Raw genomic sequence first — 60,948 nt, 5'->3', positions numbered from 1 at the left:
AAGGAACAAAGGCTGATGGAACAATAAGGGCTTGTGCAATTTAACTGGAAGAATCTGTACACTGCCCCACACAAGGTGCATGGTTATCAGAAAAGGCCTATTTGTGCCAGTTGTATAGTGTATTATTATGTGTTCTGTGACACTTACCTAAAGTTATAGCATGTCGCTTTTAACAAAAGTAAATGGTTTTAGAACCAGTTTCAATTGGTTTGATTATGGTTTGTATATAGGCTCAAAACAGCTTATTAAGCAGAAACAATTTATGCGAAAACAAAGTGTTATCTGTCCCAAGGTCACAGCTGCACTCTGAGTTATGAAAAGCCAGTCACTCCCTACAAGGCCAGGGCAATACATAGGTAAACATCCTTACAAGGAGCTGTGTCGACAGATTTTCAAATTCATACAAGCTTATTGAATATAAACCAGTTCTGCATGAAGTAAAAAAACTAAAACTTTCATTCTTGTATATAGACTATATTTTGGAGTACACACCTTTGTGGCAATACACTATATTTTCATAAGCTGTCTTACAGTGTACAGTAGTATGCGCACAGATAAACATGCACACAGATGTTCATTAACTGTGTGAAGCCTCCTGCATGCATCTGTCAACCAGCAAACCTTTGTGTTCAAGACAACATGCAAGATGGTCAGAGTCTCATACGCGTCACACCTTCCACTATGTAAGAAGAGAATTGGAATAAACCAATACTACCACAAATACTTTGCCAGCCTCAAGTTAGTATCACACTGCATCTTAAAGTACATAAAGCTAACAACATTCCACTGCTGGATACAATTAGTGAAGAAATATGGGTTATCGACACCATCCAATACACAGACTTGATGTGACTTGTATGCTAACAATATTTCATTACCCGAATCCTAGCCCCAACCCTAACATTTAGACTTTCCTTATTAGCAGTTATTAAAGGAAAACCAAGAAAACCCTAACTTAACCTGATCATTAGCACTGACAAAAACAAGATCATTACTTTGTATAGGTACCTTCATCAGGTAGACAGAAAACCCTTCCTATTTTCAATAATTCTCGATAAACTTTTCACTTTCTGATATTAAAGGGTCTGGTAGTGTCCCAAAGACATCATTTTTTTCCAGATTTGAGTATGTTTGCACACAAGCCCACCATGAAAATACCAAAAAATAAACCCATTCAATTGTCAACAGTTCTCTCCACATTTCCTTCTAACTGTTTTTGCATTGGTCATTTTCTCATATTCTGACATACCAATGGCACCTCAAACAGAGAACAGATGAAAAATTCTCAATCCTGTAATACTTGGATAACACACAAAGGGTCCATTGACAGCATAGCGAGAGTAGCCTGTCAAATGACTGGTTTGGTCAGAGTGAAGCAGAACAGAACCGAATCAGTCAGAGCACTTCTTTTCTAAAACTTGATTGAGGCTGATAAGAACCATCCTTTAATGTTCTTTCGCACAACCGTGGCTAAACATGTCTCAATTGTCTATTCTGAGGATAGTTATGAATTCTGCATGTCAAACCTTTGAAAACATTAAGAATATTTCACCCCTAGTACTGCCCTCCGAGGACTTATTTCAACCTGTTGATTAATGCTACAGAATACTTAAATAGTTCCTGAATGCAATATTGAAAACATAGTCAAACAGCTTTGCCCCAACATCTGCTGTCTAGACCCCAGGCTTCATCAATGGTGACACAATGTCTTTCTCAGTGTTACGGTTTGACCAGCAATCACTAAGAAACTACTGACACTCCCTCTGGATGACCAGACTAATTATCTCATCATCCATCCAGTATTTCATCCAATATTCTGTTTTTGCATCAATCGCACCCAGTCTGTTAAAATGGTCTGTCATTCTTCTGAATATTCCATAGGGAATAGTGTAATTAGATTGTCATCTGTGTGCAGATGACACCCAGATTTACATATCTTTACCCTCTGAGACAGGTTCTGTGATCCCTGTGCTGTATTGCAATGCCTGTCCGAAATCCTTGGATCTCAGATGTCTCATAATTGGTTAAAACTGAACTGTGATAAATGTTACATGCTTTTGGTCGTCTCTCAACGCTATCTCAAGCCTGCTCCATCTCCATTAATTTCACTGAACAATAGCCCCCCTTGATTCTGTATCAAAAGGTTGCAGCTTGGATGTTATAATGGTCTCTGAGTTATCTTCTTCCCACATTTTCTTCCCATGCCTCAGCATGGAGTGCATTACCACCTAGGAGTGTGCTAGGATTTCAATCTGGAGAGACCACAGTATGTCCAGAACTGCACACTATCTCTCTATTATAGTCCCAGGGCTGGTTCCATTGTGGAATTTGGCTACTGCCCATGTGAGCTATGCAGTGGTCTACTCCTGCACAGAATTCATGGAGATTTTCCACATTGATACGTCAAATCCTCACCAACAACAACTTTGCTAGTGCAAGACCTGATATGATTTTTTAAATTTTTTTAAGGATGCCTAATGTTGTAGAAAATATGAATTACCTTATGTAACTTGTCACATGATGCAAAGCACATATCGATCGACAGATTGATGAATAAAGCCATGTGATTTTCTTTTGTTCCTTAAGTTTTGAATACAATGGAAATAGTACCAGATGTTAGAAGCAGATACAATACAGTTTTGACTACTATAATGTGAGTGGTTAAAAAATATTTATAGTGGCAGATCAGATACTGATAATAGGCATTGTTATATTGTATAACACTATCACAATGGGCCCAGTTCCCCATTGTGTTGCAATGACAAGGCACGACGGCACGACTCATTTAATTTACTTTAAATTCAGGCTGAAAAACTTTTCCAGGTTTTAGATATTTTTCCACTTGTATAACAATTAGTTACGAATAATATGTGCCTTCTAAAGCAAACTAAACATTGAGTACAGTCTTTTCTACAATAAACCATTTTTTTCTGGTCTGTTGAACACACTACAGTTGGGTTGGTTACTATATATATATATATATATATATATATATATATTGTGAGCCATCTCACAGGCCAACCCGCAGGGGGTGCATATGGTGGGCCGGAGAGAGGCTGACCGGACCCAGCAAACAGCACAGGAGGGATCACTGGCAGCTCTGGAACCAGCCTGCAATGATCAGGAGGAGATAAGTGGGCTATGGGCTACAGGTGCTCATATTTAGGGACGTTAATTAAAATGAATAGATTAGTGATTGCCTCAATTGGCCAGCACCTGTAGCCGATGCAGTTAACAAGCATCTCCTCCAGCCCAGTGATATAAAAAGGCTGAGCAGTCACTAGACAGGGAATCGTGACTGAGGAGAGAAGGACTGAGCCGTGTTGGAACTTGTTGTTTTGAAAATAGTTTTTTTTTAAACTACTCCTGTGCAAGATATAGGTTTGTTTTTTTTGTTTGTTTCCCGTTTTTGATGCCCTTCAAGACCCAAAATAAAAGCACACGGATCCACCAAACCTGTGTTCGCCTGTGATTAATTCCACATTAAAAAGTGGTGCCTGCATTCAGCAAGCCTACAAGTGGTACCAGAAGTGGGGTCCCTCTGACGGCAACAGCTAAACTTATTGTGTGGATATGGAGGTGGACAAGCTGATACGGTGGATGCAAGAGCAGGAGGGGAAACGAGAAGCCAGAGAGGTGCAGAGACAGGAACAACTGGCTCAGTTTTTCGGCACACTGGTGACTAAGATGATGGCACCAGGGAGTACGGAGGCCACGGTGGCCAGGATGTTTGCAGTCCAGCCCAAGCTCCTGAAAATGACGACTGAAGATGACCCTGAAGCGTTTTTAGTAACGTTTGAAAGAATGGCGGAGGCAGCAGCTTGGCCAAAAGAGCTGTGGGCATTGAAACTGGCCCCATGTCTCTCCGGAGAAGCTCAAGCCGCTTACAGAGCACTGGACACGGCAGACGCGCAAGATTACCAGAAAGTAAAAACCGCTATCCTGCAACGCTTGGGCATCACAGAGGAAAGCTATAGACTGCGCTTCAGGGGATATACCATCCCCTTGGGGACTAAACCCCGTGTGGCAGCTCAAACCCTCCGCCACTTCTGCAAACGGTGGCTGAAAACAGAGAGCAGGAATGTTGAGCAAATCACAGACTGTCTGGTGGTCGAGCAGCTGTTACAAGTAATACCAGCTGGAGTGGCAGCCTGGGTCCGAAGAAATCAACCACAGAGCTTGGAGGAAGCTGTTTGCCTGGCAGAGGCCTACCAGGATGCTGAAGCGGCTGCAGCCCCATCGGAAGGAAGCTCAGGAAAGAGGACAAATACATCTCCTAAGGACATACAAAAAAAGGTAAACCCCAAAGAGGGTAACCGGAAACCCCCTTTATGGGTTCCACGGTTAGCTCCTCGGTGGGTAACAGAAAAAACTAGCCCACCAGAGGAATTCTGGCGGGACAAACCACGGACATCCCCAGGCCCCATCATTTGTTTCAGGTGCGGAGAACCCGGGCACATCGCGAGGCAATGTCAGCAGGAGGAGATTGAACGTATGGAAGTCGGGGTGGCGCGCAGCATTGCGTATGGTCATGCCGGCCCGGTGAGTGCAGATCCCTTTGTCATACCAGTGAGGGTTGAGGGTCAGGAAACCATCGCTCTGATAGATTCAGGTAGCACAGAGACTCTGGTTAGCTGGGATCTCGTACCAGGAAGCAAATACAAAAAGGGGCAAGCAGACATAAATTTACTGTGTGTACATGGTGATATAAAAACCTATCCCACTGTAATAATCAATATAGAAATTGGGGGTAAATCCTTTAAGGTTAAGGTGGGAGTGATTCCAGCTCCCCCCTTCCCTGTAATCTTAGGGAAGAACTGTGAAAGGTTCCATCAACTGTTAAAAGCCGGAACCACACTGGTTGGAGAAAGGGGGGGACCACTGCACTCCACTTCTAATTTTGAGGGGGAAAATATGGACGAAGGGTTATTTCCATTTAGGGAGGAAGTAATCAAGCCCCCTCAGGGAGAAAGGAAAACCCGCTCTCAAAAGAAGCGGGAAGGTAGGAAATTTCTGGAGAAAACTAAAAACCTTGGCAGAATTGGGGAAAGCCCTATAAATCTTCCCTCATTACAGGCGGTAGAGTCTGAAGACAATGAAGATTTTTTGAACCGAGCGATTGAACTTGATCGTCCGGTTTTTAAGCAAGCTCAGTTAGAGGATCCTAACTTACGGTATGCATTTGAACAGGCCATGGAAGCTAGTGAAGAATATTGGAAAATATGCGACACAAAACCTACCCCACACTTTCTGTTAAACAACGGCCTGTTATACAGGGTTATTCGGGGTACTCTCCAAGGAGAGCATACCCACCAGTTGCTAGTACCGCACTCACAGAGGAACACCATTATGCGTTTAGCGCATACACATTTGTTGGGGGGACATCTAGGCACTGACAAGACACGAGATAGAATCCTTCTCCGTTTTTTCTGGCCTGGGGTGTGGCGTGAGGTGGCAGATTTCTGTGAGTCTTGTCCCGAGTGCCAGAAAGTGGCAAGTAAAAAACCGCCTCGAGCTCCCTTGATACCGCTACCTATTATTGAGGTGCCCTTTGATAGGGTAGGGATAGATATAGTTGGCCCTTTGCCAAAAACCAAGTCAGGGTGCGAATATATATTAGTGCTAGTTGATTATGCCAGCCGATACCCTGAGGTGGTCCCCTTAAGGAACATGGCTACCAAAACTATAGCCAGAGAACTAATGAATATTTTTTGTAGAGTGGGTCTCCCAAAGGAAGTGCTTACTGACCAGGGAACCCCCTTTATGTCCCGGGTCTTTAAAGAGTTATGCCGCCTCCTGAAAGTAAAAACAATTCGAACCTCTGTGTACCACCCACAGACGGATGGTTTGGTAGAGAGGTTCAACCGAACCCTAAAAGGTATGCTTAAAAGGGTAGCACAAGAAGATTTGTGTAACTGGGATACTGCTTTGCCTTTTCTGATGTTTGCTTTCAGGGAAGTTCCCCAAGCATCAACCGGGTTCTCCCCATTTGAATTACTGTTTGGCAGACAGCCCCGAGGGTTACTAGACGTCTTGCGGGAAGCATGGGAGGCAGAACCAGCTAGAGGGGACAGTGTTGCAGAGTATGTAACTCAACTCCGTGACAGGTTGGGAAAAATGTCCCAACTAGTGCAGGAACATTTAAGAAAAGAGCAGTCCCAACAGGAGCGACAGTACAATCAGGGGGCGAGGGCCCGGGAGTTTAAAGAGGGGGACCGGGTATTGGTGCTGGTCCCATCTGACCCCCATAAGTTTGTAGCAAAATGGCAGGGGCCAGTGGAAATAGTGGAGAAGGTAGGACCCGTGAATTATAAAGTTCATCAACCAGGTAAAAGAAAAACCCACCAGATATACCATGTTAACTTACTAAAGCCTTGGAAAGAACGAGAGTGCTTGTTTTTTAGAAATGCTGAGTTGGAGGGGGAGGATGAAACCCAAGGGGAGCCCAAAGTACCACAAAGACATAGCATTTGCAAAGGGGAACACTTGAATAACCAGCAACAAAAAGAACTTAATAAATTGTTGTCCGATAACTCTGATGTATTTTCTGAGGAACCTGGGATCACACACCTGGGGCAGCACCAAATCACAACGGAGCCAGGAGTGAAAGTGTGTCAGCGGCATACACGGGTCCCGGCAGCCAAACGGGTGACCATGAAGGAGGAGGTGAGAAAAATGCTGGAGTTGGGTGTTATTAGAGAATCGTTTAGTGATTGGTGCAGCCCGGTGGTAATGGTTACCAAGCCTGATGGTTCAATACGGTTTTGTATTGATTTCAGAAAATTAAATGCAGTTTCCAAGTTTGATGCATACCCGATGCCTAGAGTGGATGAACTGCTGGAGCGTGTGGGAAATGCCCGGTATATCTCCACTCTAGATCTAACCAAAGGTTACTGGCAGGTACCCTTATCACCGGACTCCTGCGAAAAAACTGCCTTCTCCACTCCTCAGGGTCTCTTTGAATTTGTGGTTCTCCCCTTTGGCTTGCACGGAGCGCCTGCTACTTTTCAACGGTTGATGGATCGGGTCCTCCGTCCTCATGCTGAGTATGCTGGAGCCTACTTAGATGATGTGGTAGTCTTTAGCCATGACTGGCCGACACATCTACAAAGGCTACAGGCGGTATTAAATTCCATTAGGCAGGCAGGGCTCACAGCAAATCCAAAAAAATGCAAATTAGCCTTTTCGGAAACCCAATATTTAGGGTACACAATGGGGCAGGGGTTGGTAAAACCTCAAGAAACTAAAGTTAATGCCCTGAGGAATTATCCTCGTCCCACTACCCAAAGGCAGGTTCGGGCTTTCTTGGGGCTAGCCGGTTATTACCGGAGATTTATTTCGCACTTCGCCACTAGAGCTACACCCCTTACAGATTTGACCAAAGGCCATAAAAATCGGCCCATCCAGTGGTCCAAAGAGTGTGAGGCGGCGTTTCAGGACTTGAGACATGCCTTGTTGTCCAGACCAGTCTTAAAGAACCCTGATTTTAGAAAAGATTTTATCTTGCAGACAGATGCCTCAGGGGTGGGCTTAGGGGCAGTATTAGCTCAGGACTTTGATGGGGAAGAACATCCCATCATGTTTCTAAGCCGAAAACTGTTACCTCGAGAACAACGGTATGCAACGATAGAAAAGGAATGTCTAGCAATCAAGTGGGCTGTAGAAAGCTTAAAATATTATTTGTGGGGACGCCGCTTCACCCTTTATACAGATCATGCCCCGCTGCGCTGGATGTATAAGGAGAAGGATTCAAACCCTCGTCTCACTCGATGGTTTCTGGCTCTACAGCCCTACTGTTTTGAGGTTAAGCACCGGGCAGGTAAGGATCATATGAATGCTGACGTGTTGTCAAGAATCCCTGAATTGACTTCTTCTTCCTGCTCTAGGATTATGCCGAAGCAAAGGGGGAAGGTATGTGAGCCATCTCACAGGCCAACCCGCAGGGGGTGCATATGGTGGGCCGGAGAGAGGCTGACCGGACCCAGCAAACAGCACAGGAGGGATCACTGGCAGCTCTGGAACCAGCCTGCAATGATCAGGAGGAGATAAGTGGGCTATGGGCTACAGGTGCTCATATTTAGGGACGTTAATTAAAATGAATAGATTAGTGATTGCCTCAATTGGCCAGCACCTGTAGCCGATGCAGTTAACAAGCATCTCCTCCAGCCCAGTGATATAAAAAGGCTGAGCAGTCACTAGACAGGGAATCGTGACTGAGGAGAGAAGGACTGAGCCGTGTTGGAACTTGTTGTTTTGAAAATAGTTTTTTTTTAAACTACTCCTGTGCAAGATATAGGTTTGTTTTTTTTGTTTGTTTCCCGTTTTTGATGCCCTTCAAGACCCAAAATAAAAGCACACGGATCCACCAAACCTGTGTTCGCCTGTGATTAATTCCACATTAAAAAGTGGTGCCTGCATTCAGCAAGCCTACAATATATATATATATATATATATACTGTATATATAATGGATATGTGTGGATTTCCATGACAGAACGTGCATTTTCATTCTTCAGAAGAAAACAAAGATTGCAATTATTATGATTCAATATTTGGACTGCAGAACTGCAACCGTGTGGGGATAAAATAAGCACCGAAAGGAGTTAAACAATGCAGATTTTATAACATGTCAGCAATACAGCCAGCTACTGCACATTGTATAATAACACTTTTGTAACCCTCAGCCCCGCCCTCCCCCTTGACGCATACTAAATTGATGAGAACAGCAGCTTTACATAAGACTTTTTGTTTGTTTGTTTTTCGGCTCCTACTGCTGTTCGGGTGGGGAGAGAATTCCTGAAATCTGATCTGTAAGGTGTGGCTTTGTAGCACTGTTATATATTTATCTCGTTATAAATACAGCCACCCAGCTTTGTATTGCAGACATCAGGACTGAAGAGAACTTTCATTATACTGAGAGGTAAGAGAATCTTTTAGAATCCTGTCCATTTATGCATTCAAACTGTTTCATGCGAAGATCGAACAGCATTGTTTCTTGTGCTGCAGAGGTGACAGCAGTTTCTTTTTCTGTTTTAATTGTATTTTTTAAATGTGTAGTAACTATAATGCAAATCTCAGTTGGACACCAGTAAATAGAAATGCTAAAAACTGATTTCATCGTCTAGTGTTTTGCCTGGGATGCGGATAACGTAATCTGGAACATTGCTTTTCTGATGTATTGGTAGTGGAACTGGAGTGATTCTACTGCTCTGTGTGCTCAACATGTGCTATTGTGCCATTTGTTAGATTTGTATTTGAAAGTCACTTTATTTTCCCTTTTGGAATGGGTTACTTTAGAGTACAGAATAAGTCACACCTTTGGATATAACCAAACTTGCAGATCACATAGTGCACTAACAATATTCTGTTTTACAACATGGAAGCAAGTATTGGAGGATTACTGAGTGCTTTATTACGTCTTTACTCCAGCCTGTCATTTATTCCTAGTTTTTACAAAGCTAGAACCAAACAAATATAATTCAGAGCTGCAAGAACGCTCTAGTTGTTTCTATTTCATTTAGTAACAACAACATCACAAAAATACGTTAATTAGTGAATGGTTACATACTTTGAATCCATGCTCTAGGGTTGGATTGAATCAAAATGACAGGTCTGCCATAACAGTTAGGAAGTATATTTATAGCATATATATGAATTTTTTCCAGGCCCCGGTGTCTGAAATAATTTTACTGTGTTGTATTTATTAATTCAGGTCAAAAGTTACTGCCTATCTTTGAGATTTATATAAATACACAGTTTATGGCCACTTTGTGTCTTCATATCAATGACTTTTCTTGGACTGTGGGCTGCACCGTGTTTAATAATAATAATACAAAATAAGCAACATTATACCCAAGTAACACATCTCCTGTGTCAGCTTTCATTATTAAGAAGATAACTGGTGTTTTAATTGCATGCCAAGTGAGAACTTAAAATTGTAAATGCTTCTTTTCGCTTTCAGAGTAAAGACCGGCTGTGAAAATGCAGGAAATGCTGATGCTACTACTGTCCCTCATCGCTCTCTCTGCTGTAAATGGGCAGACATTTCACTTAGGATCCTGCCCGAAACCTCCAGTTCAAAACAACTTTGAGCTAAGCAAGGTACTTTTCTACAATGAATAATCCCATTCTTATCACACAGATTGAAATACTGTTGGGGTCTTTATGAATATCAATGTATTCAGTTTCCTTTGTGTGCTGTTTGTAAATTCTACTAATGGTATGAAGGAAGCACTGCTTTGGTTGTGATTTATCTTGCTGCAATAGTACTGCAAAATCAATAGAATGTTCTTTCTTAATATTCATGCATTCTTGATCCCCACATTCCAACCCTCAAAGCACTGCTGCTGCAGAGGTATTCAACATTCCATAACTACTAGAACAAGTTTTTTAATTTTCTAACTTCTTGACCAATTATAACTGTTCCTTTTTTTCAGTGATGGAAATCTTTTCGTTCTTTTATTGACTGATATACACTGCTGTATGTCACACATGTGGTCTGACTAGCTAAACCATTGCAGTGGAACTGATTTACCAGGAAAAATAAAGACATTTTTAAAGTATTGCTTTGCATTTGAAATATCAGCATTTGAACTGGTTTAAAGTATTGCTATTTTAATGTAAAACAGTTTTACAAAATAACAAAATGAACTTCAGCACAAGTGGGGGCATTTAGAATGTTTCTAGTGCTAATAAGAGGGAAGAAAATTAACAACATGTATTCAGTATCTCACTTTTTTTTATTGAGCTCTTAATTTAAAAATCAATGTGTTATTTTCTGTTTTTATAGTATCTTGGCACGTGGTATGAAATTGAAAAATTACCTGCAAGTTTTGAAAAGGGAAATTGTGTTCAAGCCACTTATTCCCTAAATGAGGATGCTACTATAAAGGTTTTTAATCAGGAAGTATTGTAAGTACTGGTACACCACATATTTATGCTTATTAAAAACATGTGGTTTCAAATTCTTCTTTTGAAGTACATAAATAGAACACTGATTATTATTTATTTCTTAGCAGACGCCCTTATCCAGGGTGACTTACAATTGTTACAAGATATCACATTATTTTTACATACAATTACCCATTTATACAGTTGGGTTTTTGCTGGAGCAATCTAGGTAAAGTACCTTGCTCAAGGGTACAGCAGCAGTGTCACCCACCAGGGATTGAACTCACAACCCTCCGGTCAAGAGTCCAGAGCCCTAACCACTACTCCACACTGCTGCCCCAACACAACTACTGATCTAACACAAACGTACAGACTAAACTAGTGTTCACATATTTCTGCTGACGTTCTGTATTATATTTCTGATAATGAAAACACCTGCCATAACACTGTCAATGTGGTGTAATGTGGTCAACCATTGATGGAACCATTGAGTCCACCCATTTAAGGTTTGAAATTTTGTTTCTTATGAAACATCAGTAATGTATGCAGTCTGGCTGACTGCAAGTCATATACAGCCTTCTTTTTTCTAAGTTGATCTGTTTAACCTTTGTTAAACCTGGTCTTTTTTAAACGTAGGTGTATCTTGTCCTGCAGGGCTTGCATTATAGCTTGAAATCTGCTCCATTGAACGTCTAGTGTTCTACTGTCACACCAATTCCCCTGCCCAGTCTATTTTGCCCAGTTTCTGTCTCATCCCTTCAAAGTTAGCCGTTCTGAAATGATACACTTTAGTTTGTGCAGCCTTTTGCCTGGAATCCCAGGTCATTTTGAATTTAGCCATGTTCTGATCACTTGATCCTAGTGCTTCGACTACTTCTATAGTACATAGCATGTCCTGGTTGTTTGTGAACACCAGTATCTTGTTGGGTTTTTGACACACTGGGTCAATAGTTTACTGAATCAACCAGATCAATTTCTACTACACCACACCCAACTAGATTTTTCCAGTTTACATGACATCACTATTTTATTTAGTCTGGGTCGGACGACAGTATCAGCGGTTTTCAATTGGCATGTATGCTGTAACTTTCACCTAGAACAGAATACATGTCAGGGGGTATTTGTTTTGTAACTTGTATTTTTCAATTTGTATGTATTTATCTTAGACCTAATGGCAAGACACATTCAATTGTGGGAACTGCTGTATCCCGAAACTTAGAGGAGCCAGCCAAACTTGGAGTTAGCTTTTCCTTTTGTAAGTATTCAAGAGAACGCCTGATATTCTTTTGTCCCTGATATTCTCATCAGCTGCCCTGACCAACTGAAGTCAGATTACAATACAATGAAACAAAGAGGCAATGTTAGCACAAGCACAGCGACAGTAGTTAGCCATTGATGAAATAGTACCACACTGTGGTATCACAATGGTCATTAACATATCAGTACCAGTGTGTTAGTGTCAGGACAACGGTCAAAGGGGCACAAATTAATATTTTGGAAATAGCCAGGGCAAAGAAAGTAAAGAAACAAAAGAAGAACTAAATGTTAAGGGGTGAGGTTACAAAGATGCTGGTAATACAAACAAGCAGGCGACACAAAAGAGGGGGTAACAAAGGAATAAAAACTACGGTCCTGGTAAAATTGTGATGAAAATGATTGATGTGTCTGTCTCTTTTTTAGTCCAGCCATACAGTCCATACTGGGTGTTGTCGACCGACTATGAGAGCCATTCCCTGGTTTACTCCTGCTGTAACGTTTTAGGAATTTTTTATGTGGACTTTGCCTGGATCCTGGCCAGAACTCGGACACTCCCGGCAGAAAATGTTACTCAGCTGCGGGACGTCTTCACCTCCTCCAACATTGATATAACGAAAATGACTCAGACTGATCAAACAAACTGCCCTAACTTCATGTAAATTAACCATGGGGAATTCAAATTCCTATAGATAAAGGTGGTTACTTTTCTTCTTGTTGGAAATAGGTGGGAATTATTAATGTCATATACTTAATAGGCTGTATTACAGAATTGAGAGTGCACTGACTTACCGCTTGTATGCATGATTCAAATTTATATGAACTAACCCTACCCAAAGAGAAGCACTGCAAACCAGTATCTGCATTGCATATGCTTGCTCATTATAATCCTGTTGAAACATTGCCCCATGCTGTTAAGATACATTTTAATCCTTAAAAGTTACAGAGTATGACTATACTGTTATGTTGAAAATCTAGTAAATATTTTCTCAATCCAGTCCTTTGTCAGAATGGTTTGTATCATGTGTTATGCAACACTGTTGTGTATTTGCATTATGTAGTATATAATTACACATGCAAAACTTTCTCACGAAGAAGGAATTGAATTTAATGTTACAAAGGTTTTACTTGAAAAACAACAATACAACATTCTTCATTTACAAACCTTTGTATGTGTTTTTGAGTCATTACAAAGGATAATGCTTTGAAGTGGGTTCAGTTTATCCCTTTGCTTTGTTTCTGGTATTTTATTGCACTCATGGGCAGATTAATGTAATGCACTCTCGGCTAGTAAATGCACATTTCTTATATTGCACAAAAAGCATTGCATTAACGTTTAAGTCATCAAGTCAACTAACGTTAATCATTTAATAAGATCATTTATATCACCTTAATTCCCCTACTAATTTCCTATTTAATATCGTATGTGTCCTCTCTATCTTTGTCTAGAGAAACATCTATGCTGCGCTGTGTACACTAACTGTGCAACACTGATATGCTTCCCCACAATTAGCTATGTCTTTTCGGAAGCAGGAATAATTTGTAATCATAATGATCTAAGCAGATACAACAACAGAGAATCGTACAGAACATGCATAATAGGATATTGAATATTAGGAACAAGTGCATGATATGAAGTGTCCCTTTAAGAATAGGACATTATTGTAATCACCTTGATTTATGTTATCCCTATATTATGCAAATTAGTATACTCTGTCATATTGTAAAATGTGAGTTTTGTTAAAAAGTTGCTCCGAGACAAGTTTTGTGTCATATTCTCAACCATTATGTAAAATAAATGCAAGCCTATTTTAATTAAGGTTTTGAGTTCAGTACAGTTCAAAGCTCTGCATGTTAAGCACAATTGCAGTGCTTAGAAGCTACAGATTGGCTTTACTGTTATGTTGAAAACCTGGTAAAACCGGTGTTTTCTCAATCCAGTCCTTTGTTAGAACCAGCCTACCTATTCCTGTTAGCACAAGGCATGAGTAAGCTAGGTGGGATGGTTTGTATTCTCTGTTATGTAATACTGTTGTGCATAGCCATTATGTAGTATATAAATATATGTGCAAAACTTTCTCACAGAGAAGAAGGAATTTAATCTTTACTTTATAAGGGCGTTACTTGAAAAATAAAAACCAATATAACCTTCTTAATTTACAAACCTCAGTATGTGTTTTTGTGCCTTTACAAAGTATAATCTACTGTATAATGTTTAGAAGCGGATTAAGTTTACCCCTTTGTACTATAATAACAATGAGAGTATTATAGGCTGATGTTCATGGTAGGTGAGGCACCTCAAGGTGATGGGTTACAGAAGTCTACAGATCTAAAAGTGGAACACAGTACAGCATTTAGATTTGACACTGTTAAGACTATTTATATATCATAACCATTTATTTCAATTCATTGGATCCCAGGATCCTACACATCAGTTTGAATCAAGAATAGAAGCCAGCATGTCTGGACTAGCCTCAGTACTGTACATAACTATTACAAAAATTGGTATTAGTTTCCCAAATAGACTTGGAATTGAGAGGGGAGGGGGGGGGAGGTGCTCCACCGAGTCTGGGTCCATCCAGCCACTTGACATTTTGTGTGCCCAATTAGTCGATTGCTATTTGGCTAAATATATTATCCACTAGATGTCACTGCACACCTTAGAAGAAACCACAACAGAGGAAATACACAATGGTCAGTAAAGGAAAGATTGTGGATTGAACCTTTTCAAGTGAAAAGTATTTCATTGTGTTGTAAAATGATTGTCTAGGACAAGATGTTGGTGTTCACTTTGAGTTACAGAGTCGTTCACTCCTCTTGCCTAACCAATGCTATGTGCTCACACCTGCGCACAATTTGGAAAACTTGTTGATATAAAGTTTTTCTTCACCCTTAAGAGTTCTTCCTTAATTAGAGATCCACGCAGCTGATTAATTCAATTCATTGGATCCCAGGGTCAGCTCTACCAATTAAAAGAGGAAACATAAATGTTACTGCTACACCTACACTTACACATTAAAACCTCAGTGAAATTGTACCCGATCTGAACAGGGTTCATTTCCCACCTACACATCGGTTTGAATCAAGAATAGAAGCCAGCATGTCTGGACTAGCCTCAGTACTGTACATAACAATTATAAAAATTGTTTTCAGTTTCCCAAATAGACTATTACTTATTGCTGTTAAATGTAGGCACATTGTCTAATGTGTTAGACACTGCCTCTGCTCAATGACCTCATTATCTTGTTTGTGGTTATCACAGACTAAACTCAAGCAGTGTGTGGACTAAATACATTTCAATGATCAATTCGACTCCCACACAGTTTTTTTTATTTTCCTACCACATTTTTTAAATTATTTTATTGTTCTCTTTGTAAATGGGACACATTGAGAGTTTAATTGGAAGGGTCCTTTTTGTGCAAAACACATTTGGAATAGAAACCTGCTGAACATATTTTCTATATGATCCTTCAATGCTGGTAATTTCATATTACCTGGATATCTTGCACTTTTCCATTAACATTACATGTTTGTGGTAGATTATAGCTTTATGAAATACAACTCAGTGCTTCCACCCTTTGGCAGAAAAATTGGGTTTTTTGAGAAGCTATGCAAGGGCAATTGTCAAAAAAGGATGCATCTAAACTTGCAAATGCAAGACATCGATTAAAGCACATAAGCACTATGATATTTTGGAAAATCAGTTTGCATGTGAATATAGCATGTGCGCTAATGCTCTGAAACAAACATTACTTATTCTAGTCTGATCTATTCATGTTCACCTGGGCAAGTTTTACTTCTCTCAAGAGCTTTCTCCACCCACAACCACAGTCACATCACATTCTGTCTATTTTTGACAGTGTACAGTTGGCACACATACACCAGAGACATAGGAAAGCATAACTCACTTTCACTGACTTCCAGAGATCAGAACCTACCTGCTGGTTTTCATTTGCAAGTTTAGATGTGTCCTTTTTGGACAATTGCCCTTGCATAGCTGCTCAGAAAGCCCAATTTTTGCCAAAGGATAGAAGCACTGAGTTATATTTCTTAAAGCTATAAGAACATAAGAAAGTTTACAAACGAGAGGAGGCCATTCAGCCCATCTTGCTCGTTTGGTTGTTAGTAGCTTATTGATCCCAGAATCTCATCATATAATCTACCTCAAACATGTAAGGTTAATGGAAAAGTGCAAGATAGCCAGGTAATATGAAATGCTTCTCTAGCATAAGGAAAATTACCCAGATTAAGGAAAAGTTCAGCTTTCCCAGAACTGGGGAAATCTTGGCAGCCCAGCTAAAGGTCTGAGTAACAGCGACAACCTAGTTTGATACTGTAAGCAAAAAATCATTCTATGCGGTTATTGAAGAAATGTACAACAGTGAATGCAGGATCCTTTCTACATTTCACACGTTTCTATCTGTACTGTGATGTAAGTGGAAACATGTGGTCACTGCCACTCGCCTGTACTCAAAGTAACAAATACCTGCTCCTATATAGCTGTCTCTTGCTCATTTTCAAACTACTTTAAATAAAATGTAATGCGTCACCACATTTAGTTACTTGTCTGGTAAAGGAACCATATCAGTTACAAGTTACTGTAATCAGATTACTGTAATGTAATGCATCACTGTAATGCACTGTAATTCAGTACTCCACAACACTCTACATAAGTGTTAAACAAACAGGAGACATTTACATTTCTTTTAAAACATGTCCAGGTTATTGTTCTAAGTTGCAGTGAATACTTTACCAGATGTTTACTTTTCAAATATTTCAAATGCACTTTTGCCCACGAGCTGCTACACTTGAGTTTCCGTCCCATTACTTTCCGACCTGCATTTCTCAAGTGGTCTACCGCAATTGTTGCACCTTGCACCTACCTCTGGAAACTTCTTTAACTAAACTAATCCAATAGTTCTTATTGTTACACTCTATACATACCCCTGTACAGTATATGTAGAGATTAATTTGTCCAATTATGATAACATTTGAAAAGGTCATTCTTTAGCACAAGTTATTAAGAGTCTTAAAATATGGGTGTCTATGGAGACTTCTGTTTGTCTGCCTGTATGTCAGACTTACATTTTTACTACTTCTGCACTTGTTGCACTGAACTATTGCATGCAACTCGCAACTGTTTTCAGCATTACTGAGTCCAGATGTAATTTACTTTTGGTTGTGTGTATATAAAGAGAATATCTAATGGGAACTTTTCTCCACTTGTGTTAAGATCAGTCACTGAGACTGTAGGCTATTTTGTAACATCAAGTCAAATGTAATGGTTTGATGGATATCACTAAGAAACATCATGTGTCCAGTCAGTCTCTCTTTTTAAACGTTTACTGCACTACACCATGGAAACAGTGAAGTAAATCACAGTAAAACTAGTGAACGCATGGAAAGCACGGTCCTTACAAGGTACATTCGCCCATAGGTAGTTTATGGTAAAACAGGTCAATGCTTAATTTTTTAAGGCGGAAAACATGATGAACTTCTGCAAATGTAAAATAAATTTATAAAACAGTTACAAAAAATTATAAAACAGTTACATGCATCTTGTCTTGTGAACACCAAAGACAAAGCATGCTAAAAGCAGGGCTGTGTGTTGTGGTTTAACTGTAGGTTACAGCACACTATCGCTTTGTTCAAAGGAGTTTTTTTTTTCTCTGGTGATTGTTTGAAAACTGTCGATATTAACAATATTTTGTGGCGCTTGATAGGATGATTAAATTAATATTTTGTTTATTTAAAGAATCGCTCCTCCTTTGCATTACATTAAAAGGCTTTCATTAAACACAATGTACGGACCACATTTTATGGTAATTATGTGCTGGTCTGTCTAGTGCTACCTCTTTTATTCTCCATATTATGGGGTTGCTTACAAATAAAGCCACCAGTCGGATGTTGCCAGATATCTCATATTTTACGAACATGAATCAGTTAGTGTCTTGAAATGTAATCAACCAGACATGAAGCCCTTTTTTGTATAAAGTTACAATTGTTGTAATGTCTCATCTTTTTATTTCTTTAATGAAGCATTGACAGTGGGATTGCACAATGATGTTGACTACCGAAAATGGAAGTTAAAACTGGATTGTTTTCTTAACGTATGAGGTTGTAATGATAAGTACGCCGTTTTGTTTGCCTGCTAATCTGTTGTCATAAATCGCCCACATGCTGATCTCACTACTGCAGTCTTTCTCCAGAGCAGTCTTGCCACGTTCTGCGGCTATGGCTTTACAGAATGGGTAGAGAGGTACCTGTTAGTCCATGGACTATGTAAAAGCAAACCATTGCAAAGAATATAGTGTGATAGAGAGCGGGAGATCTGCTTCAGAGTGAACATATATTTACAAAAAAGGACTGAGCTAAATGTACAGCACATACACACACCCTCCATTGAACGGAATCCTTTAACATAGACCGCGCTGTGCTATTTTGCTTTGCTATGGTTAATAGTAAGTTTGTTTTATATGTATGTCCCAAATTTATTTTAAAATTTTAACTTTCACTAAACTCTGCCATTTTAGCACGCCCCACCTCAATTAAAATACAGTGCCGCCCACGTCAGTCCACGGAATACTTTACACCCTCATAAAAAAGAAAGCACATCGAAGACGTTATCTTACTAAGGTACGCCCAGGTCTGTCCTTTCCGTACAGCCACTGGGATACCAGGATCTTTTTAGTTTTATTATTATTTTTTTTTTAAAAAGCGCGGGCGGTTCATTCAAATCTGTGATACAGGGAACATTGCAGGTGAGCGAGTTATTTCAGTAATTTAAATTATTAAAATTTTACTTTATTATTATTATTATTATTATTATTATTATTATTATTATTATTATTATTATTATTGTTATTTTTATTGTTATTGTTGTTGTTGTTGTTGTTAGCAGAGTATGTGCAGGGATTGCTGTTAAGTTACCTATTTTCTACCCACGTGTCGGATGTGATCATTTAATCAGCTTTACATGCTTAATAAATTTGTAGCAGCAAGTTCTGGAAACAGTTCTTGAATACTTTTGCAATATGTTTTTATTTTTATAATTGTTTTTATCAAACACTAACCAATAAATCAATACTTTCTGAATTAAACGTAGCTAATTACTGTATTCTGTGTATTTGTAATGCGTATCATACTTATGACTGTGCATGTTTAATTAATAATAATACATACTCCAAAATGTAAAATAAAATGACATAAAAATGCACATTTATCAGACGCCAACAGTCGAGCTTAGTGGCCCGTACTGCTCTGACCACTGATCATGTCTATTACTGTAGCTTTCAGTGTATGTATTTGATCTGATATCACCCACTCCCTCCCCCAAAATAAATGTATTGTAATTATTTTTTTTGTCTTTTTTGTGTTTTTTTTAACAGAATGAGTGTTGCACGGTACTGCTGTGTATAATGAACAGAATATTCAAAAACACAGAAGCACATGTTTGGAAAAGGAATTTTGCTCTAAACACCTTAATGATCTATCAGGTTTTAGGTAAATTCTGTTTAAATGTTCAGCATTATATTCAAACGTTAGCCAATACTGTAAATATAATACCTTTTTTTGTATGCCTTCTTAGTGTTACACTTGTTTGGACAATGTGAAGGAGGGACGATATTGACTGTTGCTGGAAGCATCACTAACGCTTCAGTAGGAGATCGGGTCATGTTCCCTGTCACATCAGAGGGAAATCTGACATATGAGCTTAGCCTGCTATTGCAGTCAGACACGAAAATCCTATCATGGATCTCAAATAATCCATCAAATCCAACAATTTTCCAGTTAATGTTTGAAGATAGAATAGGATTTGATGGAACTGGTTCAATACTTCTGGATAATGTACAGCTCTCAGACAGTGGGGAGTACGAGGTGCATATCAATTATATGAGGAACAGAAAGCCAACGACGAGAAGAAGATTTCAACTTCATGTCTTTGGTAAGTGTTTAAGACCCATACTGTACATTTTTAAATAGTGCTTATCATGATGTAGAACCCGGTCACCTTTTTAATCACGTTTACAAATAGTTTCGTTGGTTTATCTTTTTTTTTTTTTGCACATGAATGAACTTTGTCTGAACTTTTTTTATTTGAATTGTTAGACACGGGAATTAAGGGAATTAAAAAACGATCATCTCTGATCAGTATATTTGCATTATTATTGTTTTAGAACCAGTTTCAAAGCCCAATGTGACAGCTGTTTGCTCTGTGAATAACATCATAATGACCTGCTCTACCAGCCAGGGGACCCACGTGTCCTATCGATGGGAAAAGGTGCCTGCCTGTAGTAGTGAGAGCTGTGTCAGTGCTGGTGCAGAGAAGCTGGTAGACGGGCTGTATGGATCTACTGATGAGTACAAATGCATTGCTGAGAACCCTGTCAGTACAGAAACAAGCGATCTGCTGGGAACACAAGCATGTGATGAAAACCTTCACAAAGGTAAGGGCATTGAAGTACTGGGACTGATTCACAAAGCTTGAAAAGGGTTTAGAAGTTTTCTTACATATCATTAGTATTACTGTTTGAATCATTTTAAAAATCATAATACAATGTAATTTAAAGATACTTACTCTTAAATGTTGAATAAATAGTACAGATTTGAATAATTCTCATACCCAGGTTTCATTCATGTTATTTGGTTTCTGTTATTTGTCACATTCATAAAATGTATTTATAAAAGGTTTGATCTATCAGCCTTAAAGTTTACCAGTTTTTTTTCAGTTTTCCCATATGTATAGTATGCATTTACCATAGTTCACCCTGCTTTGCCATGTTTATTAATATGCTCAGCCATACCTTGCTATTGTTTGCAATGCTTGCATGTGCTTTACAATGCTTTGTTACACTTTGCTATGCTTTTACTATGGTAAACATTTATAAGGGTAGAAACATGCGTCTTGTTAGTTCCCATCAACTGGAAAGCAACTACAGTAACAAGAATGAGAGAATTATATTCATTTTGTACATCCCATGTAAGTCTGTGAATTGATATTTTGAATGTCCCTAACTTCAATGTTGAAACTGTTTTCATATAGGTTTCAAGCACTGGGGGGTTACTGTAGTGTGCATCGTTGTTTTTGGAACATTTCTAACAGGATTGTCAGTTTACCTGTATTAGAAGACAAGGAAAACTAATGGACCAAATGATGGTATTTTTTGTTGCATTTTGCTTTTTTTAAATTCTTTACTGGGTAAACTATTTGTATTTGGTATTGAGAAGTGTTCATAACTCTGTATAACTGCAGTACAAAGCATTTTAAGTAACTATTTTAAAAATAAATGCCTTTTTAAGTTTTGGCTATTCCCCCAAATCCATTTTGTTATTTACAAAGTGAATATAAACAGGAAAACATTAGTTTAAGATAACTGTGATGTTTTAGACCCATAGTTACTCTTTGACTTATTTAGTTTGGTAATTTATCCCATACTAGCTTAGTGTACTGTTTAAGTCATGCCGAGAAGTAACACATAAGGGTCACAGAGATACAATTTTAATGTCAGCTTGTTTACTTTAAATGAATGTTGTTGTTTTACAGAACTGCAGTCACAAAGTGAGAAAGGTCTGAAGTGCTTGTTGAAGATGATAATGAGCCATTACATGAGAAAACTGAGGAAACCGTGCCATCCAGTGGAGAGGGAAAACATGCTGTCTCACTTTCACTTTCTCCCTCTTTCACTATACTCTCACTTTCTTTCTCTCTCTCTCCAGTTTTAATGTATGACTTTCATATAGCTTGCTCAAACTATGCACAGCAGTATGTCGAAAGTTTCATTTGATATGTTCGTGTGCCAAAAAGCACAATACTGTCCAATAGAAATTAGAGAATTGTCAGTTTCTGAACGTTCACCTGGCAGAACTGGCAAAAGTACCTAAAAGAAAAATACAGATGAAAAGCCTAATGGTGCTGGTGAGTTTTTTGTAAACCAAAACTCTGTATTTTCAACAAAAAGTTTCCAGTAAACAAATATGGTCTGCATATTTTTGGGGTTATGGATGATCATGACCTAAGGCTATGAGATACTCAATACACATCTTATGAATCTATCAAGTCTGACATGGGTATGGTACTAGACAATTAAATCCTTTTATGGCAGTAATTTTACAAAAAGCTGTCACTGACTACCAGAACTTTATATCTCAGAGACCATTTGAGATAGTGACTTCATATTTGCAGGCATAATAACTATTGTATACAGAATGGATTTGTTTAAGTATTTTGTTTTGTTAAACCTTTTGATTTATAATAAACGGGCGCAACATCGCATTCACTCATATTTATTGTCTGTCTACTTCCTGGCCTGACATCACCAAAAAGCCATCTTGTCACAGAGTGCTACTTGCATTCAGCTTGGCTGTTTACTGTGATATATGTAGGGATGTTTGTACATTCAAGTTGTATACAATGTATTAAACCAGCACAAAATTGAATGCTAACTTTAAGTTGTTAAATAATGCTTTTTTTTATATAACCAAATGACCCCAACCCCCCCCCCCCCCCAAAATAAAATAATACAATGCAAAACAATATAAAGCTATGGCCAAACGTTTTCTATCACCCTATTGAATTAACATATTGAATTACATACTGCTTTGTAGTTTTCCATATAGTTAACGAAAAACTGTACTATTATGGCTTTCGGTATATCTTTTGGAATATCATTTTGTAGTTTCTTGAATTACATGATGTTAAATAAAATATCTAAATTATGTTCATATAGTTTGTCTCAACCCTAAAATTCTAGGTGATGCAAAACTTTTGTCCATTGCTATAGCTGAAGTTAAATGTATTTGTCCACCATAAAAAGCAAACAAAAAAGGACTACAGTTTACAGTATCTTGCACTGAATTAAGAAAATATTACCCAGCTGTAATGTAGAATGTGGCCATTATAGTTATCAAATGCATTTTTGACAAATTAAAAGTCTTTGGTAATTAATTGTTTTATATTTTTTAGTAAGCAGTTTTATGAAAAGCATAATAGTACCCACTGAAATATTTGTATCTGGTTCATCAGTTCCAAAGCAGGAACTGGGTACCCGGTTTCGAAGGAACCGGTTCGCACATCTCTAGATAAAAAATTATAGCGATCCAACAATCCCCATCTGCCCTGGCTCACCAGCTTGCTGGCCTGCTCAACAGTCTCTCCGGCTCACCATCTCAGTGCCTGCTCATCAGCCAATCGGCTCACCATCTCGACTCGCGGCTCATCAGCCAACCGACTCACCAGCTCGCCCGCCTGCTCAACAGTTGTCCCGGCTCACCAGATCACCCGCCTGCTCATTGGCCAACTGGCTCACCAGCTCATCGCTTGTTCATCACCCAAACGGCTCACCAGCTCGCCTGCCTGCTCGACAGCCACCCTGGCTTGCCAGCTCGCTGCCTGCCCATCAACACAATGACTGGACCGCTTGCCAGCAAGTCCACCACCCGGCTGCCCGCCCGCTGCGGGCCGAAGCTATGGAGGACCTCCATCTGCATTGCATGGAGTGGCTCACGGGTAAGCAGCGCCACATACTGAAAGGGCTCCTGGAGGAGTATGATGACTGTTTTGCCCCGAAGTCCAAGGACTGCACGCGGACTGGGTTGGTCCAGCATCACATCACCATGGGGGATGCGCCAGCCGTGAGCGTGCTCGCCGGCTTCTGCTGGCCAAGAAGGAGGTTGCGGAGGGCATCATCCGGGAGATGGCTGCCGATTGGGTGATCAAGCCATCCAACAGCCCCTGGGCAGCTCCCATAGTGCTCTCGTCGAACAAGGACTGCAGCCTCAAGTTTTGTGTTGACTACTGGCAACTCAATGTGGTCATGAAGAAGGACGTCTAATCACTCCCCTGCATCGATACGGCCCTGGATGAAATCACGGCTCCCTCTGGTTCAGCTCTGTTGACTGGCGCAGTGGCTAATGGCAGGTCGAGCTAGCCCCCGAGGCCCAACCGAAGATGGCTTTCACCATGAAGCACGGCCTCTTGATACCATTCGGGATGTGCAACAACCCTGACACTTGAATGCCTTATGGAGTGCGTTCTAAGTGGCATTCCCCGCTCGGCCTGCATGGTCTACCTGGATGACTTGTTCATCCACGCAGCAACCTACGAGGAGGCCATTGCCAACCTGAGGGAGGTGCTGGACCGAATCCGGGCCACTGGCCTGAAGCTGCACCTGGGAAAGTGCCACCTGATGCGCCAGGACACCCAGTTCCTTGGTCACGTGGTGGGGGCCAATGGAGTTGCCACCAACCCAGCCAAGGTGGAGGCAGTGCAGAGGTGGCCAACGCTGATGTCATTCCGCCAAGTGAGGGGCTTCCTGGGGCTGGCCTCCTAGTATTGGTGATTCGTCCGGGGGATCACTGACATTGCCCGCCCATTGCCGTCCATCACCGAGAAGGGGACAGCACATTCTGCCAACTCCAGGATGCACTGGCTTGCTCGATACCAACGTCATTGATGTCGGGCTTGGGGGCGTGCTGTCCCTGGTGGGGGGAGGGGAATGAGTAGTGGCCTACTACAGCAAGGTCCTCAGAAAGACGGAGCGAAACTATTGCATCACCCGGAGAGAGCTGTTGGTGGGGGTACAGTCTATCCATCACTTCTGACCCTACTTGTATGGCAGGCCATTCACTGTCCGGACAGACCACGCTTTGCTACGGTGGCTCCACTGCTTTAAGGAACCAGAGAGGCAAGTGGCGCACTGGATCAAGGTGCTCCAGAGCTTCGACTTCCGGTTCCAGCACTGGATTGGACGACAGCATGGGAACATTGAGACCCTGTCTCGCCAGCCACTCAAGGTTTTCCAGTGCTGGTACTGCGAGCCCCTGGGCCTGAAGGAGGCGGGCCACACCAGGGAGTGGGTGAGCATGGCTTCCGCAAGTGAGGGGTTATTGATGGAGGTCTGGGAGGGTCAACCTGGGTCACAAGCTGGGGGTCAAGGCGCTCTGTGGACAGTGGGACACCTTGGAATTTAGAGGGGAGGGGAGGGGAGGGGGGGGGGGTGCTCCACCGAGTCTGGGTCCATTCAGCCACTTGATATTTTGTGTGCCCAATTAATCGGTTGCTATTTGGCTAAATATATTATTCACTAGATGTCACTGCACACCTTAGAAGAAACCACAGCAGAGGAAATACACAATGGTCAGTAAGGGAAAGATTGTGGATCGTACCTTTTCAAGTAAAAAGTATTTCATTGTGTTGTAAAATGATTGTCTAGGACTAGATGTTGGTGTTCACTTTGAGTTACAGAGTCTTTCACTCCTCTTAACTAACCAACGCTATGTGTTCACACCTGCGCACAATTTGGAAAACTTGTTGATATAAAGTTTTTCTTCACCCTTAAGAGTTCTTCCTTAATTAGAGATCCATGCCGCTGATTAATTCAATTCATTGGATCCCAGGGTCAGCTCTACCAATTAAAAGAGGAAACATAAATGTTACTGCTACACCTACACTTACACATTAAAACCTCAGTGAAATTGTACCCGATCTGAACAGGGTTCATTTCCCATCTACACATCGGTTTGAATCAAGAATAGAAGCCAGCATGTCTGGACTAGCCTCAGTACTGTACATAACAATTATAAAGATTGTTTTCAGTTTCCCAAATAGACTATTACTTATTGCTGTTAAATGTAGGCACATTGTCTAATGTGTTAGACACTGCCTCTGCTCAATGACCTCATTATCTTGTTTGTGGTTATCACAGACTAAACTCAAGCAGTGTGTGGACTAAATACATTTCAATGATCAATTCGACTCCCACACAGTTTTTTTTTTATTTTCCTACCACATTTTTTAAATTATTTTATTGTTCTCTTTGTAAATGGGACACATTGAGAGTTTAATTGGAAGGGTCCTTTTTTGTGTGAAACACCTTTGGCATAGAAACCTGTTGAACATGTTTTCTATATGATACTTCAATGCTGGTAATTATTGAAAATACATGTAAAATGCTGCCTGAATTCCTCCTTTTAATTCAACCAAACCCATTTCTGGTATATACACATGCTAATCATGCCCCACCTCCAGTATTAATGCATTATATTCTGTTTGCTGTTTTAATATCTCAGGACTCGGATCCTGAACCAGCTGGAGATGGTGCCTAAACTAGCAGGTAGGTTCTGATCTCTGGAAGTCACTGTAAAAAATAGACAGAATGTGATGTGACTGTGGTTGTGGGTGGAGAAAGCTCTTGAGAGAAGTAAAACTTGCCCAGGTGAACATGAATAGATCAGACTATAATAAGTAGTGTTTGTTTCAGAGCATTAGCACATATGCTATATTCACATGCAAACTTATTTTCCAAAATAGTGCTTATGTGCTTTAATCGATGTATTTTATTTTCAAGTTTAGATGCGTCCTTTTTGACAATTGCCCTTGCATAGCTTCCCAGAAAACCCATTTTTGCCAAAAAGTGGAAGCACTGAGTTATATTTCTTAAAGCTATAAGAACATAAGAAAGTTTACAAACGAGAGGAGGCCATTCAGCCCATCTTACTTGTTTGGTTGTTAGTAGCTTATTGATCCCAGAATCTCATCATATAATCTACCTCAAACATGTAAGGTTAATGGAAAAGTGCAAGATATCCAGGTAATATGAAATGCGTCTCTAACATAAGGAAAATTACCCAGATTAAGGAAAACTTCAGCTTTCCCAGAACTGGGGAAATGTTGTCAGCCCAGCTAAAGGTCTGAGTAACAGTGACAAACTAGTTTGATACTGTAATCAAAAAATCAGTCTATGCGGTTATTGAAGAAATGTACAACAGTGAATGTAGGATCCTTTCTACATTTCACACGTTTCTATCTATACTGTGATGTAAGTGGAAACATGTGGTCACTGTCACTCGCCTGCATCTTTTATTTTAGAAGCGTGTGGGTTTGTATCATGCTGCTAAACATCAAACGGATCAAAATCAAATGCTGTGTACACAGGTAGAAAGATAAAATATTATCAAACGAAATAATCACCAACAATATAATATACTGCTTTTCAATACAAACACAAACAATACAATTAACACTTTATTAATGTATGTTTTGACAGTGCCCCTTTGACTGGTCCCCAAATATAATTTAATGGCCCTGAAGAAGCTGCATACTTTTTTTTAATAATAATAATAGAACAAACCAGTAATGGTAAATACCCAAATTAACAAATACCTGCTCCTGTGTAGCTGTTTCTTGCTCATTTTCAAACTACTTTAAATAAAATGTAATGTGTCACCACATTTAGTTACTTGTCTGGTAAAGGAACCATATCAGTTACAAGTTACTGTAATGTAATGCATTATTGTAATGCACTGTAATTCAGTACTCCACAACACTCTACATAAGTATTAAACAAACAGGAGACATTTACATTTCTTTTAAAACATGTCCAGGTTGTTGTTCTAAGTTGCAGTGAATACCAGATGTTTACTTTTCAAATATTTCAAATGCACTTTTGCCCACCGAGCTGCTACACTTGAGTTTCCGTCCCAGTACTTTCTGACCTTTCAATGCCGGGGGCACAGCCTGCATTTCTCAAGTGGTCTACCACAATTGTTGCACCTTGCCGATAAGAACAGCTCTACCTCTGGAAACTTCTTTAACTAAACTAATCCAATAGTTCTTATTGTTACACTCTATACATACCCCTGTACAGTATATGTAGAGATTAATTTGTCCAATTATGATAACATTTGAAAAGGCCATTCTTTAGCACAAGTTATTAAGAGTCTTAAAATATGGGTGTCTATGAAGACTACCTGTATGTCAGACTTACATTTTTACTACTTCTGTACTTGTTGCACTGAACTATTGCATGCAACTCGCAACTGTTTTCAGCATTACTGAGTCCAGCTGTAATTTACTTTTGATTGTGTGTATGTAAAGAGAATATGTAATGGTAACTTTTCTCCACTTGTGTTAAGATCAGTCACTGAGACTGTAGGCTATTTTGTAACATCAAGTCAAATGTAATGGTTTGATGGATATCACTAAGAAACATCATGTGTCCAGTCAGTCTCTCTTTTTAAACGTTTACTGCACTATACCATGGAAACAGTGAAGTAAATCACAGTAAAACTAGTGAACGCATGGAAAGCACGGTCCTTACAAGGTACATTTGCCCATAGGTAGTTTATGGTAAAACAGGTCAATGCTTAATTTTTTAAGGAGGAAAACATGCTGAACTTCTGCAAATGTAAAAAATAAATAAATTATGAAACAGTTACATGCATCTTGTCTTGTGAATACCAAAGACAAAGCATGCTAAAAGCAGGGCTGTGTGTTGTGGTTTAACTGTAGGTTACAGCGCACTATCGCTTTGTTCAAAGGAGGTTTTTTTCTATGTTATTTTTTTTTAAAAATGCGTAATAAAGTGGTACGACCAGAAGAGCAGGCTCGTGGCCGTTTGGTTTTATACTGTCCCATTTACTTTGTTATATGATAGAGGGACTTCATATAATTGCGACACAAGTAGCCTACTGTATAAAGAAATCCCATTCCAAACGCCGGATTTGTCGTAAAGGCATAGTCATACATTTTTCGAAATATTTTGTTGCGCTTCATAGGATGATTAAATTAATATTTTGTTCATTAAAAGAATCGCTGCTCCTTCGCATTACATGAACAGGCTTTCATTAAACACAGTGAACAGACCACATTTTAAGGTAATGTTGCCAGATATCTCTTATTTTACGAACAGGAATCAATCAGTGTCTTGAAATGTAATCACCCAGACATGAAGCCCTTTTATATATATATATATATAGTTACAATTGTTGTAATGTCTCATCTTTTTTATTTCTTTAGTAAAGAATTGACAGTGGGATTGCACAATGATGTTGACTACCGAAAATGGAAGTTAAAACTGGATTGTTTTCTTAACGTATGAGGTTGTAATGATAAGTACGCCGTTTTGTTTGCCTGCTAATCTGTTTCATAAATCGCCCACATGCTGATCTCACTACTGCAGTCTTTCTCCAGAGCAGTCTTGCCACATTCTGCGGCTATGGCTTTACTGAATGGGTAGAGAGGTACCTGTTAGTCCATGGACTATGTAAAAGCAAACCATTGCAAAGAATATAGTGTGATAGAGAGCGGGAGATCTGCTTCAGAGTGAACATTTATTTACAAAAAAGGACTGAGTTAAATGTACAGCACATACACACACCCTCCATTGAACGGAATCCTTTAACATAGACCGGGCTGTGCTATTTTGCTTTGCTATGGTTAATAGTAAGTTTGTTTTATATGTATGTCCCAAGTTTATTTTTAAATTTAAACTTTCATTAAACTGCCATTTTAGCACGCCCCACCTCAATACAGTGCCGCCCACGTCAGTCCACAGAATTCGTTACACCCTCATAAAAAAGAAAGCACATCGAAGATGTTATCTTACTAAGGTACGCCCAGGTAGTCTGTCCTTTCCGTACAGCCACTGGGATACCAGGATCTTATTATTTATTTTTAAAAAAAGCGCGGGCGGTTCATTGAAATCTGTGGAACAGGGAACATTGCAGGTGAGCGAGTTTTATACAGTAATTTAAATTATTATAATTTTACTTGACTTTAGGGAATTCATGATTTTAATGCATATTATTATTATTATTATTATTATTATTATTATTATTATTATTATTATTATTATTATTATGAGTAGAACATGGGGAAATATTGCATGTTACCTATTTTCTACCCACGTGTCGGATTTGATCATTTAATCAGCTTTACTTGCTTTATAAATTTGTAGCAGCAAGTTCTGGAAACAGTTCTTGAATACTTTTGCAATATGTTTTTATTTTTATAATTGTTTTATGAAACACTAACCAATAAATCAATACTTTCTGAATTAAACGTAGCTAACTACTGTATTCTGTGTATTCGTAATGCGTATCGTATCGTAAATGTATTTCTCATGTTGAAAGCATGATCGTATTTATGACTATACATGTTTAACTAATAATAATACATACTCCAAAATGTAAAATAAAATGACATACAAATGCACATTTATCAGACGCCAACAATCGAGCTTAGTGGCTCGTACTGCTCTGACCACTGATCATGTCTATTACTGTAGCTTTCAGTGTATGTATTTGATCTGATATCACCCACTCCCTCCCCCAAAATAAATGTATTGTAATTATTTTTTGTCTTTTTTGTCTTTTTTTAACAGAATGAGTGTTGCACGGTACTGCTGTGTATAATGAACAGAATATTCAAAAACACAGAAGCACATGTTTGGAAAAGGAATTTTGCTCTAAACACCTTAATGATCTATCAGGTTTTAGGTAAATTCTGTTTAAATGTTCAGCATTATATTCAAACGTTACCCAATACTGTAAATATAATACCTTTTTTTTGTATGCCTTCTTACAGTATTACACTTGTTTGGACAATGTGAAGGAGGGACGATATTGACTGTTGCTGGAAGCATCACTAACGCTTCAGTAGGAGATCGGGTCATGTTCCCTGTCACAGCAGAGGGAAATCTGACATATGAGCTTAGCCTGCTATTTCAGTCAGACACGAAAATCCTATCATGGATCTCAAATAATCCATCAAATCCAACAATTTTCAACTTAATGTTTGTAGACAGAATACAAGTGGATGGAACTGGTTCAATATTTTTGGATAATGTACAGCTCTCAGACAGTGGACAGTATGACATGCAGATCAATTATGTGAGACACACAATGAAAACAATGACAAGAAGTTTTCAGCTGCATGTCTTTGGTAAGTGTTTAAGACTCATACCATTTGAAATAGTGCTTATCATGATGTAGAACCCATTCACTTTTTTAATCACGTTTACAAATAGTTTCTGACAGTATTTTTGAACAAGTTGGTTTATCTTTTTTTTTTTTGCACATGAATGAACTTTGTCTGAACTTTTTTTATTTGAATTGTCAGACACGGGAATTAAGGGGAATTAAAAAACAATCATCTCTGATCAGTATATTTGCATTATTATTGTTTTAGAACCTGTTTCAAAGCCCAATGTGACAGCTGTTTGCTCCGTGAACAACATCACTATGACCTGCTCTACCAGCCAGGGGACCCACGTGTCCTATCGATGGGAAAAGGTGCCTGCCTGTAGTAGTGAGAGCTGTGTCAGTGCTGGTGCAGAGAAGCTGGTAGATGGGCTGTATGGATCTACTGATGAGTACAAATGCATTGCTGAGAACCCTGTCAGTACAGAAACAAGCGATCCGCTGGGAACACAAGCATGTGATGAAAACCTTCACAAAGGTAAGGGCATTGAAATACTGGGACCTACAGTCACAGGCAATAGTATTGGCATCCTATGCTTATTATACTGTAATTCAAGATTGCAGATTAAAGACAAGCATTTACTAAACTTTAAACAGTTTTTAATTAAACAAAAAGCAAAATACACAATCAAAAGTATTGGCACCCCTGCTTTAGTATTTCCTGTATCTTCTTTTCTGGTTATTGACTTTATACTGCAGGTTAATTTCTGTGTAATGGTTTTCAATCAATTAATATATTTTTACATGCTCTGTTACATTTTTACAGACTTTTAATCTAAAGTTGCCAATACTTTTATCATGAATATCTGAAATTACTTGAAGTAATTATTATTATTATTATTTTTTACAAAGATTATTTGTTAAACTACCAGAAACTGTGTATTTTGTTCCTTGGTCTTTGTCATATTAATTAGTGGTTGATATTAACTAAATGCCAGTATTTTACATCTTGTCTTGAATGATCTTATATAAAGTATTGGGTGCCAGTACTTTTGTCTGCCACTTGTATTCACCGTGCTTTAAAGGAGTGCTTAACAGCACACATATGAATTGCAGTAAGAACTACTCTGAATGATTATAATTGTAAAAAAAATACTAAAAAAGGACAGTAAAGGACAGTAAAAAAAAAAAAAAAAAATTGAAGCTACAGTATGTGAGTTGATATGCTTATTCCTAACTTCATGTTCAAACTCTGTTTTTTCATATAGGTCCCAGGCACTGGTGGGTTGCTATAACATGTGTCATTTTTTTGGGTATATTACTAACTGGAGTTTACCTGTACAAGAAGACAAAGAACAGGAACAAAGAAAACACTGGTAAACAAATTCAATGCATCTTATTAAATATATGTTTTAAAAATGTACTTTTACATATGTTTTTAAAATAGTGTTAGTGGTATTAGTATTGAACACTGAGGAATGAAGCACTATTGCACTTCTGTATAATGCAGTTACTAAGCATGACTGCATTATTACTGAATTACAGTTATTAGGTATTAACTGTTTAAAAATATGGTAACGGCCAAACAAGTTTTGTACATAATTTACACCAAATATGTATATATATTTTTTTTAACAGATCTGCAGTTACAAACAGAAGAAAGGTCTGATTGTCATATTGAACCAGTATATGTAACAGAAGAAAGGTCTGATTGTCATATTGAACCAGTATATGCAACAGCAGAAAGGTCTGATTGTCATATTGAACCCGTATATGTAACAGAAGAAAGGTCTGTTGAGCTTATTGACCCAGTATATGTAACATAACTTTTTATTTTCTTCAAAGAAGTTTCCAATATACAAATATGTTCTGAATATTTTTCGGGTGGTAATGACCTAAGGCTATGGGATATCCACTTTATACTATATAGTGCAGAGCTATAGTCTAGCCAACAAGTTTGATGTGGTTATTGTACAAGAAAATGAAATCCTTTTGTGTAATTTTACAAAGCTGTCACTGCCAGAACTGCATATCTCAGAGACCATGTGAGATAACGACTTCATATTTGCAGGGATAATAACTGTTGTATGCAAGGTGGATTGGTGGCCATGAAATTGACCTCTGACACATTGTTTTAACCTCTGGCCCCATCCATGTTTCCCTTCATGTTTTTTGTTTTCATTTTATGATTCAAAACATTCAGTATATACTGTCTCATTACAAGCTGGAAGGTAGTGTAGTTTAGTTATACAATATAATGTTTTTAAAGAGCCTTCTGAAAGATCAAATACATGTACCGGAAATGATTGTTCAGTTATTTAGTGATTAATTCAACTCCATATAAATGGATCATTTTGTTCTGACTCTGTCTCGAGATACTGTGTTGTATGTAGTATTTCGGGATTTTGTACATTAAAGTGTATACTATTAAACCAGCATAAAAAAAAATCTAAGAACAAAACTGAATGTTAACCTTTAAAAAAATACAATACAAAAACAGAAAACAATATATAGCTATGTCCAAAAGTTTTGCATCACCCTATAGAACAAATGTTGCTTCATAAAGTCGAATGAAACCTGCTGAATAATGTTACGTTAACGTATTGAATTACATACAGCTTTGTAGTTTTCCAAATACTTAACGAAAAACTGACAAAAATGGAAAAATTTGACATCTAACATGAAGTACTGTACTACTATTATGGCTTCCGGTAGACTTTTGCAATACCATTTTGTAGTTTCTTTAATTACATGATGTTAAATAAAATATCTAAATTATGCTCATATAGTTCTTTTTGAGCTCTCAACCCTTAATATCTCAACCCTAAAATTCTAGGTGATGCAAAACATTTGGCCATAGCTGTAGATGAAGTTAAATGTATTATTTGTCCACCATTTAAAGCAAAAAAAAACAAACAAAAAAATACAGTTTACAGTATCTTGCACTGAATTAAGAATTTCTAAATAAAGAAGTTTCGTTTTATTATGTTTTCTACCACTGTATGTTTTATAGTTGTGCATAAATAATTTAAATGTGGATGCAATTTCTTTATGACATGTAAAGCTGAAAAAACATCAACAAATTAGTATTAATAGCTTTGAGATTGTAGTAAAATATGTCGACACACTCAATTCGAAACAACATATGTAAATGATGTGTCAAAGTAGGTGTGAAGCCTTGAAAATGACTAGTGTTGCATATACCAGCATAACTGCAGTCACATCTATATGGTGTTAAATTAACGGCAGCTCTAAATACTTAACAGATGTGAAAATTGCTAAATAATATGCACTGTATCCTGTCTATTCTGTACAACTGTGATGATTCATTGAAGGGTTGAGTGGGAAAGTGATGTATCTCTCATGGATGTTGTTTTAAGGAATTGAGAGCCTTATTAGAATGAAATGAATTAGCTTTATTGAGATCTTGGTGATTTGGCTAGTACTTGTGTTATCATGCCTTTTATTTTTCGTTGTCCCACAAATCTTTACAAAATAACCTCAAGAGTGCCATCGTGAATGTAAGCGTATTTCAAAACGTTCATTGTAGTCTTTCTTTAGATCTCTCTGCTTCATTGGTCTGAAATCAGTATTCTGATTCCCAGTCTCAATTTTTAATCGTGGTTTGGATGTGATTTTCTACTTTTTCACTGAAGATATACTTCCTGTATATAGTACAGTAGGTGAATGTACAAAAGTGATAATTGAAATCTCATCATTATGACAGGTGCAAGTCGGCTCCCAGATTAATTGAAAAGTAACAACAGCATCTATATACAACACTCACATTCAACTCTTTAGTCTTCTGACACATCCATTGGTGTTAATCAAACATCTAATAATTGATGTTGGTCTTTTGTGTAATTCTGTCTGTACAATTGCAGGAAGCGTCCTATTTAATGACTGGTGGTATTCATCCATCATTTAGATCAACTACATACACCCTGTGCTCAAAGTATTGCACTGCCATGAATTGCATTTATGCTGCAGTATAATTGTTATGTGTAGGTTTTTAGTATAGTGAAGCTGATATGGCACTTACTTATGTTTATTTTGTTCTCATTATGTGTCTGCCATTTTTGTTTTCTACCCTGCGTGCATGTAATGTATGTGGAAAAAAGAATGTACTTTTGATGTATTTCTAGTCTTGTTATTTACATTACATTGCAATCAGCCTGTTCTGTGTTATTATAGCCATACAATAGAATTGCAGTTAACTTGTGCAGCTTTGCTTAATGATTTGTTTAATTAGTGTTGGTGTGTTTCCTTTTTATTAGATGTGTTCCAGTTTTTTAAAAGTATTTTTTTACATTACACTTTTATAAGTATTTTTTTAATGATTTTTTTTTTACTATGGACTTTTGTATGTTTTAATCATGTTTTTTACAATAAATGTTTTTAAAATATGTTATATAGATTTTTTTTAAACTGGAACTAGCAACACAAATACACTACAATCAGTATTAATTAGGTTTCTAGCAGAGAACAGAATTGCCTTTCCAAATATATATATATATATATATATATATATATATATATATATATATATATATATATATATATATATATATATATATATATATAGTGTTGCCAAGACTGGTACAACATTCTCTTCTTGGCAGTCATGATTGTATATATATATAATTTAAAGTAGCATTTTGAAGCTATGTCAATATTTCTAAAGAATTCCTGAATAATCTTAACAAATGCCAGTTGGCTTTGGAGGGGTGGGAGGATGGGGGTGTGAAAATGACGTTCATTTCCTCCATCTTTAGTCCAGTTTAAACATTCCTGCACCAAACACAGGCATCCATTCAACTTTCCAGATCCAGAACTATTCCTCCTCTCCGCTTGAAGAAAAAGCAGAACAGGTAAAATAAAATGGAAAAAATTAAAAAAAAAAAAAATTAAATATTTGGTTAACTGTTTAAAATGATTTAATTCCTACATTTTTGTCTTTAAACCTAGCATGCAATATGGTTATGTTTTTTAATACGGAGGATCCCTTTTGCTGCAAATAAATATTTATTTTAAACTTCAGATTGATATTTTTTTTTAGGAAACATGAAGTGGTGTTTCTATGCTGGGATATTTCTTATCTATGTGTTTGTCAATGAATTAACTGGTAAGGAAAGTTTTTGCTATAATATTTTGAAAACAAAATGTCTATATTATTATGCCATTGCATGTGCATGTAATGAATGCATGCAGATGTAGTACATGTGAAGTTAGATAGATATGCATGTGTGTATAAGTATCTATATTGTAGGTCAATGGCAGAATTTGTTTTTTAACAAAATGCCTTGTCATTAAATTTAACAAAATGATTTGGAATTTATTAAACTCTGCATTCTGCAGACAGATTTTGTCAACTCACACACACACATATATATATATATATATATATATATATATATATATATATATATATATATATATATATGTAATTTTAATGGAAAGTAAGGTATTATATGTGCATGTGGGTTTAAAAAGAGAGAAAAGGCTATTATACTGTTTTTAGTTTGGATAAACTGTGAGGCTGGGCAAACAAAGTGGGGTTTATATGCTTAAAGGAATTTTTCCAGGGAATGTTTAATGTCTCAGGGGATCGGAGGGAAGTCAAATGATTCTTTGTGAGTTCTGAATTCCTAAAAATATATATTTCTTTTTTTTCAGATGCCAGTGTGATCCGAGAAGGAGGTAAACACCCATTTTCACATGTCTGAATTAGATTCAATCTCAAGGAAAGGACCTGTAGACACTGAGACACTTCTACTAATGATATCCCTACAAAACAGTATGTAGACTGTTAATGAGCAATTAGTAAAATAGCAATTATTGGCTTAATTGTCTCTTGCAGTAAACAAACCGGATCGTCAAGAATACATGCTTTCTTATAAAATAGAAACTTTGGGTAAAATCAGTAAATGTATTACATCTTAGTGTTAAATTGAACGTGTGTGGGTGACATTGCAGCTTTAAGCCATACTATGTGCATTGTTTTGCACATTCCTGTATTAAGAAGGCTGTAAAACAAGCTTTGACTGTGTCTTACCTGCTCTTTCTTTTAGTCCCATATGATGAAACCCCCGCCAGACCCTACTGGTCATACTCCACCACAGACTTCTGGAGATACATTGAGTACTTCAGAAGCATTGGGGCCTACAACCAGATTAACGAGATGGCCAGGACATTTTTCGCTCACCAGCACCTGGGCGATACTCTGGGCTACGATGCTGTTGAGTTAGAACATGAGCATTAAAGAGCCTTTCACTCAGCAATACAGCAATACGTACAGCTGAATGTAGTCTTAGCTGTCATAACAAGCCTTTAGTGGGGATTTAGCCTTAGAGCATGTCTATTATATTCTGGTTACATTCTACAGTAATGTTGCAGTCCTCATTTTTCAGCTGTGATGCATATATACTATAAACATGGCTTCAAGTGTATTATTGTGATAATATATGAGATGTATTTGGTGCTATAATACTAAATGTTTATAAACTCCTTGCTGATGGATGTTTTTATTAATTCATGAAACACACTGGCTATGTTTACAGGTTTACTCTATGATATTCCTAGCCCGATTCTATTTTTGCCACAACATGGGTTTACAACAAAAGTCAAAGTGGGTGTAATTTTTGGAAATTAACAAGGAGCTATGCTAATTGTGGATGTCATGCAGCATAAGAACTGCATTATGAAATAAACCTGCATTGCTTTACAAACGGTGTACAACACCCTAGACTACATTAAAATCATATAGTGTGTGTAACAGGAAGTGTGATACACTGCCGCTACGGATTCTGTCCCTTGTCTGTGAAATGAGGTTAAAAGCTCTAGAACCATGAATGCAGAAATATGTGGCCCTTTTGCTAAACTAAACTCCTCCTCCAAGACACTTGGATTACACTAACTAATCCTGAATCAACACAACAAGGTCAGAAGGTTCTATCATCTAGTAGTGGACCTTGACTTTCATTTTATTAGTGTCCTCCTTTTCAGCACGGCATAATCTGCCATCACAGTCCACTAGCGGTGTCCTCAGCAACAGACAATATGTCTTAAAGCATGTCCACCGTCCTTAACCAGGTACAGTACAGATGCTATATTTGTTTAATGGTTGCAGATAATGAAATACAGACTTCTAGTCTTTGCCTATAATACATGACCAGATCATGCAATAGTGCAAACATGATAATACAGGATACTATTAATGCTATCATCATCATTCTCGCTCCATAAAATGAAGAGGACATTTTGCATCTGTTTCTCTGGAGTGTTGTGCTTACCATGTTAAGTAAGTGATTATTACAATTAAACTTCTTTAAAAAAAGTAAACTGAGAGAAATTATGCTATTTTTCTATCTGCATTGCAGTTCACCAGTCTAGTGAAAATAATAATAATAATAATAATGCACTGCAAAATAACTGTACACATTTGCGGTTTTATAATTTTAGTTTTAAAAGCAGTCTGGTTTAACTGGTCAAATCGGTTTGTGTTTGAGATATCACTCTATATTCATTTGATCTACAGTATAACAACCTCAGTATTAAAACTGAGCAGCAGCCGTATTTAGTGAGAAAACTTTGCGCATTGACTGCGGCTTGTTAAGCATACATAGAATGGATGGTTTGTATGTTCTTAACCACAGTGGTTTGATAAAAAGAGTCTGTTCTCACACGCACAGCTTAGTTGTCAAAGTAATGCACTCTGAGAGGAGCGTTAGCCACAGATGCTATTTCAGTAGTTTTTTCCTTTTCATTTCTACAGTGCTAGCAATCATTCAGAATGGTTCTCACTTCTGTTACTGGCTGGTAATTGGCTGCCACCTTTGGCAGATGTAGTGAGAAACATTGTGATACTGTGACCTTTCAACTCTGTTGGCTTTACTACTGTAATGTTTAAAAAAATAGGTTTAATAATTTAAGCAAGTTGTAGATGAATTCAATACTGTAATAAGAGTAGCCCCACTTGAAATAACCTTCCCATTGTAGAATGTAAATAAAGATTATTTTGACTTATAAAATACAGCAGAACTCTATGAGAAATTGTGCAGAGGATCAACTTGAAACAAACCAAGTTCATGTTTTCAATAAATACTCGGAGGCTCATTTCTATGTATCAATACATTACAAACACTCTATTAGACAGGATTCCACAGACAGCTCCTTTCCCAGCTTTACCTATCCTACCAATATAACACAGCCTCAGATTTTCACCACCATTGTCTAATTGTGGATTTATTTTTAATAATTTTGTGCTTTGAAAAATTAGAGCAAAGTAATAAATCCTATTTTTTAAATGATTTGGTCAGATGTAAAATAATTTAGTGTTATGGTTCAATTTTACTAAAGATGTAAACGTTCACCCTACTAACATCTACTGTATCTAAACTAGTCACATTATAAATTGTTGCCGTTACAACTGCCTACCACTAGGGAGCAGCACATATTGCAGAACAATTTCAACCATTCACTGTTGCCACGATTACCTGGTCCTTGAGAATCGAGCTCATAAAAAGTTAAGGACAGTTTCACCGACTAGTCAACTAACTACATTCCTAGCAGTGTAGTGGTACTTTTTAAAAGACGCTATATGGAAAGCACCGCCATAATTAAAATGTAATCCTAGTTTTAGTTATTTTTACCGCAGAGAATGCCGATTGTGATGAATTGTGAGGTTTTTTTGTTTTTTGTTTTTTTTTGCTGTGGGCTAATGTGTCCACTGCATCTTGTTTTTCTACGATTCTACGATGCACCGCATCGGCAGCGACGGAAGTTCCAATGTTAAGTCAGCGGAGTGACGATCTTGTGTATATAGATCTTGATATAAGCAAGAAACTGCCAGACTCCCCTTTCTCAGCTCCTCGAGTGCTACACAGTGTGGTGCTTATTTTGAAAGTAATGGCTCCATTGTATGTAGGGAAATGGATTAACTGTATGCAAACTTGCCATGCAACAGTTCACCAGTTTCATTAATTCGCTGTTAGTCCACGTTGACAGTAATTTGTACGAGTCAGATATTTAACTGTATAAGGGTCCTTTGCTCATTAACTATTTTCAATATTCCATGTTTTTTTTTAAAAATCTGAAATAAAGAAGGTGCAGTTGTTATATTTTTTGAAAGCCATTTTATTCATAAAAACTAAATCTACTGGGTAAAAATGAACTGACATTTACTTCATATAAAAAAAAGAATTTTGATGCTCAAAAGTGGCCTTTCGTTGTTTATTTCAGTGTGGTCTAATCTGTCGCGGTAATACAGTGGCTGCACAGGCACACATTTTCATAGATTTGCTAGAAATCCAACCAATCTGTCTCACTGCAACAGCCATGGCACCTGCAGTTCATGCACACAGGAAAAAGTTGTGTCAATATGAATAATGTAAAACTGCACATCATCGTTAAACACAGCATTAAAATGCAGCGCATAACTTTGTAGAATACTGTACATTTAAAAGAATGCAATTCTGTATATAAAATAAAGGTAGTTCCACTTGCTTTCCACTAGTGGTCGCTGTCTAGCGGAGAACGTAGTTTGTTTCCAAGTGGCGGCGTTTCTCTGCAAGCAAACAGGAAGTGGTACTGTGGAGCAGTTCAGAGACAGAAGACAAGCTGTCTTAATTTCTTAGAAATAAATTATAAGCATGAAGCCGGCAGTTGATGAAATGTTCCCTGAAGGAGCTGGACCATATGTAGATCTTGACGAGGTTAACATATATATATATATATATATACTGTATACAAGTGCATTATAAATTATAATCTTTAGCTTGCGTTTCTGGATTCTGAAATGTTTTCTAGAAAATTCTAAACGCATTTGTTTACAAATTCACGTGGTTTAATGTTAGTGCTCCGAAGGGACATTTTTCAATGATCTGTGACTCGTACTAACTGTATATTAATGAAAAAAAAGCTTTTTATTATGATTTGAAATGGGTTGAAATGGGTTTATTTTCAGGGCAAATTGCTTCGCTCATTAATAAAAGTCACAGAAAATGGACCACGATATGCAACTCATTTCTCTGTATCAAAACCTACAAACTGTTATCACTTCGAACTGAATGTGATAAATATGTAGATCTACTATACATTTCGTGATGAGAATATTTTTATGTATTTATTTATTTATTTATTTATTTGTTTTTTATCCACAGCACATACGGTGTATTTTGTTTATGTAGCATAGCACTATTAGTCTGTTTCATTTCAGTGCAGGGTTTGATGTTTCATTATTTACATTGTTCCAGGCTGGTGGAAGCTCTGGACTTTTGATGGACTTGGCAGCCAATGAAAAAGCAGTACATGCTGATTTCTTTAACGGTAAGATATGCAGGCACAGGACATTCCCAGTGTTTTGGAGGGCAATTTTAGCTACAATCTAAAACACAACATACTTATCTTTGTGCAATCATTTTCAGAATCATTTTTCCAAAGGATATCAAGTTAAAAACTTCCAAGAGTTTTCTACATATGGAGTGAGGTTTATTAATGTTTAGCCTATACACAACCCCCGCCCCCCCCACACAATTTGAAGCTTCTGTGTGGCACATACATATTGTGACACCCTGTGGTACTGTATGTTTGCTAGATAATTAAATCTACCTTTCTTAATTTGCTCTGTAATTGACCCAGAACATTAATGTTTATAACATTTAAACATGTCAACATCAACTGATTTCGCATGCTACACATCGCGACAATATTAATGAATAGACTCAATACACTTTAGGTGCCTTAAACAGGAATCTCTGGGGTCTGCTGCCAAGTGACTCCTGCTGGGAAAGGTGGGGCTTGAGTAGCCTTGGGTCTCCACATCAACCACTGCCTGCTGTTTCTGTGCAGACAGTGGCAGAAGTCTGTTGCTTGTGGAGAATATATGATCCAACCAATCAGGGCACAATTAGATATGACTATTTGACAACAAAAGTGCTGTTGTTTCAGGCAAGTGAATCAGAACTTACAATTTTTAAGTAAAAAAAATAAATACTTAATAACAATTAAATTCTAAGGTGTGCTTTACCTGTCAATGAACAGTCACCCATTTTGAGTTTAAAAAAAAAAAAATGGTGCCACAAAATTCATAGCAGTCTATGGGGATCAAAAAAATGGCTGTGGAAGTCCAGGGAAAATAAAAAAAATATATATACACGTTTGTAAAGTTTTGGATTATTCAAATACTGAATATACATAATACTAAGTGCCATATTTTTTATCCAATTTAACACAGTGGTCTCAATCGTTGCAACATTACTTGAGGTTTACGTTCAATGTACATCCAAAATTTTCAAAAAGCTAATGCATTACCGGTAATGAAAATGTACAGTTGATTTTTTTAAATGTTGAATTTACACACAACAAAGCTTCACAGGCTGAAGTTGTACTAGAGAGGTTTAATCATTTAAAATGTTATTTTTGACTCTGACTTACTTTAGAGGGGCTGTTAGGTCAAAAGGGGAATACCTATTATATGTGCTGACCACCCTACAATTAGAAGTTACCTTCACTTTTACAGGAGGCACTCAAAACCTTCCAAGACATAGAAACTGTCATCAATCTAATTGGTAATTTGTAAGTTCCAAACATTAAAACCCACCATACAGGTTTCTAGTCACCTGCTGAAATGTTACTGTTAATTTGCTTACTAAAATGCAAATCCATTTAATTACATTGTTTACAGACCTGGAGGATGTCAGCTGAAAAGTAATTCTTGATTTGTAGCTTAGAACTGAAATGTTCAATATCAGAACCCTTAATTCTGCCTAGCATCAAACAAACACATATGAGTGGATTCAGTTTGGTTTCCTATATTTGTGGTTTCTTACTCTTATCAACCCGTATTTTTTTTTTTTTTACTTAAGAATGATATACGGGTTGGTACCCATCTTGCATCACTTTTTCCTGCTCCCAGAAAGCAGATGGGACTGTTTAATGTGTGATCTATACACTGTAACAATGACAACTAGAAATCTTTATTGTAGTGTTCTTTCAGTTTGTACAGTTGCAGTGTGGTGCTTGTTACCATGCGAGAGTGCAACTGCAGCAGAACACAAAACAACCCCATTGCTTGCTGACGCTGCAGAACCGTTTTAACTTTCCAAAATTAGCTTCAATGTAAAGTTTTAGTTGATTTACCTAGTCTATTAGAGACTGGTTAAGAAAGGAGGAATGAAAGACTATAAAACATTTACAGGCACTGATTAGTCTCAGACACAGTGTGGGTCTTAGCTTTGTACTACTTTTTCATCTAAAGTGGATCACAAATTGGAACATGTGTCCTGCTTCAGTTGTGCATCTTGGTTGTTTTTTTTATTACTGTGGGGTACCCTTTAAGGAGAATAAAACATGGCCAAATGACTCCTCAGCAACACGTAGCTGAACATAGTACAGAATAAAAATATAAAACTGCAGTGTTTCATGACAGTAATTCATTCTAACAATATAATTCCTTGGTTTCTTGTTAATGATATTCTTTCATAGCCATATTCCATTTCCGACTGTCCAGCTTTACATTCACCAAAATGGACAAAAGCTTTCCTTGAAACCCAGCTAGGCAAATGTTTGTTGAAAGACTGAGGGCCCGGTTTAGCAAATATTTGTGCAACCGCTATCGCTAGGGCAAAAATGACTGCGTTTGTGATTTGATTGCTAAGGCATATCAAATAATGAATCATGCACCCAGCCAATCAAAGCACTGTGGGGGGAGTAAGGTTACAACCAATAAGGATTCAGCATTCCCTTAAAGAGGACCTGTGCGTCTGCGATAGCGAACAGAGGGTATTTTTAAATCATGTACTTACAAAATAATGTATAAGCAAAATTAAGTTACATAAATATTATTTTCTGTTTTACTTGCTGAGGGAGTAAGCAATGGGGGGGGGGGGAAGCTTTCCTTAAGTTAGGCATGTATAGCTCACCTTTGAACTGTGAGCAGTGTCTTATACAGCAATAACAAAGTCTGCATTTTTTTTATTGGTCCGCCACGTAGAAATTATTATTATTATTATTATTATTATTATTTATTTCTTAGCAGGCACTCTTTGCGCAGAGTTTAGACCTGGTTTCTGCATGTCTACTGAAATGCTAAAGCTGTTGATGGTTTGCTAAATCGCTATATTTGTATTTAAATGACGACACTCCCCAAGTTCAGCCCATGTCAAGTGCTGACACTAACTTGCCGAGTGGACACAAAAACACGTGTTGCTAAATCACATAGGTGGGCAAAGTCTTTTTGCTCACACGTGCGCCTGATTCTGGTGCGCTAACTGTCTGCATAAGTGTTTTGTGATTGCCTTAGGGGTTTGCGAACGTTGCTAAATAGGGCTTTAAAAACTGTGTGTGCTCTTGCAGTTCAGGAAGAAAAACATCATTAAAAGAAGTATAGTAACGACTTTTTAAAAATGTAAAACAAATGTTTTTTTTGTGCACAAAGTAACACTAATATATATAATTTATACAATTAAAATAAGATATCAATAACTATGTATATCAGAGAAATGTAAAAGAAAATTGAAATGTATAGACATATTTTATTGATCTCATGTGACTTTGTTTTTGTTTCATTTTTTTAGATTTTGAAGACCTATTTGATGATGATGATATCCAGTGATCAAACCCTGTTTATTCAAGTTTCCTACTTCTGTTAACATTACAGCCTGTTTAAAAAAGACATTGTAAAATAAATGCATCTAAAATGAAAAGTGATGTTCCTGGAGCTACAATGAAGATTCAGTGGAGTAGTCTATTGCACCAGTAGTGTTAAGCCATATTTTGTTACAATAAAATGCTGTAAAAGAACCCCCCTTCTTTTTTAACCAGATGTTGCAACATTCTAAAAATCCCTAACATTCCACTATTTATGTTAAAATGTTATTATCCTGTATCTGTTTCTTGTCTAAAACTGTTTTAGACCAAGATTGTAGGGTTTGCTTCTGCAAGAACACCTGTATGCGAAAATCTTTGTTTCTAATTATTTGTGTAGTGCCTCGTTGTCGGGTTCAATACTAACTCAACACATAACAGATGGTAAATGATTAATGGTTTTCAGCACAGAATTTTTCATTTTATGATTTGTTTAAAATTGTTCTGAAAGTAAGTTTTGTGGATCATACTTTTTTTTTTTTTTTTTAAAAACAGGTCCAAAAACACTATTATCAAGTTCCCATAAAAAAATATATATGCCCCATGGAAATGTTCACATCCGTAGCACTAGCACTGGCATTATTGTTGGCAATTTAGTCATTTTATGCTCAGTAATCTGAAGTAGCATCATAATTGACAAAAGTATTATGTATTGCAAAATGCGGTTTCTAAAACTTCTAATAAAAGCTTTCTTCTTGTAGAGTAAATATGGTCCTGTATAATGATATGTTAATGTGTTGCCAGTTATTAGATATTAGACAATAATTATACACAAAGACGAGCCCCAAAGGTATGCCACTCTTTCAAAGGTAGATGTGGTACTGTTAGGTAATGTACTCTTCTAGGTCAATAGTGGGTGGACAATGTAATCTCAACTCTGCTTCTACAGTCACAAAATAAACACAATTGAAGCATCCCATAAAAAAACATTATCTCAATATAGCCTTGGTCAGCACAGGTTAAGTGCTTGTCTTTCTCAAACATCAAAAGAAAAAATGACATTGGCAATGAGCATCTTAGAAAGCAAAGAGATGCTAAGGATTGAATGGGCATGGGGACTTCACTGCTCCCTGGAGGAGGGTCCTTCCATGGTAACGCTCACTTTCACTGGAGTGCTAGGTTTGAGCATTAATGCAATTCAGGACAGAACTGAACAAAAATAATATCTTTAGACTTATAACAGCAACGATCCACTTTAATATGCTGCAGGGAATTAAGTGAAAGGCAATGCCCGCTGCTGAGGGCATTATTGCTCAGAGAATCTATTCCTACTATAATCTAGTGTAAAGGCTCAAATAACTGCTTTGCAGTTAACTTGTAAAATTCCTGTTGCAGATGTTCCTTTGTCAAAGCATGTTAATAAAATGTATGTTTCAGATGGAAATTTTTCTTTTTTTTTTCTTTCAGGGGGTAGCTTGTATTTAAGTTGTAGGCTACCTACCCCTTGAAGTGGAATGATCGATATAAAAGAGCTTATGTGGCACATTTTCACACCTCTGATTCCAGCGGTGTAAAAGAACGTGGCAAGTGTAAATTACAGACTATTAATCTTTCAAGTATTGGTTTTTATGATTTTTTTTTTTTCCTGAGAGGTGCCTCACTTCTTATTATTTGGACCCCATTGGTCAGTTCAAGGAAATTACAGGAGCCAATCTCCTTGCTGCTAACAGCATGCGGTTTCCATGTGATGCACCTTTTGTTTTTAATTAACAAAGTGCCATTTAAGATGCTGCTGTCCCTGGAGTCTAAACAGAAGTTCTGAGAGGAGTACACAGGGCTTCCTGCAGTAGACCTCACCTCATACTCACCTGAAGGGCCACAGGCTCTTAGTGATTCACCCACTTCAAGGACCAAGAGCTGAGCTGTGCAGTAAGTGTGTCATTTCTGACTGAGGTAAGTCATTATATTAAATACCAGGTACGGTTAAATATTTATCACACTGAAATCTTACAATACTTTACAATATGGCCATTATAATTTTGTCTGATTTTATAAATGTATTTAATTACTGATTTCAGCCCCAGTTTGTCAAGTTAACTTTTTAAGAACTTGTTAAATTAAAAACGAGACAATACATTGAAGAAAAAGATGCCTGTCAAGACTAAGGAGTTTACAAAGGAGGGAGATACTTTTCACAAGTATTTTTTTTTTAGCTAAATACTAATTATGTAAATGAGAGCCTTCAGCAGTACCAGGTAGATGGTTTACTGCTTAAAACAGTATATGTTGCTTGTAAAGTTTGTTAATGTTTGACATGTATGTTTTATTTGAAACATAATTGCAGTATGTATATGGGGTTGCAACTTGGCCAGGCTATCCAGGGTTTAGCATTTCCTAATTAAATATATTACAAGTGCATGGGCTACAATAGTCAGTGACTCACTCCAGTCCAAACTATGCTAAAGAGCGTCTGTATTATAGGATACCCTGTCAGAAGTGACCACTCTATTGATGAATCCCCATCACCAGGATGTAAACGCCACCTGTTTATATTAGAACACATTGACACATTACCTCTGCAGGTTTGGTTGTATTTGATCATCTGTCCAGTGTTTCTGTGGGTAAGGTTTAAACTGGGCAGCACCTGCTAAGTTTGATACAATACACATAATTATCTTCTGTGTAGGTGTATCTTGGCTTTAAAAATAAATAAATAGTAGCCTCTAGCTGTAAAGAATGCTAATTCATCCAAACTTTAAATAGTCAATCGTGTCTTTTGTCAAAATATTTGTCCACATGACTTTGAGTTTGAGTTACTCAAGGATAAGTAAACCACAGCTGATTTTTTAGAGCATTTTGCAGCACTCAGTATTCACGGACAAACCCTAAAACAACTGGTTTATTGCAATCCAGGACAATTCCAAGGTATGTGATTATATAAGATTATAGATCCAACCTATGATACAATTCATTCCAATCTAGATTTACATGTCTGTCTGACAATTTAATAGATTTTGCAATTGCTATTGTATAGTGCAATACTCAAGAATTCACGACAGTGAATTGCACTCTAAACTAACAGGTTAATTACAGTACTGTACAGTAGGTTTGTCATAGTCATGTACAAAAATACTTTATCTCCAACAAAAACAAATGTAGATTCAACTATTCATGAATAATGTTGTTTTTCATGTTGTGTGCAAATTGTACATTGTACTATTGATAAAGCTTAAATGAAAAACATTTTTCTTTTTTTTATGTTGATATCATATCGAGAGATCATTCAGTTATAAAAGAATATAGCAACAATACAGAAACATATCTGCCCCTCATTTGAGCAGTTTAAGTTTAAATCTTAAATATCCTGATGAAAAAGTTAAAAAAAAAAAAAAAGAAAATAGGATGACGAACAACAGTTTTGGTGTCAAAAAGTTAGTGATTGCATATTACAAATTACTACAGTAATCATGAAGATATTCTATGCACAGGCATTACACAATATATGAAAACAACCATACACCATTGTATTAGCCATAACTAATAATTGTACACTGCAATACACTCACAGCTGATTTGTACTGCCTTCACTTGGTGCTGAACAGATAGCGCTGCAACAAACAGAAGGATTGTCTGTGAAATCTATGCAAATTCAACATCACTTTTACTAATTTATTTAATTGACCTTCACTATAAAATGTTCTTGTATTAAAAAATAAATAAATAAGTGATTGTAAGTCGTCTGTCGTTATGTGGGATAAATACTGCTTTGTGATAACATTGATCTCATGAACAAAGAAAGTCAAATACAGTTTGCTTTTCATGAAACTCTTTTAAACTGTTGTTTAATGAACATCAAACTGTATTTGATTCATAAAAGAAGCTTTGTAATAGGGCACTTCATTTTTATTTATTTTTTATTGCAGACATTGCAACCCCCCCAGGCTAGCCATGACACGGTTGGAGATTTATTTAACTGCAGTTAAGCACACATGTTCTGTAATGTATTTCCCGTAGTGTACTGAAGTCTTGAAAACATGGGGCATGTCGAATGGAGAACCTGCTCCTTCATCCTAACAGGAGTACTTCTGGCAATCTCTTTAATACCTGGTGAGTTCTTTTTTTTAATTCTTGTATTGCTGTTTCGTGTTTTCCATTTTATAGCTTTCTTTTTCCTGCTATTAGCTGCAAGCACACTCCCCACCAATAACAGTTTACAGCCCCCATATTCTAAAAGTGTTTCATAAATAAATTGATTCAAATATTCTCCTTCTTCTTGAATATAACACTAAAGCAACATGCATACTGTCTATAGAGACAGAATATTGCGTAATACAGCTGATATCCACATGTCAGTAACTGCTTCCCGAAGTAGGCTTCCTGTCCACTCGGACTTTGAGTGGGGTGAAAGTCAACCTACACACGGAATTCTGTTCGATATTTTTTGGAATATAAAGTTAAATAAGAATGATTAAACACCAGGGATGGAAATAAGAGTTTCACCCATTCCAGGTTTCAACACAAGCTTGATTAGCCACAGTATATAGGTAACAAGCTTGTGTGTCTTATTAAACTCATAGTAAAACCAGGAATGGCTCGAACAGCTATGCAATGGGAGTCTTATTATCCATCCCTGAAGAGTATAGCTTCTCTTAATGTTACATTTGATACAAACTATCTAATACACATTTCATATGGCTGTATCAGATCACACATTAGAACTGTAGTATGTTTTTCTACAACTGTAGAAATCCCTGTTAGAAATGAGTAGGACAAGCTTATCTCTGCAGTGTATTTAAAACTGCAGATCATACCACCAGTGCCAGTCTCGATTCTACTCAATGCGCTCTTCCCAGAAGGGCACCAGACCCAGGTTGTTGGTCAAAGCCTGGAGTCCAGTTCTGGATTCCCACTAGTTCATATTCATCCTGCTCTCCAGTCTAACAGCTCCAATTGCCTATGCACTATATTAGTTACTGGATTCATTGCCTAGAAACTAAGAAAGGGCTGTGGATATAGTTTACAACACCATGTAACCAATTCTGAACAAGTCCTACACACACGAATATGGAAAACAAAAGTAACTTAAAATGTTTTAGAGAAAGAGAAGGCCTCAGTTTCACACAGTTTTAAGCATGGCCTTAATTTCCCATTGTGTTTAAAGATTAAAGGAATAACTTCAGAAAGAAGGGCCTCTTTTTTCCCATTAATATTAAGTGCCACATGTGCCTTTTCCCCCATAAAAAATAATATTGAGGAAATACAGTAGTACAAGCAGCTTCCAAGCTTGCCTGCTGTATCCTTCCTTGTAACAGGCATGTTAAAATGTTATGGAAGCCTTAACAGTATTGTTACAAGTTAAAAGACGTGCGCTTTTTTTGCCATAAACTTCGAAGGGTAGCCACTGGTGGTATGGAATTATAGGAAAATGCTGAGGTGGATATGGAAGACATTTTACAAGGTATCCTTAATGGGCTATGCCTCTGGGCAGTCTGCCTTCTCTTTATAGTTTTATAGGTGTTACAGTTAGGCACAGCAGCATCCACCCCCACTGATTGTGTTCAAAGCTCAGTGGCATACAATGTTTGAAGATTAATCCACACGACACCAGCTGTATTATTTCAAACACGGAAGAACCCGCTGGGTGTGCAGAAGGGCTTATTAACGTTGGCTTTTTGTCTGCGTAAAGCCCAATCACATCTGTTTTTTTTAACCCATCTTTTTATTTAATTTGTTTTTTTCTTCACAGACTTTCTGGAAGGCAGCCCAATAGGCCAGCACCAGAAAGGAGATGGTAAATATAGTGTGCTTGAAGTGTCATGCATTTTAATCAATAACGGTACTGAAGAAAATATTCTGTTGCTGCCTTTTTCCTCCCACAGGTATCATGGATGGTGTGTTGAGATGAACATGTGCCTCTTTCCTATGCAACCAGAATAAACACATAGGCACAAAAGCTAAGATTATATTGAGCCTATGGTTTGATATTATCCTATACTATCTTTCAATCGATATTCCCTTGGTTTACTTTAAGTTGAAGTACACCTCCAAATGAACTCTGCTGTTCTATATAGAAGTTTATTGATGTATGAAAACACATTTGAGTTTGTTAGTTCTTAGAACGTTGAATGCTTGCTAAATACACTCAAAGGCTTCATGTCTCTACATTCTCCAATACTGGGGCTTGGAACACATTAACACCATTGATCAGCTACAGCTATAGAAGCACTAGACATGGCAATATAGTTTATTTCAGGCATGTGCTCTGACACTTTGCTTTTCAACTTGTGAAACAGGATAAAGAGAATCTAAAGGTTTCGTTAAAGTCTTGTTGGGCAGTAGGCTGTTGTCAACAACACAGGTTCACATTTAAGTGTAATTGGCAGTTTGTGCCAATTAAAAACTATAAAGGACCATCTGTCTCTAAATACTTATTAAAAGGTCTTTAGTGGCAATGCAGATAACGGCACTAGAGTGTTAATGCATTGGTTCTATATTAAGGCGATAGGAGCACAATGGTACCACAATGGTATATGTTTACATACCCGTGGGATGAACCACTAGACAATGTTAGCCCTTTACAATTCAGTAGTATCACATCAGTACTAGTTTCTGTATCAGGACTGCTGTGCAACCTTGCTGCAAGCACTCATACATACTGTATAATTAGGGCTTCTAGTTTTGGGGTTTTATTCGTGATCATGTGATGTACCTTTAAACATATTTTGAGCCGATTTGCTTTCTTAAACAAACACTCCAAAGGAAGTTGTTTCTTTTTACCCTCATATCTTGACTGAGTTAACAAACGACATGCATTGAACTCACCTGATTCTATTTGAACCTGCATTTCGTTCTGGCTCTAATCACTGAATTCAGCTTATTAATGTGTTAGCTTATTAATTTCCACTGTGTTTCTAGTAGTGCGTCACAAATTTAAACAATCTGGTATTCAGTTAAGGCTTAACAACTATTAATTAAGGTTTAAAGGGACGGAGAGAGATGGAAAATAAAACCCAAAAACTAGAAGCCCTATGTATAATAAAGAGTGATTTGACTGTGAAAAGGACCCATATCTTTGCTTCATTTACAGAGGGAGACAATGAGAACATGAGTGAATCTGGATCCCCAAGCATGCTGAAAAAGCTGGTACGCTCTAGAAGAAACATCAGCTGGTACAACCAGCACCCAGACTTCTGGAACTGGTACAAGTACTTCACTGAAATTGGAAACCAAGAAGGAGTAAGTATTGGTTGTTCAGCATAAAACTAAAGACTTGTCCTGCAGACTAACAATTCAGCTCTCTGCCTTCACCTGCATGCTGTACAATAGCTGCCTTTATTGATTGACAATTATTTAAACACTAACATCTCACACAGTTGTCTGCAGAACTTAACAAAAAGGCAATTATCCAAGCAAGCCAGTATCCCAGCCAGCAGACTTGGAGTTCCCTGATTTAACTTTTCCATGATCTGCTAGTTGCTCGTCCTTTATAGGAATCTGAGACTCTGTATGGCATAACAGTACAATGCTGAGGCATTTCTAACTAGCATTTCTAAAGTGTAACTCTACTTTATATATCTGCCGAATCATTTTGCTGAATATTCTTGTCTTGGTTTGTTTGTTTTTTGCCTCAGCTAAATGAGCTGGACCGGGTCTACCTGAAATACCTGCAGAACCGGAATCGGGCTGAGGGCCAGCACTCCTATGATCAATATCTCCGCCACCTGGGCGAAGTCTACAAAACCTGCGCAAGTTCTGATGACCCAAACTGCATCACAGACATAATTGCCCCGGCCAAACCAACCCCGGCCAAACCTGCCCCTATAAAGGGATGCGATCCGTACAGAGACCCCTACTGCCAGCTAGTTCGAGTAGCCCCAGCACCCATCAAAGCTCCTCTTTCTAACCATTACCAGCATTACCGAGCACCTGTGCCCTTCCTTTCTGCTCAGCAGGCCAGTGAGTTATCAAGGATTTGCAACCCCTCTGATGTTGAATGCTTGCAGTACCATCTCCGTGCTGCCTATGGCTACACATCAGAACCCAAAGCCCCAGCCCCGGCTCCATCATATGCTTACCTAGGGTATGATCCAAACAAAGCAGTGAAGAGGGAAGTCTACCACCGCTACCCAAACTGTGACCCCAAATACGACCCTTACTGTGTCCCAGAACCCGCCCATAACCAAATGGCCGCCCCACCAAGCCGCTGTAACCCACTTTATGATGATAACTGCAACCCTCTCATTGCCTCTATGTTCTCCAGCCCCCTGAAACCTGAGTGTGATCCTTACTACGACCCCAGTTGCAGACAGGAATACAGGCCCAAGGATGAGCCGGTGTCAGACTCAGGATGCGATCCCCGTTATGACCCATACTGTCGCAGTCCTGGCCCTTCTTATGGTGAATCTAGAGTGGAGCCTGAGCGCTATCCCATGACTCAGGGTAAGACAAAGGAAGGCTATGCCTGCTATGTGCATTACGATGAGGAGTGCTACCCTGTCCGCAGTTCAAACCCTTCCCATCAGAGCGCTGCAAGCACCTTGCAGGACTGTGACCCTTATGACCCAAGTTGCCCCCTCTATTACAGTGCTAACAACCCCATGAGGTCACCTCAGCCACAGAGCCCCTACCACAGTGCTAGTTCCCCTGAGGCTTATCACCCCCACGTTAACCCTGGTGGCTTCAGAGAGGGCATAATCGAGCCTGACTCTGACTGCGACCCAGAGTATGACCCCAACTGCCGTCTCCGCAGGTACGAATCCAATCCCAACCTCTCTGCCCCAGAATCCCACCACGATGATCCCCAACCCAGTCATGACAACAGGGGGGACGAGGGCCCCAGCCATGACCAGCCCGACCAAGACCCCTATGAGGGCAGGCATGAATCTGAAAACGCACCCTACAGTCCCTACTCGGGGTACGAGCAGCAGCAGGAACCGAGAGACGAGGAACCAGATCACAGATATGATCAGGACTATCAGAAAAAGTAAAAACCTGTCACTATAAGCAAGCGACTATTAATGCTTCTGCAGTACAGGGTATTAATTTGGAAAGCACGTTTGAGTAAGACCTCATACTCACATAAGTGCTGAGCTCTGAAGTTTTAGAGTTATGATACGGTGGGGGAAAGGGGACACAGAAAATGAACAATTTAACATTTTAAATTTTTATGCAAATGTCCATGTGAAATGAGTTTGTAAAATGTCCATGCGCAAATCAGCATATGGTTTCTGTAGTAAAAACCCATGTAATCTGTGATTCTAGTGCACTTGAATATGGGTTACTGGTATAGCTAGACTGCAGTGTATTTACTATTTGTCAATTTCCTATGTATTATGACAGTGTGTCTTTCAAAGAATATTTAATAACATGTTTTCATAGCTTTGCTTAAGTATGCATTTATAAATATCAAAACTGTTATGGTGTTAAGATGTTTTAGAATGTTCCAATAAAAGATCTGAATGAAACTCTAATTGCAATCTGTTTCTTCCACTGAATAATTACCCATTTAATTTAACGTAGTGAGAGAAATTACAATATGTGAGGCTTCCCATACAGTATGTACACAACATCTATATCATTTTTGTTTTTCTGTGGGAGGTACACTTAAAAGAAAAATGTAAAACTGTAAAATAACACTTTCCCACTATAACCAGTGGTAACAACATTAGAAATAACAATTCACACAGCATACTCTAAATATGGTCTGCTTTATCACTCCAATATCCTCCACCTTGTCTGAAAGAGCAGAAGAAAATTCGACGATCAACCCACTAAACCTGTGCTAGAAATGGTACCCTCACAGTTTACATGTGAATACAGCAAACTGGTTCTATCCTACTCATACTGCATATTCTGAATGGACTGCTTTTATTCCTAATATTTCACATTACATCTGCAACCCTACACAGATATGATTCCAAGCATGCACGCTTAGGTTGGCTATGATGGTTTGTGGTCATGGCAGAATATTATTTGTGGCAGCAGCACCTCATCCATTTCCTGCAAGAATTTGAGGAATAAGAGGAGGCTATTCAGCCAATGAAGACTCATACCTTTAGTGTACCATCTCCTCTGGGGAGGAGTTGGTAAAGTTATTGCTTGTTGAATGGCCCAGTTGTTTAAACCTATATTGCTGTACCTTACCAGAAAGTCTATTTTACACATTTAATATTCTTGGAAGAAGTGACAGACTATTGAAGCTGCGGTAGAAGAAGTGATACGTATCAGAAAGTAGTTATTTAAAATTTCAAAACTATAGTGGAATATAGAAACACTGGCATGCATTGCTTATTAAGAGAAGTAAGCCATTCATCTTTGTGTTATTATTTTGGTTCTGCAAATGAAAAGTCGAGGGTTCATAACACAGAATACATGTCGACGTAGTACAGGAAGAGATATCTGAGCTTCAATACATGTTGTGTTTCAACCCTGCCGTGTACAACCCCCCTGCCATTGCCATTGCGTGATGAGCTTTAGAAGAAATGACATAGAAAAACAGAAACTGAGGACAATAGATCCTGTGGTTTGATTGTGATGATAAAACATTCACATAAAGGTATATAGTATTTTATACAATAGATGTAATATCCTCTGTGTAGTAAAACAAGGCCTTTTCAACAGTTTAGCATCCACTCAGAAAATATATATTCTACTGTACATTTTTTTACTTCAAGTCACTGCTAAAGGTAACACTATGCATGCTTGAGGTACACCATCAAATCTAGTGCTACGAAATCTACAGTTTGCCTATTCATGAATGGATCATTGGGTTTCCAAAATCCTTTGTTTGTCTGCCTGTTTCTTAAAACACAATCGTCAAATATAATTTACACTGAAATGCACAGACAATATCTCAGAGACATTCACAGCCTAAAGAGACAAGCTGTGCGTGGAAGTCAGCATTTTCTTCTTCGGTAACACTATAAGAAACTGGATGATTTACAGTAGGCCTTTTCTTCTGCTAGTGTTGGCTTTTTAATACTCACTGGTGATTACCAGGCAAACAGGGGGACCTGGAGTTCCAGACAGAACAGACTCCACAGGGAGCAAGACCTGCAACACTTCCAGACGCCACACACACACACACACACACACACACACACACACTCCAGTCAGCAAATCCCAACAAGTTATTTTAGCACAGAAGCAATGCACTGTTTTATTCATCCACTACCTCAGATACAGATGTTACAGTTTAATTTGGTTCTGCTAAATAGCACAACGAAATGCATCAACAGATGCTATAAATCAGTCATCACTTTCAACCAGAACAGCTTTTCTAAAATTTAAGCAAGTTTTATTGAATCGCTCAAGGTGGTTTTCCTGAGTTTCCCCAAGCTATTATTTATAGGCTAATGTAAAAGACACAGCTGTTTTTTTTTCCCTTATGTATTCTTGCACTGCATGTGTACAGCTATAGCCAAAAGTTTTACATCACTTCATAGCAGTGTGGAGTAGTGGTTAGGGCTCTGGACTCTTGACCGTATGTAAAAATAATGTGATATCTTGTACAATTGTAAGACGCCCTGGATAAGGACATCTGCTAAGAAATAAATAATAATAAAATTAACAAATTTTGCTTCATAAAGTCGAATGAAACCTACTAAATCAGGTTATGTTAACATATTTAATTATATACTGCTTTATAGTTTTCCATATACTTAATGCTGTACTACTATTATGGCTTCTGGTAGACTTTTGCTAAATAATTTTGTTCATATAGTTTTTTTTTTTATTATGTCTCAGTCCTAAAATTCTAGGTGATGCAAAACGTGTAGCCGTGGCTGTACACTGTGTTCTACAGTAGTTTTTATTTCACCTCATTGATTTTTGTCAAAACTATTTAGCCTACACTTTAATCACATATTTGACTACATTAACCAGTCAATTTTTTTTTTTTTTTTTACTTTTTTAAATTCCTGGTACAAAGTATACAGTGTCCATTTATACCATGGACAGCGCTGGAGAAGTTACTTTTAAAAAGTAATCTGTTTCAGTTATAAGATAATTGAACAAAACTGTAACTAGCTACAGTTACAAGTAGTTACTCCCCAGGCACAGTTTACATTTTACAGAGATTTGTTTTTTGGTCAGACTGCAGTCTTCATATACTTTGAAGAACCAGCTATCAAACCCCCTTGTTTCCACCCCTGACATCAGTTTCTAGCAAGATGATATGAAAAGTGCGTTCATGTGACATGTAAAGCTTGACCTTCTCTGTTGAAGTGCTTTCTGATTTCCATGTGAAGCATTAGCCGTAGTCCTTGGTTTTTTATTTTTTTTAAACGTAACTAAAAGTATCTACCGGTATGTATTTTTTTTTTTTTTTTTTACACAAAATGTAATCTGTTACCTGTCTAACAAAGGAACCATTACAGTTACAAGTTACTGAAAAATGTAATCCGATTACAGTAATGTTTTACATATATTGCATTACCCCAACACTGACTGTGGAACCACTTCTAATACAGTATGGTCATGGATGCCATTTGCCCCATAATGCCATTCCACTAGCGCTTTGTACCAGAATCTTTGTATACATGTCAAAGCTTATGGGACCGTTATAGGTAACATGTCATCTTGTAGAGGGGCACATTCTTACGCAACACGCAATGGTGGGGGATGCAAGTTAATTACTTGTTTTAGTGATTTTTATGGTTATCTATTAAATAGCTTTAATTTATTTATTCAGAATTAAGAATATCTGACTGATTTCAATTAGCTAGTAGAATCTTTTGAATAATTCCGCTATATAAATAGACAAAGAGAATGTGATACCTTTTATTGGACTAACGAAGCAATAATTAATCACAATCTTTCAAGACCTCATAGGTCTCTTCTTCAGGTGAAAGTAGGAGAGATTGATGTTTACATTCAAAGGCGGCATCAGAACTTTAACAAACTTTAACGTGGGCAGCAGTGTGGAGTAGTGGTTAGGGCTCTGGACTCTTGACCGGAGGGTCGTGGGTTCAATCCCCGTGGAGGACACTGCTGCTGTACCCTTGAGCAAGGTACTTTACCTAGATTGCTCAAGTAAAAACCCAACTGTATAAATGGGTAATTGTATGTAAAAATAATGTGTAAAAAATAATGTGATATCTTGTAACAATTGTAAGTCGCCCTGGATAAGGGCGTCTGCTAAGAAATAAATAATAAAAAAATAATAACAAAAAGAACCCATTTTGAATCACTACAATTCTAATGCAAGGAAAAAGACTGTGTTGACAAGAAATAATAGTGGGAAAAGATAATTCCCTCGATTAGTATTTACTGTTACAATTTTTACATTTTATTCTTATAATTATTTATTTATTTAGTCTTTGTTATTGTCATTGTTTATTATGCAGCCACTCATCCTGTTTTTTTTTTTTTCATTGAATCCTTACAGACCTACACTGTAATTGGCCGTGAGACTGGGGACCTGTAGTCTTCTGGCTGGTAATCTCAAAACACTATTGCAAGATGGGAAGGACACACACATGCCTATATTCTGTGAACTGTACTTGAGGACTGTAACCTTCAGGGGTCTGGATTCTAACAAAACAAATGTGGCTTAGAATACTGTGAAGAACTATTCATTTGGAATACAATAGGAAATACAATTTCTTTATGTCTTAACATATGCGTACTCACACTAGATGGAAAGCACTGTATACAGCAATGCAGGAGTGGCGAACCCTTGCCCCAGAGAGCTGCAGGTTCTTCTGGTTTTCGTTCCACTTAATTAGTTAATTGAACCAATTATTGGTCAACACTAAAAAATGTTCCAGGTCTTTAGCCATTGGTTATTTAAAGATACCCAGAAAGCCTGCAGGATTGTGACTCTCCAGGACCAGGTTTGGCCACCCCTGCAGTAATGCTTCATTATAAAAACACAATACAACATGAAGAAATATTTATTCAGAGAAACTGAAAATGAACGGAATTTCCAATCGCATATCTTCCTGAATACTTTGTGAAAAAAATGTGTACAGTGAATCTATCTTTTGCAGAAAAAAGTGTAACCTGAGCTGCCGGCATTATTTTTAATGCATGCTCAAAATGCAGTATGTAAGCTTAGAGCGCCCTCTGCAGTGTACACTTTATTTAACATCTTCATTAATCATTGGCTGGTCTACACGGCATTTTTAATATGGCACAGATTACATTCAGTACTCTGAATAAACCACTAATCTGAAAAGGGTCTCATCTAGAACATAAGAAATGTTTGTGAATGAGAAGCAGCAGTTTGGCCCATCCCTTATAAAAGTTTCCCATAGTAAAAGTATAGCGAAATCTGATAAAGCACAGTGAATGCATTATTTATTATTATTATTATTATTATTTATTTCTTAGCAGACGCCCTTATCCAGGGCGACTTACAATCGTAAGCAAAAACAATTCAAGCGTTACAATACAAGTAATACAATAAGAGCAATGCATGGTAAAGCACAGGTGAAAATTGTAAAGCACAGAGACGTATGGTAAAGCATATTAAAAAAAAAAATACAAGAAGATAAATGGCAAACTATTGTATAGCCATAGGAAAAGCATAGGAAAAAAACTGCAAAATTACAGTACAAATTTACTGTGAGAGAACTTTTATAAGGGATGAAGACTCGTCTCATCTGGTTCGGATTAAGGTGAGTCTACTGGACTTTTGTGTCCTTGTATTAGAGGCATTTTCAGTAATTTATGATACAGGAATTTGGGTTATCTGTGTCAGGATTTGAATGTACCCGCCTACTCAGAACCTTTCCTTCTCAAATATATGAAAAGATTTCAACAAGCAAGATGCCATGGTACTTCCAGCATGGTTTTCCATTTTCTAGGAATGCAGAACTAAACATAAACAACTCCCAATGTTCATTGTAGGACTCCTACACATACCTGACTTGTTCTATTCAGCTTTGGTTTCTCTTAGAAGGAAGTGGGGACCCTTAATTTTGTACCAGTCTTGACAATCGCCATTGCAGAAACACATTTTTTGTGTTAAAAAGCCAAATGAACCCAGTCGTTCTGCATTAGTAGCAGATGAAAACATTTGGTGAACTGCTGCACTTGGACAGGTTGCTGAATAATTATTAGAGTAAGAGGTGTAAGTATAACAGGAAATCCTGTCCCATCCCAGTGCTTCTGTATGTATTTAATCTTTTACAGTAATTGCTGAAGGCTAGATTGCCATAATGTGTGTGTTTTGTATTGTTGATATCTTCATGTACAGTAACAGAAAAGATGTAATATTAGAGTACAATATTATATTTCACCTATAGGCAAGGAGAAGGAGATGTGATACCTTTTATTGGACTAACTAAACAACAATTAAGCTTTCAAGACTTCAAAGGTCTCTTCTTCAGGTGAAAGTAGGAAAGAGAGATTGTTGTTTATATTCAAAGGCGGCATCAGAACTTAACAAACAGAACTCCACTAACAACCCACGTAAACTATTCTCTACCTTCTCCTCCCTCCTAAACCCTCCCCCCTCCTCCTCCCTCCTCTATCTCCCCTGATGACTTTGCCTCCTTCTTCTCTTCTAAAATCTCAGATATCCGCAAACTCTTTAACACCTCTCCCTCCCCCGCACCCCCTCCTGCTCCAACCTCTACACCCACTACATCCCCTACTAACTCGCCCTCCTTCTCCACCTTCTTGCCCCTCTCAGACTCTGACCTCTCCTCCCTGCTCCAGGGTCACAAACCCACCACGTGTGCCTTGGACCCCCTCCCCACTCACCTCTTTCAAGCTGCTGCTCCTGCTCTACTCCCCTTCATCTCCTCCCTCCTCAACACCTCTCTACTTTCTGGTATCTTTCCCTCTGCCTTCAAAAACAAAAAAGCCTCTATCACTCCCCTCCTCAAAAAACCTACCCTCGACCCCACCTCCCTCCAGAGCTACCGTCCTGTCTCCCTCCTACCCTTCCTCTCCAAAACCCTCGAGCGGACTGTACACCGCCAGCTCTCTGCTTTCCTGTCCAACCACTCTCTGCTTGACCCTCTCCAATCTGGCTTCCGCTCTGCCCACTCCACTGAAACCGCCCTCCTGTCTGTCACCAACTCACTTAAGTGTTCCCGAGCTGCCTCTCTCTCCTCTGTCCTAATTTTCCTCGACCTCTCTGCTGCCTTTGACACTGTTGATCACTCTATTCTACTATCATCTCTTGCTGACCTGGGGATCTCTGGCACTGCTCTGGCCTGGTTCTCCTCCAACCGCACTTACCAGTTAACCTGGCGTGGAGCAACCTCCACACCTCACCCTCTCTTAACTGGAGTCCCCCAAGGGTCAGTCTTGGGTCCTCTCCTGTTCTCTCTCTACACCCACTCCCTGGGCCCCCTCATCGCATCCTATGGTTTCTCATACCATTTCTATGCTGATGATGCTCAGATTTTCCTCTCCTTCCCCACCTCTGACTCCATCATCTCCTCCCGTATCTCTACCTGTCTGTCTGCTATTTCCTCCTGGATGCACTCGCATCACCTCAAACTCAACCTCTCTAAATCTGACCTCCTTTTCTTTCCCTCCTCCTCCCCCTCCTCTGATCTCTCTA

General features: G+C 38.0%; 7 protein-coding genes across 11 annotated transcripts; all 7 read left to right on the top strand.

Annotated features, from left to right (window-relative positions):
* Positions 1 to 3,547: 3,547 nt before the first annotated feature.
* LOC131740061 (uncharacterized) lies at positions 3,548 to 8,424 on the top strand. Of its 2 annotated transcripts, none has more exons than XM_059034562.1 (2): positions 3,548 to 4,542; positions 7,887 to 8,424. In XM_059034562.1, the coding sequence occupies exons 1-2, from the start codon at positions 3,574 to 3,576 to the stop codon at positions 7,917 to 7,919; spliced, it is 1,002 nt and encodes a 333-aa protein (XP_058890545.1). In that variant the 5' UTR covers positions 3,548 to 3,573; the 3' UTR covers positions 7,920 to 8,424. The 2 variants fall into 2 exon arrangements, 1 of the variants encoding a protein (XP_058890545.1); XR_009330691.1 differs by lacking the exon at positions 3,548 to 4,542 and adding an exon at positions 6,484 to 6,666.
* A 336-nt stretch (positions 8,425 to 8,760) lies between these two features.
* On the top strand, positions 8,761 to 14,299 carry apodb (apolipoprotein Db). The gene is made up of 5 exons (XM_034029635.3): positions 8,761 to 8,919; positions 9,961 to 10,100; positions 10,789 to 10,910; positions 12,056 to 12,144; positions 12,570 to 14,299. Exons 2-5 carry the CDS (start codon positions 9,981 to 9,983, stop codon positions 12,803 to 12,805), a joined length of 567 nt encoding a protein of 188 aa, XP_033885526.1. The 5' UTR covers positions 8,761 to 8,919; positions 9,961 to 9,980; the 3' UTR covers positions 12,806 to 14,299.
* Positions 14,300 to 18,756: 4,457 nt separating this feature from the next.
* On the top strand, positions 18,757 to 22,656 carry LOC117416471 (HEPACAM family member 2-like). Of its 3 annotated transcripts, XM_059034561.1 has the most exons (6): positions 18,757 to 18,904; positions 19,532 to 19,646; positions 19,732 to 20,088; positions 20,321 to 20,590; positions 21,187 to 21,300; positions 21,688 to 22,656. In XM_059034561.1, the coding sequence occupies exons 2-5, from the start codon at positions 19,562 to 19,564 to the stop codon at positions 21,267 to 21,269; spliced, it is 795 nt and encodes a 264-aa protein (XP_058890544.1). In that variant the 5' UTR covers positions 18,757 to 18,904; positions 19,532 to 19,561; the 3' UTR covers positions 21,270 to 21,300; positions 21,688 to 22,656. The 3 variants fall into 3 exon arrangements, 2 of the variants coding, with proteins under 2 accessions (XP_058890544.1, XP_058890543.1); XR_009330690.1 differs by lacking the exon at positions 21,187 to 21,300 and having other exon boundaries at positions 18,758 to 18,904; positions 20,391 to 20,590; positions 21,688 to 22,653; XM_059034560.1 differs by lacking the exon at positions 21,187 to 21,300 and having other exon boundaries at positions 18,764 to 18,904; positions 21,688 to 22,651.
* A 3,530-nt stretch (positions 22,657 to 26,186) lies between these two features.
* LOC117416957 (hepatic and glial cell adhesion molecule) lies at positions 26,187 to 35,248 on the top strand. Of its 2 annotated transcripts, none has more exons than XM_034028473.3 (6): positions 26,187 to 26,254; positions 30,305 to 30,419; positions 30,508 to 30,864; positions 31,111 to 31,380; positions 32,111 to 32,218; positions 32,481 to 35,248. In XM_034028473.3, exons 2-6 carry the CDS (start codon positions 30,335 to 30,337, stop codon positions 32,666 to 32,668), a joined length of 1,008 nt encoding a protein of 335 aa, XP_033884364.3. In that variant the 5' UTR covers positions 26,187 to 26,254; positions 30,305 to 30,334; the 3' UTR covers positions 32,669 to 35,248. The 2 variants fall into 2 exon arrangements, with proteins under 2 accessions (XP_033884364.3, XP_033884363.3); XM_034028472.3 differs by lacking the exon at positions 26,187 to 26,254 and adding an exon at positions 28,946 to 29,648.
* Positions 35,249 to 35,584: 336 nt separating this feature from the next.
* On the top strand, positions 35,585 to 37,351 carry otos (otospiralin). The gene is made up of 4 exons (XM_034924684.2): positions 35,585 to 35,713; positions 35,902 to 35,967; positions 36,519 to 36,542; positions 36,914 to 37,351. The coding sequence occupies exons 2-4, from the start codon at positions 35,907 to 35,909 to the stop codon at positions 37,102 to 37,104; spliced, it is 276 nt and encodes a 91-aa protein (XP_034780575.1). The 5' UTR covers positions 35,585 to 35,713; positions 35,902 to 35,906; the 3' UTR covers positions 37,105 to 37,351.
* A 3,042-nt stretch (positions 37,352 to 40,393) lies between these two features.
* LOC117416933 (COP9 signalosome complex subunit 9) lies at positions 40,394 to 45,870 on the top strand. The gene is made up of 3 exons (XM_034028431.3): positions 40,394 to 40,555; positions 41,096 to 41,168; positions 44,417 to 45,870. Exons 1-3 carry the CDS (start codon positions 40,493 to 40,495, stop codon positions 44,452 to 44,454), a joined length of 174 nt encoding a protein of 57 aa, XP_033884322.1. The 5' UTR covers positions 40,394 to 40,492; the 3' UTR covers positions 44,455 to 45,870.
* A 216-nt stretch (positions 45,871 to 46,086) lies between these two features.
* On the top strand, positions 46,087 to 53,890 carry and1 (actinodin1). Its single transcript, XM_059034559.1, has 5 exons — positions 46,087 to 46,379; positions 48,441 to 48,533; positions 50,173 to 50,217; positions 51,514 to 51,662; positions 52,058 to 53,890. Exons 2-5 carry the CDS (start codon positions 48,461 to 48,463, stop codon positions 53,411 to 53,413), a joined length of 1,623 nt encoding a protein of 540 aa, XP_058890542.1. The 5' UTR covers positions 46,087 to 46,379; positions 48,441 to 48,460; the 3' UTR covers positions 53,414 to 53,890.
* The last annotated feature ends 7,058 nt before the right edge of the window (positions 53,891 to 60,948 follow it).

Source organism: Acipenser ruthenus, chromosome 12, assembly GCF_902713425.1.
Source record: "Acipenser ruthenus chromosome 12, fAciRut3.2 maternal haplotype, whole genome shotgun sequence".
NCBI classification, from domain to species: domain Eukaryota; kingdom Metazoa; phylum Chordata; class Actinopteri; order Acipenseriformes; family Acipenseridae; genus Acipenser; species Acipenser ruthenus.
Note: the sequence above shows the minus strand (reverse complement) of the source record. Positions and strands in the feature narration are given on the sequence as shown.

What these genes read in the sequence shown, in the direction of transcription:
- LOC131740061 (XM_059034562.1), top strand. Translation starts at nt 3,574, where the DNA reads ATGGAGGTGGACAAGCTGATACGGTGGATGCAAGAGCAGGAGGGGAAA. An exon ending in CGTATGGTCATGCCGGCCCG is followed by an intron (nt 4,543 to 7,886) that starts GTGAGTGCAGAT and finishes TTCCTGCTCTAG; the next exon opens with GATTATGCCGAAGCAAAGGG.
- apodb (XM_034029635.3), top strand. Translation starts at nt 9,981, where the DNA reads ATGCAGGAAATGCTGATGCTACTACTGTCCCTCATCGCTCTCTCTGCT. An exon ending in ACAACTTTGAGCTAAGCAAG is followed by an intron (nt 10,101 to 10,788) that starts GTACTTTTCTAC and finishes CTGTTTTTATAG; the next exon opens with TATCTTGGCACGTGGTATGA. An exon ending in TGGAGTTAGCTTTTCCTTTT is followed by an intron (nt 12,145 to 12,569) that starts GTAAGTATTCAA and finishes TCTCTTTTTTAG; the next exon opens with TCCAGCCATACAGTCCATAC.
- LOC117416471 (XM_059034560.1), top strand. Translation starts at nt 19,562, where the DNA reads ATGAACAGAATATTCAAAAACACAGAAGCACATGTTTGGAAAAGGAAT. An exon ending in AATGATCTATCAGGTTTTAG is followed by an intron (nt 19,647 to 19,731) that starts GTAAATTCTGTT and finishes ATGCCTTCTTAG; the next exon opens with TGTTACACTTGTTTGGACAA. An exon ending in ATTTCAACTTCATGTCTTTG is followed by an intron (nt 20,089 to 20,320) that starts GTAAGTGTTTAA and finishes TTATTGTTTTAG; the next exon opens with AACCAGTTTCAAAGCCCAAT.
- LOC117416957 (XM_034028472.3), top strand. Translation starts at nt 29,355, where the DNA reads ATGGTTAATAGTAAGTTTGTTTTATATGTATGTCCCAAGTTTATTTTT. An exon ending in TGGAACAGGGAACATTGCAG is followed by an intron (nt 29,649 to 30,304) that starts GTGAGCGAGTTT and finishes TTTTTTTAACAG; the next exon opens with AATGAGTGTTGCACGGTACT. An exon ending in TGATGAAAACCTTCACAAAG is followed by an intron (nt 31,381 to 32,110) that starts GTAAGGGCATTG and finishes TTTTTCATATAG; the next exon opens with GTCCCAGGCACTGGTGGGTT.
- otos (XM_034924684.2), top strand. Translation starts at nt 35,907, where the DNA reads ATGAAGTGGTGTTTCTATGCTGGGATATTTCTTATCTATGTGTTTGTC. An exon ending in GTTTGTCAATGAATTAACTG is followed by an intron (nt 35,968 to 36,518) that starts GTAAGGAAAGTT and finishes CTTTTTTTTCAG; the next exon opens with ATGCCAGTGTGATCCGAGAA. An exon ending in CAGTGTGATCCGAGAAGGAG is followed by an intron (nt 36,543 to 36,913) that starts GTAAACACCCAT and finishes TCTTTCTTTTAG; the next exon opens with TCCCATATGATGAAACCCCC.
- LOC117416933 (XM_034028431.3), top strand. Translation starts at nt 40,493, where the DNA reads ATGAAGCCGGCAGTTGATGAAATGTTCCCTGAAGGAGCTGGACCATAT. An exon ending in CATATGTAGATCTTGACGAG is followed by an intron (nt 40,556 to 41,095) that starts GTTAACATATAT and finishes ACATTGTTCCAG; the next exon opens with GCTGGTGGAAGCTCTGGACT. An exon ending in ACATGCTGATTTCTTTAACG is followed by an intron (nt 41,169 to 44,416) that starts GTAAGATATGCA and finishes TCATTTTTTTAG; the next exon opens with ATTTTGAAGACCTATTTGAT.
- and1 (XM_059034559.1), top strand. Translation starts at nt 48,461, where the DNA reads ATGGGGCATGTCGAATGGAGAACCTGCTCCTTCATCCTAACAGGAGTA. An exon ending in GGCAATCTCTTTAATACCTG is followed by an intron (nt 48,534 to 50,172) that starts GTGAGTTCTTTT and finishes TTTTCTTCACAG; the next exon opens with ACTTTCTGGAAGGCAGCCCA. An exon ending in AAATTGGAAACCAAGAAGGA is followed by an intron (nt 51,663 to 52,057) that starts GTAAGTATTGGT and finishes TTTTTGCCTCAG; the next exon opens with CTAAATGAGCTGGACCGGGT.